General features: G+C 38.2%; 1 long non-coding RNA gene across 1 annotated transcript; it reads right to left on the reverse strand.

Annotated features, from left to right (window-relative positions):
• Positions 1–5,692: 5,692 nt before the first annotated feature.
• Positions 5,693–57,470, reverse strand: LOC116913423. Its single transcript, XR_004389615.1, has 2 exons — positions 56,812–57,470; positions 5,693–6,618 (listed from the first exon to the last, which is right to left on the reverse strand). It is a non-coding gene; the product is annotated as an uncharacterized LOC116913423 (long non-coding RNA).
• Between the last annotated feature and the right edge of the window lie 14,619 nt (positions 57,471–72,089).

Here is a 72,089-nt window from a genome sequence, read left to right on the forward strand (position 1 = left end):
TCCAATTTCATTAAATACATTTTGTTGTGAGCTGTGAATCAGGCACAGCGCCCATGCTCACAGGCTAGACGGTGCGAGCTGTGATGCAGGCCTCCACCTGCATTCTTGTTGATCGTTGTGAGTGTTCAGTTCCAATGCTGCCCTGTGCTCTTCCTTCTTTTTCTGAGGTAGCCCTTGAACTACAGAAGCCCAGAAAATCAGCTTCTTTATTCTGTTCCTGTTCGGCAATCAATTTCCAGGGTGACAACACTTGTTTACCCCTTTTTAAAAGTGTCTCTGAGAAACTCCATGAGAAAAGAGAGAGTACTGTCAAACCAGCTTGTGGAATTTTATCATTGACTTCATGCCCTTTGGTTTTTATTCTTTCAGAGCAGTCAATCAAAGTGTTATTTGTTACTAAATATCATGACAGATCATTTCTGAATGTAGAATATGTTAATTCTAGAAAATTAATGAATCCCAAAACATTGTTGACTAAATATTTATAATAGGATAGTATATTGTCCTCCCCAAAGTATAAAAGCTACACATTTCACTATTTTTAATTTTACACATAAAAAGATCATAATACTCAATTCTACTCAGAAAAGTCATGTCCATGTAAGTGATAAAGAAATTGAAAATTTAAACATGGATGAAGTCGTAACTAAAATCATTAGTGCCTTTTATAGAATAAATAATACTATATTATAATAGAAACCATCAAGTGAGGCAAACTTATAAAGGTATTAGTAATGTTCAATGTTTCATTGTTGAGATCTAGAAATCTAGAAAGATATTTAGGGATGGTTTGGCTTGAGGACACAACTTTATGAAAGGTGGCTGCAGTTCTAATAGTCACAGGACTTGCTCAAGGTCAGACAGGAAATTGGATCTAAAATATCTGTAATACATGTTCTGTTTTCTACTGTTTTCTATGCTGTAAGTCAATAATGGAGTTGACTGTCTGTCAGATGACTACACTGGGATATCTGGTATATGGATTCTCCTCGGGATACTACGTTTTATTGTTAGAACTGAATTTAATATGAAAGAAAGACAATGAGAAGGAAGAAGAACAAGAAAACATTTGAATTCCCTGAAAAACAAAACAGCATGTATCCAAGTTATATTTACCCATGAGATTCTGAGAAATGCAGCAAAAGGAAGGGGTTAAAGCCTGACTGTCTTAAAATACTTACTTAATGCTAGGAAGTCATCACTGAATCAGAAAAATGATTTGCTACTTAGAAATACCCATGTGTGAATAACTTTAGCATAAAATAGTAATACACCATTTATTGTCAGTGTAAGTTCTCACCCCATTGCGGACATGCTTTGTCCTCTGGTATAACCAGACAGAATTGTCTGCATGTACCGGTCAAAAACACCTTCCAACAGAATTCTAAGCTATCATATTAGAAAAACAGTTTATATTTAGCCCTTGAGGCACAGTGAATATCATATTATATGCACTAAGAAGGAGAACTCACCCTGGATAAGCCCTGGCAGTTACACATTTGTCCAACGTTTCTTCCCTTTCTGATCTCTATTCAAGTGCTCTCGTAGCCTTTCCTTCACCGTCTACTTTCCATGCCAACAGCTGTCAACAGACAGGGTGCAGAAGGAACTAATACCATCTCAGAAATGTATTCATTGTAGCAGAAGGCACCATGGAAGGGGTCCATGAATCTCTACTCGTCAGGGGACAGGTGGGTCCCTAATTAAGGGGGCATTAACCTCCCCTCTAAGTCATTTCAGGGAATTGATGTAGTTTGTCTCAGTTTTTACAGGAGAGAAGACATAAACCCAATGAAACAAATGAAAAGAAAATCAGTGTGAGAAGGACTATCTGGAGGCCCAAGGAAGATGCAGCTTTCATTGACTTTGCTGAGTGGCCCTTGGAACTCTGTGACCACAACTGTGGAACTGGGTGTTTTAGAAAATGGAATACTGTTCACAGAATCTCCTTGCATTCATTTTGTAACATGGTGTATATTTACTTACGTACATCATTTTATTTTTCCCATTTTATGGTACTTGTTTTAGTTGGGTCATCTTGAAAATATCTGAAGACTTCTTTTTTTCTCTACCGTTCTTCATTGATGCTAGACCAGTGCTTTCCATAGCACATATAAAAGCACACAAAAGTCAAAATTTACTTACCAAATTATCAAAGATATGCATATGGTTCACCCATTCCTTCTCTTTTCAGGAGTTCTGACTCTTGTAGATCTTCTGTGTTATATTTAATTCTCTGCTTCAAATGGCAATATCTCTTTTTCCCTGAACTTTGGTACAGTCAAGGTAAAACTTTTGTTGGAAAGGCACAATGGGTAATCTCCTAAATTTCTGACAAAACACATCCGAGTGTTACAAGATGGAAGATAAGAATAACACACTTGCAAATGTATGTACTAATATTATCAGCTTAGTCTATTCCAAGTAAGTTATTGTTGCACTGATATGAGTGCATTAATTATGCTATGTGAACATTTTAATTCTTTTGTAGAAAGAGAAGTTTTAAAAATAGTGTTCCACTAAATCTTAATTTTAAAACCAATAGTAATGGCAAAATTCACTTACTGTTTATCCTTAGGAAAGCAAAAATCTTTCAATCAGCAAATTGTGCTTTATCAGTACTCTAATTAGAAATGCATTACACGCGATAATAAGCATTTAAAGAAAATGTTGATAAGCCCAAAGACTCACATACCAGTACGGATTATTATTGTCTCATAGACCCCATATAACTGCATATGAACACATACTTGACAATCCGAGGAAACACTGACTTCATTGCACACTGTTAATTTCTTACCGCGTAACAGAAGTCCAGGGTAAATTCATGTTGTAAGAAGGAAATGTTTTCATTGTCCTTGAAGAGTTCAAAGATAAAACAGTAACTTAAGTTTCTGAAACCAATAGCCTAATTTAGTCCTTCCTCAAGTGTCCTTAGTGAACACTTCAGGAAACAAGTAGCTGGGTAAAATATCTTAACTTCTGCCCTTTAGTGACGAGTAAAACCTAGTCAGTTCAACACGTGCACAAGAAACTTCGGCACAAAGCGTTGATTCAAAGGCTGACCCAGAGACGGTAAAGCAAGAGTCCCATTTACTTGCCACTGTTCTCCCATTCCTTCCTTTCCACTCCTTCTTTTCCCCCAGCTCTTCCTCTCCCAAATCCTTCACTCTTCCCTTGGCCTCTCTTTTTTTTAAGTTTTCAAATTTCTTCTTTAATTTTTTCCTGTGTTCTACTGGTGAAGAAGTTATTCTCCTCACAGGAAACAACAAAGTGACTTCATGATTCCATGAGAGTTACAAATGCGGTTTTCTCTTTTACATAGTAGCAGATTTTTTGGGGGAGTGTGTAAAGAATTTGAACATGATTTCCGCATGTGAGAGATAAAAAAAAACTTTTTGAACAAAGTGGACACACACACACACACACACACACACACACACACGTACACTTTTCAATATGCTTCTAGGTGAACATGAAGTTTGACAATGATGAATCATGGAGTCAATCGCACTTTGATTTAAAAACACTTGTTTCACTTGTTTAGAGACTTAAATAATTCTGGAGAGTTTTTGATGTTAAATACCTGTGTTTCTTTTCTCTTGCTATGGGACAATATTGCTTCTGAGCTAGAAATAGCTTTTACAAAGGCATCATCACACTTACCAATCTAATTATACAATCATTAGTTGCATGGCATCAGACAAATTTCATACTGTCCCTAAACCTATCTCCTCTCATTAGTAATATTCAGATGATGTTATTGGATGATCAAAAGAGAATGCACATAAATTCAATGAACTCACTTATCACTATGCCTATGCAGAATAATGGGCAAGTAATTGTTATCTATGATTCTTAACCAACTCCTCCTCCTGAGATGTGAAACACCCAGCTAAAGTCTAAGGGTTCTTCTTATTGGCTTTTACATTTTCTTTTTTCTCTCTTTTTCTTGGTTGCCTTCTCTTTCTTAGTCTCTCCCCCTGCCCCTACACGTGTGTGTGTGTGTGTGTGTGTGTGTGTGTGTGTGTGTGTGTGTGTGTGTGTATGGAATTTCTGGTGTTAGGGAATGAATTCAGAGCCTTATGTATATTATACTGAGCTACACTTCCCAACTCTACACTGAATTCTGTGATTACTTCAATGTGTATAAAAAATTACTCATGGCTCAGATTAAATCATGGCTTTGTAAAAATTATCCAATATAAAACAAGAGTAAAAAATTCGATGTTTTGATATTTTTTAAGTCTTCATGGAAATGAGATGTTTACTTATATCATTGCTTAAACCCTTTTAGATATCATTTATAGAAAATACTCAGATGAAATTTGCAACTATATAAAGAAAAAGTCAGTGTTGTTGTTTTTATTTGTCTAAAAATCCAGTCATCTTTGAGAGTAAGAGGTTATATGAGACCCTTTCTTTTACATGAAAGAACTTTGTACACCATGAAATGCTATATAAGTAAAAATGTCACCAAGTGGGATATTAAAGGGTGGATATCCTCACCAAGAATACTAAAAATGATGCCCGAGGCTCTGAAAGAAATTCTGAAAAGATCCTAGGGATCTGAGCTCTCACAGCAGTGTCAGGACATGTGTAGTCTCCAAAGTGGATAGCTGGAGGTAGACATCAGACACTCGAGAACATAAATATTCCCATTGATTCTATCGATTGTGTTACTTCTCTGCTCTCACCCATCTCCCGTAATGCCCAAAATTACCTTCAACAAGGGAATTTTGTCAATGTACATCTAAAACTCCCGACCTGTGTTTGTTGGTTTTCAAAATTAGTTTCCCTTAATTTGGGGACCCAGACACTTTTCTACAGAAATCTAACTTCAACAGCATCAAGAATGCATGAGTGACTTAATATTCTATTTTTCCTGGGACAGTGATCTGAGTAAAGGGTTGAGATTACAGACAAAAATCATAGAAAAAATAGGTTTAACTTTGTAATTTGTGGAGTGTGGTAGTTGAATGCAGACGAACAGTCAAGAACTAATCATTTCTGCCTGGAACCGTAGCCTGAGAAAACCACACAGAGAATCGGCAGGGAAATGCTGTTTCCAGTTTAAAACATGTTGAATAGACACTAGAGCCTAGTCGAACAGTTAAGAAATGCTGTGATTTAAACTGACAACTCTCCAGTCACCGAATTGAGAACCTTAACTAAGGTTTATCACAGATTTTTTTTCCTGATTAGGGAAAATTAATTCTCCTTCTGTCTTGTTGGCTGTTTGAGTCCTTTGTGACCCTTTGTCAGAGGTCATTTTGAATTCTTTCGGATTATTTGCTTAAGAAGCTCGGCATTTCCTTTCCCTCTCCCTTTGCTTTGTACTCATTATATTTCCTGGCCACAGATGGATGTAATACTTCTTAATAAAAGCTGGCCAATTTCTTCCTCCTTAAGTGCAGCTTTAGACATGTCCTATCAGTGTCTGCTGAGGTAACGGAGAAGTTAGGGATGGTGGATTAGGACCTTCCTGCTGAGAACATAGGAGGAAAACTAAAACACTGCACACTGCCTGTTCTATCTTATTACTCACAGGAAGATAGGCACCAGACCTTACCCACAGACAGCAAACTGCTTGCTCTGTAGGACGCTTTCTTTAAAAGGTAGTGAATGACATTTTGAAAAAGCCAATGAAGTAGGAGTAAACTTTCGTTAGGAGAATAAAATGACCAAAATATTCTTTAACATTTTTCATCAAATAATCAACGACTTTATTGGAGTAGATAAGTGTGCTTTTCTGACATAGCTAGATGTTTTAGGAAAAGACAAAAGAGGAACAGAGCCATGATACGACAGTGCATTTCAAACGTTAAAGGGACATCACAGGGGCATCCCTAAGTCACTAAGCTCAGTAGAGGAGGTTTCGTGGGAGAACACATTACCAAGCTCCTTCAGTGAATTTATGTGAAATCGCTCTGCTAATCTACTGTATAGCTCACAGACCTGTAGCAACTTCTTGATTTAACTCGCAAAAATGTATCACCTACAATGCATGCATAATACTTGCCTTTGTGTGCTTTGACTTAATGTTATTTTTATTCCCAGTACTTTAAAAAATACTACTTATCGTATTCCGTGCTTGGCAAACACACCCTCAAATGGCAACATTCTCAACACTGAAAGGAAAGGGTTTGATTGAGCAGAGCAGAATTACAGATACACCGAAGCCTTCTTATTAAAAGTCACTTCTGAGTTTTCATAGTTTAGATTGAGTGTTAGAATTTAAGAAGTTTTAAGTTAGACGCCAAGAAGACAGAGTTTGAAACAGACTATCAGAGTCTTGATTGATAGGAACGCTGTGGACATTCCGTTGGCTTCTAAGAAGTTACTATCGCATACTTTCCTGTAATTTCCATCGGTATTTTAAGAGTTCTTCTTTTCCAGGCATAAAGAGATAGGGGATAAGTCAAGTCTGCAGTAGGGTATGTCTTGAAGAAGAGCTCCATTACCAAAGCCAGGGAAGAAACATCAGCGTCCCCATCAGCAGGAGCGTCATAGACGCAGTTCCTGACCCGCATCCCGCACCGGTTGTATCCAGAGTACTTCCACGGTCTGCTCGATGAACTTGTTTGACATCGCTGAAGTTCATGCTGTCTGGCATCCCTGGAGGACCAATAAGAAAGCACAGGGTGATGCGGGGCATGGAACCCTCGAATGGTTCTTAAACCTGAGAAGCAGGTTATTGGCTTCTCTGTTTTCACTCAGACTCCAAGCCCTGTGCTTCACAATCAGTCCCGCCCTAAGCATATTGTAGATATAATATTTTATAAAGGAGGCACCCTCTAAGAGCAAAGCACAATCTTTTTTTGAACAAAATTGCGTTGAGACTATTTCTGTGATGTCATTGATTGGTAAAGAGAAAATAAATTTAATGAAATAAATGTTGGGGAGGGCGGCAATTGGGGGAGGGTGGGGAGGGGAACACCCATAAGGAAGGGGAGGGGGGAGGGGGATGTTTGCCCGGAAACCGGGAAAGGGAATAACACTCGAAATGTATATAAGAAATATTCAAGTTAAGAAAAAAAAAATTATCCTGAGATAGTCCACTACTGCTTTTTTCCATTGTGGCAACTATAGACTGGCAACAAGTTTTTCTCATGAGAATTCAACTACGTAAGAGGAAATAATTAAATAAGTCTGTTTAAAGGTGAACTTCTGGATATTACCTCATTTCAGAACAAAGTAAGCTTGCTTACTTATTTTTATTGTTCAATAAATTTTATTATTAAATACATGTATTCAGTAAGATGTGTTATGATATAATACAATGTGAAATAAACACAATTGAAGCTTTAAAATTTACTTTCTTAACAATTTTGAAATGTATAGTACAGGTATTATGAGCTATACTTGATCGTGTGTATTATGTGTGAAACGCTTGTCTTCTGCCTGAATTTTATACTTCCTTTCTGAGACATGGTCCTGTTTGACAACCATCTCTTCTGCAGCCAGAAGCCTAGAAGCTCTAGAAAACCCTGGAAAACAGCATTCTGTACTCTATGAGTGTGACTGCTTAGATTTCACATATGAAACTGTGCATAGGACACTATTAAAATAATATCCACAAAGCTATAAATTGTGTAGTCATTATGTACACACAGAGGCATGAAGAAAGCAATATAGATATCTGTGACTATATTAGAGAACTTGTCAACAGGAACATTGTCAATGAAGGATGGAGATGAAGCACTTGATTTAAATATAAAAAGAAAGGCAAATGAATTAATCCATTTACTTTTATGTATATGAGTATGCTGTATTCATGCATGCAAGAAAAGGCCATCAGATCTCATTACAGATGGTTGTGAGCCATCATGTGGTTGCTGGGAATTGAACTCAGGACCCATGGAAGAAAAGTCAGTGCTTGTAACTCCTGAGCCATCTCTCCAGCTCCTCAACTTACTTTTAAATTGCTATTCCTCTGTGTTATGGACTCTGACAGGCTGTGTAGGGAACAGTCCATAATGATTTACAATGAACCAATTGTTTTCTTCGGGTGGTGCTAGTGTGAGGTACCCAGGGAATTGCTGGTTTATTCCTCATTATCCAGTGTCGCCAATGCTCTAAGGCCATGCGACTCTGAGTTATCTCACGATATACTGCTATCCATCACAATGAACAGGATTCAACTCAATGTTAGTGCAGCCACAAATATTGACATCATAATTACACTGAGACTGAGAAAAAGTTCGCATATAAGGAAAATTCAATATTTATGTAATTAGGTCAATACACATATATAATTCAGAAGGTAAGCCCTACTGCATTCAGGGATGAGAGCATTAAGACCAAGCAAGCTCATCAGATCTGATGTATTGATTTTTCAGCCCGAGTTCAAGCATTGTTATGCATTGTTTGGGTACTTGTTTTGCCCTTCTGTGTCATTAGGCAAGATGAATAAACTAGCAATTCATTTTTTTTATAGGGAAGGGAGTCAAATGTGAATATTTTCATCATGGTTTTAAGCCTCTTGCTGAGCGAGAGCTTAACAAGGAGCTGAGAGGACTCTAGTAGTTTAGAAGATGCCTTCTCTCTGGGTGATTTGGGCAGGAATTTTTACAGGAACTCCCACCACACACACACACACACAGACACACACACACACACACACTTGATGAAGAGATGATCCTTGAGTGTTCATTCTGCTTTGTTTGATGACAGATGTGAATGTATACATTTTATTGGGATGAACCAGGGATTAAATACCTTTTATGGGAAGGAATGTCCAGGAAGGGAAGCTTATTGGATGAATTCTAGGATGCTATCAAGATATCTCATTAGCATGGAGAATTCAGTCAGTTTGCAATTCAGCCTCACCACTGGGGTGCTGGAATGCCAACATGCCACTCAGGGAAGGCAGAATGCTTTCTAGGTTAAGGGTCCCAGTCCATGTAAGAAATAGCAAGATCTCGGACAGATCCTCAGACAGAGTTCTCAAACTCCTGTGTACCCTGATGTTGCTGGGGACCAGTGGAGTTGAGAACAGAGTCTGCAGGCACACATTGAGCTGAGGACTGAGGTAGAATCTGGTTTGCCTTTAAGTGAGTGCAAATGTATGGAGGAGCTGGAACAGATCCCTTGTTCAGGAAATCTAGGCAAGGTTCTTTAGGACTAAGTCCTTTCCCCATAGCAATTCTTGATGAAAGAGTTTGTCCAAACTATATTATTTGTGGTGAATGAGAATGCCTATATGTCTTAGTCAGGTGAATCAGAGATTAAATACCTTTTACAGGAAAAAAAAATGCCTGGGAAAGGAAGCTCATTGGCTAAACACTGGGGGACTCTCTAGATACATCATTAGCATGGAGAAATGTAGGTCTTTATGCAATATGACTGGTTGTCATGGTCCTCTTCATAGGGTGTCATGGGAATGTGTTCCCAGAGCTGATTCTAACACCTACCATTCTCAATTATAAGATTTACCAGAGATTTTTATTTGCTTTGACTTTACCAGGTTCTGTCTGGTGGCATGGTTTCACTTGCCCCACAGAACTCCATGGATCGTTGCTACTTGACCCAGTGTCCATGGTCTTCTCACTAGGGTGTCATAATTACGTGTTCCGGGGCAGGTAGAGGTGGGTGGGGAATGGTTCCACTCCTTCTCTCCTCAGTTCTGAGATTCCCATGGTTTGAGCTCACTCAACCTTACCATTTCTCATGCCTGTCTGGTAGCGACGTCCCATATGCCCTTCCATCATCAACTATCATGTGAGCAGAATGGTGTTTGACTCGATGCCTCAAGTCAGACAAGGTCTGCACTGCTTTAAACCCAAAGCTGTGTTTTAATATCCGAGGTAGGTATGCCATTAACTAATTTAGTAATCTTAAGGTTTATGTCCTCAAAATAATATGTGAACATGCTAAGTTCAGCTGCAGTTATGAATCAATCCAGTCACAACCTGGCCCTACTGTTTGTAAGTCACTTATTTGGCTGAAAAAGGCAAGCAATACTATTATCCTTTTCTTTAAAAAATTTAATTAAGTTTGGAAATTATGCCAAAGCTAGCCAAAGACATAAAAGAAAAAAAAAACTGTTCTAGAATACATTACACTAATATATTAAATAAAAACAAAGTAAAATTTGAATAACCTTTTTAGTACATAATAGCAATATGCCAATGAACTGATAAAACCATATATTTTTTCTGCTAGTAGTTTTTAATCTAAGTGGAATAACAAAGGTTGTGCTATTGGAAAGTTGAATAGAACCTTGAAATTTGAGTGCTTTTGTGACAGGTGGTGCTATGAAGGACATATAAATGATGAACTGTGTTCAGGGAAGTCAGTGTTAAGGAGATGGTGCAGTGTGTCAACTTACCTAGAGATAGCTGCAATATATTTGCTATGGAAGTTCATATACATTGGCTCTCATGAAGTAATTCTCATAGAGTATGCAAGGCATACAAATTTGTGTTGAAGAATTAGAGGATCGAGCAGCAGTGAAGGTGGACTTGAAATTTTAAACTATGAAGCTGGGGTGTGTTCAAATCTTCTATAACACAGACTCTGCACTTTATAAGACACTAGCATCAACATTTATGTTGAAATCAAATTCGGTTTTGTTCTCTTACTCACTGATGTTTGGAATGGCTGATTATGTGCTAATTTCCTCTTAGTCAAACAACATGAAGTATTTCAATGTAGAGGACATGTGGCAGGTAGATCATGAATACATTGGCATTTTCACTGAGGTAAGGAGGAATGAGATTTTTCTGTATTTACCCCCTTTTTCATCTATTTATATACTATGAAATTTCTCCAACTTTTACTAAGTCACGAAGACTGTGCCTAACGATGTTATTTTAAAAAAGGTAAATTGCATCATCTTGAGTTGTCAATTTGTTTACTTATTCCAAAATCTAGACATGAGGTCTCAGAGACGGTACTAGAGTGTCAGTACATAGTATTCAATGATCATGATATTACAGTGGGGTGAATAGAAAAGACAAAAACAAAATGTTTACATTAGGAACCTTTTTCAAAATTCTTAAAAAGACGGGAAGATTAATGTTGAAAGTATGACCACAGCCCCTTCCACCCTGTCTTTTCTGCCAGGACAGAGTGCTAGCTAGTCTGCTCCCGGAAGAGGCTATAGCCTGAGGCATACCAATGGATGTGCTGTACTCAGAGCATATGGTAAGAACCCTCCTGAAGTTCCAAGCTGCCACTGGGAGCCCAGTGGACTCAGGGGCCCACCATCCCCTAAAGCCCCTGCTGTCCGAATACCACTCCCCTTCCATCCTGTCCATTCTGCTGGGACAGACTGCTAGCTAGTCTGCTTCCCAGAAGACACCATATCCTGAGGTATATCAGAAACACTGTTGCACTAAGAGTACAACACATCCTGAGACACCTTGGAGATCTGCTGCACATAGTGCATTTGAAACCACAGCTAGAGACATCCTAGGAGATCCTCTGCACCCAGGACATCGCACTAGATCCACTGCACCCATGACATCACAGCTTGAAGGCATTCCAGGAGCACCTCTGTACACACGGCAACTGGGCAACACAGACACCACAGGCTGAAGACTTCCCCGGGGCTCTTTGGCATGTAGGGCAACTGATACAGAAGACTGAAAGCCTCTCTGGAGTTCAGCTGCAAACAGGGAAGCATAAACCACAGTCTATATGCCACTAGAGAACAGCTTCACAAGGACAACAGTTCAACTGCTCCTCTGAAGACCTAACAGTCTGAAGTCTTCCCAGGAAATCTACTACACCCAGGGCAACAAATCAGCAGCTTCTTTGCCTCTCTGAGTACCCTACAATTGGACCACCCTACAGGAGGTCTTCTATAGCCAGGACCACAGGTCTACCAGGAGACCTGTAGCAATCTAGTGACAAAAGAGGCAGACTCCAGACACAGTCCAGCAAACACCAGGGATAACCAAGCACAAAACCATAAGCAACAGAAGCCAATATACATTGGCATGATCAGATCCCAGCCCCCCCCCCCACAAGCCCTGAATATACCAACACACCTAAAAATCAGGAAGCTGACATAAAATCCTATCTCATGAAGATAAAAGAGTCCATTAAGGAGGATATAAATAACTCACTGAAAGAAATACAGGGAAATACAGGTAGGTAGAAGCCCTTAAAGAGGAAACAAATAAATTCCTTAAAGAAATACAGGAAAACACAATTAAACAGGTGAAAAAATTGTATAAAGTGGTCCAACACCTAAAAGTCAAAGAAGAAACAGTAAAGAGGACACAAATGGAGGCAAATCTGGAAATTAAAAACCTAGGAAAGAGGTCAAGAATTAAAGATGTATCACTAACAGATTTTAAGAGATAGAAGAGAGAATCTCAGGTGTAGAAGACACCTTAGAAGAGATTGACACAGCTGTCAAAGAAAATTCAAAACCAAAACTTCTGACCCAAAACATCCAGGAAATTCCTGACACAATGAAAAGATGAAATCTAACAATAATTTAAATAAAGGAGAACAAAGACTCCCAGCTCAAAGGACATGAAAACATTTTCAACAAAAGCATAGAAGAAAATTTCCCCAACCTAAGAAAGGGATGGCCATAAAGGTACAAGAAACCTATAAAATGCCAAACAAATGGTACTAGAAAAAAATCCTCTCATCACATAATAATCAAAACACTAAACACGCAGAACAAAGAAAGAATATTAAAAGCTGCACAGGACAAAAGTAAAGTAACATACAAAGGTAGACCTATCAGAATTTCACCAGACTTCTCAACAAAGACTATGAAATCCAGAAGGGCGTGGTTGGAGGTCATGCAGACCCTAAGAGAACACAAATGCCAGCCCAGGCTATTATACCCAGTAAAACTCTCAATCAACATTAATGGAGAAAACAAAATATTCCAGAAAAAAAATTCAAACAGTATCTACCAATCTAGCCCTACAGAGGATCCTAGAAGGAAAATTTCAACACAAGGAAAATAGCTACACAAAGAAAAGACAAGGTGTTAAGCTTCTCTCAACAAGGCCAAAAAGGAGAGAACCACAGCACATAAAGCCACCTACAAAAACAAATATATCAGGAACCAAGAGTCATCTGTGTTTAATATCTCTCAATATTAATGGACTCAAATCACCTACAAAATGACATAAGCTAACATACTGGCTCTGCAAACAGGATCCAGCATTTTGCTGCATATAAAACCCACACCTCAATAACAAAAACAGACATTGTCTCGGAGTAAAAGGATGGAAAAAGGTCTTCTAAACAAATGGTCCCAAGAAACAAGCTGGAGCTGACATTCTAATATCCAATAAAATATTCTTTCAACCAAAAGTTATTAAGTGAGTTTAGTAAGGACACTCCATATTCATCAAGGGGAAAATCTGCTGAGAGAAAGTCTCAATTCTGAACATCTATGCCCCAAATGCAAGGATATCCACATTCATAGAAGAAACTTTACTAAAGTTCAAAACATACATAGAATCTTACACAATAATAGTGAGAGACTTCAACACCCAACTATCATCAATGGACAGATCATGGAAACAGAAACTAAACAGAGACACAGTGAAACTAACAGAAGTTATGAGCCAAATGGATTTAACAGACATCTATAGAATATTTCATCCTAAAACAAAAGAATATGCCTTCTTCTCAACACCTCATGATACCTTCTCTCCAAATGTGTCCGTGAAATTTGTCACAAAACAGGCCTTAATAGATACAAGAAGATTGAAATATTCCTATGCATCCTATCAGATCACCATGGACTAACGCTGGTCTTCAATAACAGCAAAAAGAAGAGAAAGCCCACATATACACGTGGAAACTGAACAACTCTCTACTCAATGATAACCTGGCCAGGGAATAAGTAAAAAAAGAAATTAAAGACTTCCTGGATTTTAATGAAAAATTTGTCAAGACATACCCAAACATATGGGACACAATGAAAGCAGTGCTAAGAGGAAAATTCATAGCACTAAGTGCACTGGTAAAGAAATTGGACAGATCTTACACTAGCAACTTAACAGTACACCTGGGAGCTCTAGAACAAAAAGAAGCACACTCATGCAAGAGGAGTAGAAGGCAGGAAAAAGTCAAACTCAGAACTGCAACTGAACAAATAGAAACAAAGAAAACAATACAAAGATTCAACAAAACCCAAAGCTGGCTTTTTGAGAGAATCAGCAAGATAGATAAAACCCTAGCAAAACTAACTAAAGGTCCCAGAGGCAGTACTTAAATTAACAAAATCAGAAATGAAAAGGGAGACATAATAACAGAAATGGAGGAAATTAAAAAAAAATCATCAGATCCTACTACAAAAGTCTATACTCAATGAAGTTGGAAAATCTAGATGAAATGGATGGTTTTCTAGACAGACATCACACACCAAAGTTAAATCAAGAGCAGCTAAACTATCTAAACAGGCCCATATACCGTAAGGATCTATAGAGTCAATGCATTCTCATCAAAATCCCAACACAATTCTTCAACGACATGGAAAAATACATTCTCAAATTCATCTGGAAAGGCATAAACACCAGAATAGCGAAAACAGTTTTTAAAAGGAAAAGAATGGCTGGGAGAATCACTATCCTTGACCTCAAACTCTCCTACAGAGCAATAGTGATAAAAGCTGCATGGTATTGGTACAGAGATAGACAGGCTGATCAATGGAATATAATCGAAGACCCAGAAATAAAACCACACACTTACATACACTTCTCACTTTGACAGAGAAGCCAAAAATACACAGTGGAAAAAGGAAAGCATCTTCAATAAATGGTGTTGGCTCTTTGTATGTAGAAATTGAAAATAGACCCATATTTGTCACCTAGCACAGAGCTCAAGTCCAAGTGGGTCAAGGACCTCAATGTAAAACCAGATACACTCAATCTATTAGAAGGGAAATTGCAAAAGAGCTTTAAACTCATTGGCACAGAGAGAAATTTCATAAACAGAACTCCAATAACTCATGACCTAAGATTAAGAATTAAAAAATGGGACCTCATGAAACTGGAAAGCTTCTGTAAGGCAAAGGACATAGTAATATAAGATAAATCAGCCACATACAGATTAAGAAAAAACTTCAATAACCCCACATTAGATACAGGGCTTATATCCAAAATATATAAGAACTCAAGAAGCTAACCACCAAAAATCAAACAACCCAATCAAAAATGGGGTATAGGACCAAATTGAGAATTCACAGCAGAGGAATCTTGAATAGCTGAGAAGCACCTAAAGAAATGTTCAAAGTCCTTAGTGATCAGAGAAATGCAAGTCAGTATGACCCTGACATTCCACCTTATACCTGTCAGAATGGCTAAGATCAAAACCTCAGGTGACAACACATTTTGGAGAGGATGTGCAGAGAGAGAAACACTTCTCCATTGCCAGTGGAATTTCAAACTGGTACAATCACTCTGGAAATCAATTTGGAGGTTCCTCAGAAAATTGGAAATAGGTCTACCTAAAGACCCAGCAATACCACTCTTGGGAATATAACCAAAAGATGCCCTACCATATCATAGGTTCACATGTTCCACTATGTTCATAGTGGCCTTATTTGTGATAGCCAGAAGCTGGGAACAACCCAGATGTCCCATGACAGAAGTGGTTCATTTACACAATGAAATACTGCTCAGCTCTTAAGGAGGAGGACATCCTGAGTTTTGCAGACAATTGAATGGAACTAGAAAATATCATCCTGAGTGAGGTAAATCAGACCCAAAAAGACATGCACAGCATATGGTATGAGGTCACTAATAAGTGGATATTAGCCAAAAAAAAAAAAAAAAAAAAAGGACAGAATACCAAAGGTACAGTTCACAGAACTCGAAAAGTTCAACAAGGTGAAGGGCCCAAGTGAGGACGCCTCATTCCTACTTGGGAGGGAGAAGAAAGCAACCATAAGGCAAAGGAAGAGAGGGACCTGGGAGCGGAGTGGGGTAGGGAGGAAGGGAACATGATCTGGTATTGAGTGGGGGAAAAGGAATGAAGTCCTGAGAACCAGCAGAAAGAATGAAAACAGGTGACCTCATGAGGTAGGAAGTTAGGGGGACCCTCCAGAATGTACCAGAGACCTGGGAAGTGAGAGATCCTCAGGACTCAAAGTGGGTGGATTCTAGATGAAATGTCCTATAGTGGGAAGAGGCCACCTCCAGCAGAAAGACAGGGCATCAGGTGAGGGATGGAGTTGCTATTCCACAGTCAAAATACTGACCTATATTTCTTCCTGTCTGAAAAAAATACAGGGAAAAAATGGAGAAGAGCCTGAGGAGAAGGAGGTCCAGTGACGAGCCCAAAGTGGGATCCAGCTCAAGGGAAGGTCCCAAGCCTGACACCATTACTGAGGTTATGGAGGGCTCAATAAAAGGGTTTTATCCCTCACTTTAATTCCACTTTTATAAAGCTGGTCTTTATAAAATTGTTCAGAAAATGTATATGTTAGTGGAAATTATTAGCAATTATGTGCCTAAATGATATCCTATGACATATGTTAAAATATGAGATATAGTTCTTTATTAAAAACTATTTATAAATAACTATTTGTCCAGGTAAGTGGATTTTAGTGGATTTTATATATACACTAGCAGTATCTTTAAGGCTCTCTTAGCTCAATCAAGTATCACTATGTTACTATGAGAGTAGGAATCCCCTCACCATTTTTTGTATTGACATAGTAACAATTTTGTGAATTTATAAATTGAGAAATATAACCTGAGGCAAAAAAAATTAAAACTACAAAGATGTTTCCTCAAGCCTGTTCCTTTCACTATAAAGGCCAAGATTATATTGACTCAACTTCAAATGTAAAATAAAAATGAGAATTAGATATGAGCTAAGAAGTCATGATATACTATTAAAAAATCCGTTATGGGAAAAAATTGACACAATTTTTCAGAATAAAGTTGCTATGGATTTCCAATCAGATCCTCTTTCTATTAAAGTAACTTGACTAGAACCCCTTTCTTAGTGACCTGACAAGAGAATTGTTTATACGCTAGGTGTATCCTGTACAATATTGAGTCACCTTTCAGTTTGCCATGGGTTTTTCTATAGATTCCGGGGATAAGAGCATCACAAATGTGGTTGGAGTTTGTGGAACTCTCTTCCATGGTCTATGGAAGAAAACTATCACCGTCTATTCTGTAGGTGTGTGTGTGTGTGTGTGTGTGTGTGTGTGTGTGTGTGTGTGTGCACATGTGTGCGTGTGTGCACACCTAGGTGTAGTGTGCATGTGGGTAAATGTATCTATGTATAATGTGCATAATGTCTAACTTGTGCTAAGACAAGGGAATGTCTTCTACTTGTTTTTGTCTTACTTCCTTGAGACCATATCTCTCTTAAATGTGAAAATCAATAAATTTTAGCTCGGCTATCGGCTAGAAAATCTCAGGGATCCTCCTGTGTCTGCATCACTTTTGAAGATTTGGGAAGCAGGTTATTGTGGCCATATCTAGCTCTTTACCTGCATAAACAAATGTCCTTATGCTGCTGCACAAAGTGTGCTTATTAGATCCATCTCCCTAGGCTGTTTTTGGTCCTCTAATAAGTGGTCTCTACTGTACCCACTTAAACATTTAGCCTTGAATGTTTACATTTACTATGTCCTCCTAATCCTTCCAATTGATTTTTTTCCCCCTTGGGTTCGAAGACCATGGGTTTCCACCCATCTTTTTCATGTATCTTTTCTTGTGGTTGTGAGGTGATAGCTGTGTCAGTTTCCTGCCACCATGACTTCCTCATAATCATGGATTATGGAGGAACTATGATTTAATTTATAACTTTCTGGAGTTGCAAATTAAAATAAGTATTTTCTCTTCTGAATCACCTTTTGTGAGGGTGTTTTATTACAACAAAATAAATTAAACTAGAGCAGGAAAACACAAAAGTGAATGAAACATAACAAAGTTGCGTGGGTGTGTTGAGCTCTTCTTAGAAAAGCTACTTACTAAGCAGGGTATCTTGTCTTCCACCTTGATAAGGAGTGAACAAGGTGGAGTGGAAAATGTCAAGAGGATGACTGCAGCCATGGCCAGAAGGCAGTGGTACCCTCTTCCTTCTGAATCCCCACAGGGATCCGGGCTAACAATCTAAATATGACTTTACTAATTTTCATCACTTTAAGGAATCAGTTATGGTATAGGTTTTGTTTAAATCACACAATGACTATGTATGTGCTCCTTTTAAGAGCAGGGAACAATCCCTAGACTCAGAATTGTCACCTCTACAATGAATATTTTCTCACCTGTAATGATCACTATTGTCTTTTTCAGCACTGTAGTCCATATTGCGTTTTATTATTGTAATGACACATGCCATCTTTTGGAAATGCTTCTGCTAAAAGTATATATTTCCTGGCCTCTAATTTTCTCTATATCATATTTTAGTGTGTGACATATATATTATTTTGATATATATTTAATATCACTTTGAGATCACTGAATTATTTTAGTATCTGATAAGATATTTGGTTGTGTTTTCAGTTTAACAGGCTATTTTGCTTACTCTGTCTTGATTTCCAATAGGCTCTATTTCCTTTATGTTTCATTAATCCTCCATTTTAAAATATATGTATAATGGATGCAGTCTATATTAATTCTTTAAGTGCTTTGCTTCGAATTTTTAATATTCATTAAAATACATGGCTGGAAACAGAAGTTTATTAATTTTTTTTACTTCTTATTCTACAATACAGATACATTAGAATATTTGTGTTTTATGTAGGAGTGTGGGGGCTCACACATGTTTCTCATACATGTAGAGACTAAATGAAGATAGTAGACAATGTCTTGCATCACTCTTTGCATATTCCCTTGAAACAAGTCTCTCATTGAACCTGAAACTGGCTGTTTTTCAGATAGGCCTGCTGACCTCTGGTACCTAGTGATCCTCCTGTCTGCCCCTCCACACCCTTCCCCCCATAACGGGTAATATACCGTGAGGTAATGCTTCACACAAACCTTGCACCATTTTTTTTCATGTCGGTGCTGTACATCTGAACTTAGGCCTTTGAACATGCATAGCCAGTGCTCCTATCTACCATGCTTCCTCACAAGCCCAAACGTTAGATACTTTAATACTCATTTTCAATCACTCTACCTACAACTGGTATTAGATCTCTAATTTACTAATTGTTATCTGTCAACAGACATTCAAACATAGTTGCTTGTACGGTCACTGTGATAGTCTGAATGAGAATGACCTCTACACTTTCATATATTTGAAACCTTGGTACCAAGTTGATGGACCTATTTGGGAAGGATCATGCGGTGTGTGGAACTGTTTGGGAAGGATCCTGCGGTGTGGCTTTTGTAGAGGAGGTGTGTCAATATAGGGATGAGGTTTGGGGTTTCAAAAGTCTATACCAGACTGGGTCTTTACTCTCTTTGCCTTCAATTTGTGGATCTCAGCTCTTAGCTGCTGTGCCAGCAGCATTTCTGCTTGACTGCTGTCATCCTTTCTGCCATGACAGTCATGGACTCAGCTTCTGACTCTGTAAACAAGTCCTCCATGAAACACTTTCTTCTATTAGCTTCCCTGATCATGGTGTCTCTTCCTACCAATAGAGAATTGACAAAGACAGTCCACAATATATTTTTCTTCAAATTCTCTCAGGTTATGTCTTGCATTAAGTATGTTCTTTAGTAATTAATTGAAAATGAAGTGAGAAGAGGTAAAAACACTGACCCCTTTTCCTAAAACATTCTTATACCATCAATTTAGTTTACATTTTTAGAGTAATCAGTAGCTGCATTCTGCTCTGGAGTATAGAATAAATTTATCTATGTATTTTACTTCTATGATTACTTTGTAAAATTAATGTTTTCTTCTTATAATAGCAATCAGGTTTTTTCCTGGTTGCATTAAAAAGTTTATGTCTGATAACACAAAAAGCCACTATACTGTGCTTAAATAGTGAATTTTTAGTATTTAATAGTATTTTAATTTGTAATACTGTTTAAGTCAATATTGTTACCAATGTAAATGAGGCAGCACAAATATATTTTTATAATTTTATTAACATAACTGTTAATATTTTATTAGTCTGTACTTTTTAAAAAGTTTCACCATAATTAATAAGAATAGTTCTAGATAACATATAAATTTTCACAACTAAGTCCAGTATATAAGTGATGGTGGTAACATAGCTAATAAATATACTGGAATATGTTTTATTGTTTTATTAATTACCAGCCATACAAAATGACTTTTGCAAGATCATACTTGAAAATTCATTCCAGAATTCCACAAGAAAGCTATTTCTAAATGAAGCATCATTGTAATTACTTTAGTTAAGACTTTGCAGACCAGATGTATGTTTGCTGTTTATGATAAGATCCTTAATCAGCAGTGAGGCAAACTTAAAGAGCTGGATGAGTGATTACTGCAGAATGAAATGAACCAGGAACAGAAATGTCCTCTGCTGGATTGAATGATACATGTCCCCAGACCTCACGTGTTTGAACTCTTGATCCTCAGTGGGTGTTGATCTTTAGGGAGTCCAGGGAACCTTTAGGAGGTAGAACCTTGGTCAGTGAAGAGTTATCTCTGAGGCTGGACTTTGAAGGAGTATATCCTCATCCCACATTCAGTCCATTGCCTCTTGTTCGTTTGCGTTTGAAGACGTGGCATCTTGCCTTCTAGCCAGGCTGTCTGCAGCCAAGCCTTCTGGGCCATTATACACTTTACATGTAGAACCCTAAGCCGAAGTTCCTCTTCCATAAGTCATTTTTGGTGTTTTATCAGAGCAGCAAAAAGGAATTAATACAAAATATAAACACCATCATTTCCAAGTTCCATCAAGAAACATAATTTTACTTATTGTTCAATATGGAAACATCAACAGTAATTTATTTTATGCAATGATAAATTTTATATTTAATTCTCCACATCTCTCAGAGCTATTATAGTATTATACAATATATGAATAAATTTTGGTTTGTCATTAGAACCCCTGCTGACTTTTTGGAAAACATTAACTCGGCTTTTCAAAGTGGAGATATTTCCATAATTCTAGCAAAAAGGGGGCTGTTGTTTACCATGAAACTAAAAGAGATCCTAGTAAGATGATACCTTTCTATAATCCATCAGCAGATTAAGGAAAGAGGTCCCAATTATTCAAGGTTAAATGTTTAAGAGGAGACCATGGGATGAGGAAGGTGAGATGTTGCAATGGAATGGTTAAGTGAACATCAAAGATACACGCAGAAGTCTCGTGGAAATCCACTAGTTTGTCAGCTAATTTGAAAATCTATTTAAAAGCAATTTGAACAAAGGTACTCTACATGGATGGATAATTCTGCTTCCAGAAGACAAGATTTATTATATAAGAATCCATTGCCAGGTGTAGTATATCTTCCTAACAGTTGCCATTCAAGGAGACTTCAGAGGGACCTCAAACAACCTACGGTATTATTATTGTTGTCAATTTATTACCAAATAGATGGTAAGATCTACTCCCTACTTTTAGATACTGATAGTCTACATTAAGGCTACTTATTATTACTATTATGAAACACCACATCAAATAATCAACTTGGGGAAGAAAAGATTGATTGACTTATACTTTTCCACCATATATTTCCATACCTGAAAGAAGTCAGGACATGAACGCAAGCAGGGCAGGAACCTGGAGGCAGGACCTAATGCAAAGGCTCTGAAAAGTATAGTGTCTATCCCTGATTGTCAACTTGACTATATCTAAAATGAATGATAATCCAGAATTGGAAGGTTCACCTGTGATCCTGATCTTGAGGCTGGGAGATACAAGTTTCTAACCTAGATCTTGGTAAGGAGATCTTGAGGCAAAGTGGCTATGAATCCCAGGAGATTAAGGCCAGGAGATCACTGAGTTCAAGGTCACTGGGGACAAAACAAGTGCCAGACCCAGGTGTGGTGGTGCACACCTTTAATCTGGGACACACCTTCTGCTAGAGATTTACATAAGGACATTGGAAGAAGGAAGAGTCTTTTTCACCTGCCTGCCTGCCTTGAGGGATGGAGCCACTGCTAGATCCTTGGACTTCCATTCACAGCTGCTGCTGATCATTGTTGGGGAGTTGAACTATAGACTGTAAGTCTTCAACCAATTCTCTTCCTATACAGAGAGTACCCATAAGTTCTGTGACTCTAGAGAACCCTGACTAAGACAGAGGGTTACTGCTTACTGGTTGGCTCTCCATTGCTTGCTCAGTCTGCTTTATTCCTGCCCCATGTAGAATTCCAGTCTCTTGGTTACCTGCAGAAGAAGGTCTCTTTCTAGCTGCCTTCAGATCAAGATATAGAACTCTCAGCTCTTCCAGCACCGTCTCTACTGGAAAGCAGCTATGCTTCCTAGTATGATAATAATGGACTGAAACTTTGACACTGTAAGGCAGCCCTAATTAAATGTTTTCTCTTATAATCGTTGCCTTGGTCATGTTGTCTTATTACAGCAATAAAACCCTCACAAAGACCGAAGTAGCAGATGGATACAATCAATATTTTGAATGAAGTATATAAATTTCAAAGGATAAACGTATTATTTGCAAACCAGAAACATAGGAAAATAAATACATGATTATTTAGCTGTGTTCACCAACCGCTCCACATTTGTACTCTCCAGGATACCTTGCCTAGGAAATGGTGCTGTCCCCAGCTGGCTGGAGCTCTGTACAACAATTAAAGCACAACAAGACGTGTCCCCCTCAGACATGCTAACAGGTAATTCTGAGACTGAAAAATCATTCATTAAGTCTCTCCTCTCAGGAGATTCACGGGTGTTTTTAGTTGACAGAGATACTCAGCACACCTGCCCAGAGAGGAGACAGCCCTCATGTTGTATTAAGTGTAGAATGACAACTTGGGCAAATCGATTACCTTCGAAAACGATGCTTATAAGTTGATGACAATTGTTAGATGAAATACTAGACCCCGTCAATAGTCAACTAACTTGGATTTTTTAAAAATTTAATCTCCTGATATTTGTAAATGAATGGTCCTTAATGCACCTATTCTAAAATAAACAGCCATAGGTCTTTTTAATTTCCTAAGTAAATAAACACACTTAGGTGACTCACAGCTAGTAAACCTGTAGACAGAATTGTCAGTTTCTATCTAGCGTATATCTGATGGGTTACTTTTCTCATTGCTGTGACCAAGTGCTGAGAAGCCATTTGAAGCAGGGAGCGTTTCTGTTTCCTTACTTAGAGGGTGCAGTAGTTGATGGTAGGGGAAGTAGAATGGTAGAAATAGCTCATGGCTATGAGGACAGCACAATGTTTACATTGTGGTGGACCAGGAAGCAGATAACAGACAGGAAATAGATCTAGCCTGTAAAACCTCCGGGCCCATGCCAGGGGTCTACTTCTTTCCACGAAGCATAACTTAAGGTTCTATATTCTTCCAAGGCGGCAGCATGCTTAGCTGGGAACCTAGTGTTAAAGCGCACACGTCTCTAGAATACTAAATTTTCAGTTCTTATTGTTGAGATAAAATGCCTTGACTAAAAAGAAGGAGTTTAGCTTGCTATGCGATTTCAGTAAAGGAGTCCATAATATTGAGAAAGGCATTGTGTCGGGTGCCTGGATCCAAAGGATCACATCTCTAACCAAACGCGGAAAGCACAGAGTAAACCGGAAGTGGAGTGAGGCTATAAGTACTCAAAGCCTAGTGTTGCATTTCTCCTGGCAAGGCTACACCACCTAAAGGCTTCATAACCTCACCGGACAATACCACTACACATTTAAACACCTGAGCCTATAGAGAGTACTTGAAAATTTAAACTACCACAGTGATTTTTCATGATTAACCCAATGTGTGTGTGTGTTTCTGTGTGAGTTTGAATGTGTCTTTTTGTGTGTGTCTGTGTTAATATGGATACTTGTGTGTGCCTCTGAACGTGTATTTGTTTTTCCTGTGTATTGTCTGTCTATCTGTGTGTCTGTCTATCTGTGTGTTTGTTTGTGTCCCCGTGTGTGTGTGTGTGTGTGTGTGTGTGTGTGTTGATTGTGTGTGAATATACGGTATTCCAAACTAAATCACACCTAAAGCATTTACCAAAAGGGTTACACATTAAAGTTCAAGTAAGTATCAATAAGTAGCAACTGATTTCCGAAAAGAATACCGAATTTGGGGGTCACAGAGCAATAAATTAAAAATAAAAACTAAAGAACGTTTTCCAAAGAAAATTGCATCTGAGAACATAAAAAGAACCTAGATAATGGAAAACCAAAACAAACGAAAAGACAAGCAAATTTTAGCACAGGCCATGGATCGCCGTCTGGATTCTAAAGATTTACGGTGACAGCCTTTGAGGTGGGGGGACTACTGCACAGTCTTCCTGGAGACTCAGTGGCTGGTCCTCCATCTTGGTTTCTAAGCGTTTTCAATTGAGGAAATACTCCTCAGTCTGCTTAGTTGTATCTAGCATTTGCCTTATTTGAACGATGGACATCCTAAAAGTGCTCTCAGAGTTCTTCGAGATTTTACTTTTTATTTTCTGGTTTATTTCCTAACCCAATTCTTCGGTATTTTTACTGACATTTCCATAACGCAAGCATTACGTTATCTTCTGGAAATCGATCATTTGTTTCAGTTTTTGTCTTTCCAATGTGTTCAGGTCACGTAAATGTGCTACTACTACAACTTTACTTTCTTCTCTCTGAAGAGTCTCTGTTCAGTGCAGGTCATTCAGAGATGAAAGAGAACTTGATTACCTGCTACAAAGACAGAGGCTGAAAATCTGATTGGCACTGTGTGAATGGTGCCCTGAGGTTACTAGACAAACGTGACCAAAATCTCCTGCTTTCTCCTAGTTTTTCTCTTCATTGAAGGTTTTCTTAGATCATGGGCATGTGTGAGCGAGGGGAAATAAGAGGAAACAGAAGAGGAAGCAAGCCTCAATACCAAGTCAGAAGGTAGTTACATCACAACAGATAAGAGTCCTACCAATAGTCTGAGGCCAAAGGAGGAGACTGGGAATCATGGCCAATCAGAAGCAAAACCTGTCTCACGCCATAGCATGCGTTTACCTCCTCTTAAACAGGGCAGAATTTCAGAGGTGACCATTCAGACATTTTGCCTGAGAGTTTTCCCAGGTTTCAGGAATTCTGCAAACGAAATAGGAGAGGCGGGTCAGCAGCACGTACTCGGTACATACACAGATGCAGTCATGCTTATTCGTCTTCATAATAACGCGCCTCTCTACCTGTGATTATGTCACAGTCCAGAGGTCACTTCCTGTATGTCACTTCCTTTACACATGCTACACAGGAGAAACGGGTGCCCAGCCTGTAGTAGAGGCAGCAATAAATGCCTGCTAAAGCTTTCAATCATGCCTTTGGTGATTCGCCTGCATTACTAGAGGTGACCCTGCCTGGTCACACGTCTGTCTTTGAAGGATTCTATGAAGCAAATTGGATTGGGATTCTGAGTCTCTCGGAGATTCAAAGGACTTATCCTCGTGCATTCTGTGTATGTCCTGAGTCCCATCTGCTTTCTAGGTTCCATTTGTTGTTACTGATATCTCCTCTTCTGTTTCCTCCGCATTCCGTAAATTTAGGTTTTTGGAGGTAAAGGATCTATAGTGTATTTTTTTAGTAGGTTGTGGGAGGGGATAAAATTAAATGTGTCTGATCAATCTGTCATCTTGATGGCGTTGTTTCCAATAGGCAGTTCCTGACGCTCTGTCTAAATCTCTGCGCAGGAATTCATCTTTTGGGTACAGGCACAGCTCATTTCAGTGCCTTTTCTGAGTGACCAGTTGGCCTGTGGTAGATGCTAATTATTTTTGAGAATCATCCCTGATATGAGCATTTTCAGCTCAGATACTGAGCAACGTTTCATTTTCTTTTTTTTTTTTTCTGGAATCTTAGATTCTTTTACTAGGATCTTCACTAATTAATAATACATGATGCAAATCATCCAGCTGTTTCCGTAAAGAATGCATAAATATGTATGAAGACGGGATGACTAGTCTGTGGGATTCTGCATCGCACTGTATCCTTGCCACATACTTGGAAAGCTCAATGCATTCAAAGAAAATATAACTAGAGAGCTTTAAAGGGAAGGATTGGGATTGCTATATTTTGAGCCCCTCCCCCTCTCTCTCCCTCTCCCCCTCTCTCTCCCCGTTCTCCCCCCCCCCGCCCCCTGTGTGTACAGGTGAGTGTGCCCACGTGTGCTGAAGCGCGGGGATCATCTTCTTTAGCTGTTACTCAGGAGACAGTGCTGTGGCTTCACATGCCCTCACAGGTGTGCTTGATTGAGTATTTGGTCCTAGTTGATGGGGCTATTAGGGGAAGGAAGATTGTGGAAACTCCAGGAGATGAACCCTTGCTGAAGGACCGGGTCCACTGAGGCTTTGAGGCTTTATAACCTGGCTCTACTTCCTGTTCACTCTCTGCTCTCTGAGGCAATGAAAGAGGGCAGTTTCTTTCTCTGCTACGATGTCCCCCATTCTTACGGCCGTACCTTCCCCTCTGTGGTGAAGTACATATACTCAGAAGTGCAAGCCGAAGTAAACTCCTTTGGTCAGATTATCATGGCACCAATGAAAAGCAAAGAAGATATAGGGCCTCTCACAGCTTTCCCTTACTCAGGGACACCGAGGTTCGTTGAGTAGACTAGCGTGGTTGGCCAGTGGACACCTGCATTCACGTATCTGTATCTCCATGTCATTAAAACTACATGTGCCACTGGTTGTAAGGATGTCTGCTTTTTTCCATGGGTTCTAAGGACTGATCTCAGGTCCTCATTTTTGTAGGCCAAGCACTTTACTGACGGAGTAGTTTGCCTAGCTGTCCTGATTTATAACACATACACACACACACACACACACACACACACACACACACACAATTTTGTGTGAGTGCATATATATATATATACATACACATATACATGTTAAAAATCATAATGCATTTTGCATGTATATATAAATGTTAAAATCATAATGCTTATTTTGTACATGCATATTAAATATATTAAATATACAGGTTGAAATCACAATGTACTTTGTGTGTGTATATTATATACATACATGTTGAAAATCACAATGTGTATTTTCAGATACCAGGTGAAGAATGGACTAAATACATTCCGTCATCACTTTTCAAGTATTCGTTCCAAAGCTGCTGCAAGTAAAAAGGGGACACTGATTCAAAAAAAGTTTCCTCTGAAATAAAGATGAGAACTAACTTCATGCAAAGTTGTTTCTAGCTCAGTGAGGGAAGAATATTAAGTGGTTAATCCTTACAGTCTAAAGGTTGTCAAGCTGTCTCTAAGAATGTTGGTCACGAGAGACCATAGATGCTTATCACATTTATTAAGTGGAAATGAATTATCTTAGTTTGCATACCCTATTCAGATGTATACCAAAGACATTTATTCTTTATTTATTCAACTATTTCTATTTATAAAGAACATCTTTCTTCAGTGCAATAACTTTCCCAAATACAAGCAAATATTGTTATAGTTGTTTTTGAGACTAATATCTGCATGGTTCATGCAGCATGGATGTTGTTCACTGATGATGGTCTCAGTCCAGGCTCACATTCTAATATGACTCTGGACGTTTTATTATCTCTTTAATAAGGACACCTCCATCCCCTGCCTTCTACGCATGTGTACAGTTTGCTTTGGATTTGGGAGACATTATGAAAACCAACACCAGGCACAAATGGAAGGCCAGATCGTCTTCAGTCAGCAAGCATACAAATCATGTCTAGGTTGAAAATGATAAGATCGCCTTGTCTGATCCAGTATTGAAAATTACTTATTGCCGTGCCTTATCTATGGGAATAAGATACTCCTGGCCCATCATATTCACAATTCATTGTTGCCTATGGGTTTGTTCCCTAGTGAAACCATCTCTTCCTACCTCTTGTTAAGTTCTGGGTTAGGCGTGCTCCATAACAACCATGCACATTCTCTTTCTGCATGTTTCTACACATCTTCTCAATATGATTCCTGATATTTGTTAACCTAGATGTGGGTGAGTTCCTCTTGTCACTGAGTAGCTTACAGGTTTTTTTTTTTTTTTGTATACACATATTATGGCTTTCTTACACATGGGTTTGCGTGTTGACCTCATTTGTTTAATTTTAAAGCCTTCAACATTGTGATTAAATATATTTCTGTTTTCTATTCTTTGGGCTATCATGTAAATGTTCATAGTAGCAGATATTTACTAGTGAGGTTGGAAGGTAGGACTTATCTTTTTATTTACTTTTCTGTATTTCATGCTGTGGTGAGGGTGGAGCCCAGGGTTGCGTGTCTCACGTGAGCTCAGCTACATCTTTACGTCTGGAAATAAGCATGGCGCATGAATAAGCAGTCACCTCTTCCTCTTTTAATTTAGTATAACAAAAAAAAAATTCTACAACTAATGTTGAAAGACAACAGATTACAGCAGAAAGGAGCTGGAGTCACACCTCAGACGTCTGGAAGTTCTTCACTGAAATCCAGTCACTTCATCTACAAAAGTTTCATCACACTAAGACCTTTTCTTAGGTGTGAAAGCTACATGAAAGTATAAAGGTGAGAAATATGCTGTAATATGTTCCACAAGTAAAATATGCTTATAATTAGACTATCAGAGACCAAGGCGGGCAGAGAGCTGATAAGAGAAGTTCACTCAGTTAACACTGACAACTGACAGAGACAGTATTCTATGGGAGCCTCCTGACTTACAGTCCTAACCTAGGTGTGTTGGGGGAGGGAACTCATTTCTGGGAACAAAGCATGGGCTCCATTCAAAAGCTACTCAGATGTCAGAAAATATACATGGAAAACCAGAACTGAGAATTATTGCTGCCATTAAAGATTTGTTAAAACAAACACATTCAACTTCTTATGTCTATAAGCACTTAGATGGCTCAGTGGTTAAGAACACTGATAGCACTTCAAAGTTCAGCAAAGATCGATGGGAAGACAGCCTCCGATAGCTGTCCCTTGGCACATAATGGGTACACACATGGCGCAAGACTCATGCTAAATAAACTGTAGCACTTTAAAAAGCAACGATCATGAAATCAACATATTAGATCACGACACCTTCTTATAAGACACTTGCAGAAAATTCACAGCACATGGATTTGCTGGCAGTTGTATTCCTGGAACAAAACACCCTGGTTTTAGGGAGCATTTGTGCTTCCTTCACAAAACTGAAAATTTTCTGTTTCAAATGCTTACTTTGAAATAAGAAACTGACAGTGCTCTAAGGAAGGATCTGTTTCAACACAGAAAGAGGTGAGGAAATTCAGTTCCACATATGCAAACCAGAGGAAGAAAATATCATCTGTGAATGTGGAGTTGGAGGAGGCTGCACAATAGAATGTGGGCGAGGGGGAACCAGGGGGAACAGGAGTTCAAAATACCTCCATTGCAATACCTAAAGGGGTAAATACGATCACACGTGTATAACTTCAATCAATACACCATTAGACAAAAACTGGGGAATGTACTTTAAAAGAAATTAGATGCATATTTTCTTAGGCTTTTGAATAACAACTTACAGTATATGTGCTTGAAAAAAAAACCCACTATACTCTTTTGTTTTTTTAAAACTTGTTTGCTTAGGTGAAGTGAAGTTCACGTAGCGTGTACAGATAAAGCTTTGAGGAGTGATCTAAATATTAGGTAAAAACGACTTTATTGTCACGTTAAAGCAGTTAAAGCAGATGGCCTACATTATGCATATAATAAAGGTCTCTCATAACAGCCTCACCAGTATTCGATTGTTTATGGAACGCCAGAGCTGCGACACAAGCTGACACGATCTGGCATGTTAATATTCTATTCCTGGCTCCGTGAGGTGTGTGAGCAGAGCTGGGTAGGAGCACAGAAAATCATTATAGCTATGAGATTCAATTAAAGGAAGAAGGAAACAAATCCCACAGTCAATATCAAACGCGTACCTCAAAGTGTGCACTTCACTAAAATACCGTCTTGGGACATGTCTTTGTATGTAATGTGGTGCCAACGTTACCTGTGACATCTAGAGGTATCTGAAATGAAAAGCACCCCGACCTTCCCAATGCAGAAAATGGATTCCAATTACAACGTTGACTGCACATAAAGAAGTCAGACTACCTGCCTTTTAGGGTTACAGCTAAAATAAAGCAAAACCCAAGTAAGAAATGGTCTGACTTGTAACATTACAGTTGTGGCTATTGTAATACGAAGGATCAGTTAGTCACCCCACTGAAACCCTCCCCTGTTAGGAATCCATACAAATGAAGTTAAGTTTCTTTCTTTTTCTTTTTTTGATATTATATTTATTTTTTATATTGGATTTTTTACAAACTTACATTTCAACTGTTATCCCCTTCCAGGTTTTCTGTCCATCAGCCCCCTATCCCACCCCCCTTCCCCCTGCCTCTATGAGGGTGCTCCCTCCCTTTTCAAATCACTTGGCACCTTAAGTTGTAACAGAGGTAAAGGTGACACTAACGTTAAGGCAAACAACGTCGAACTGAAGATTTATAAAACCTCCAAGTCAATTCATGCTTTTGCTGATTAAGGGGATATATCAGATTTAAGAGGCAGGGCCTCTTCTAGCGGCCATCTTGTCTAAGAAGGTGGTGTCAATACTAGTGAGGATAGGTATAATTCTTAGAATCTGATTAGAATCTGATTCTCCAAATGTCATTTATGAGGGGAAGTAGAGTTCCTTAAGACTTTTGTTACAATTAGATATGACTTTGTTTACTTCTTTCTTTATCTTTTCATAGCTCTTTTGCTATGCAAAGTACGATGTGGTCATTCTTCATACTTAGCTTAATATGATTTTATTTCACTATTATGTCTTAGCATACCAAGACATATTTGGCATAGTGTGATGGCAGCATATGAACACTGAAAATCAATGTCATATTTGGATTTTAAAGAAAAGCCACAGTACTGTTACAACAGGAAATAAGCTTTATACTTGTGCTTGTGAATATAACTTCTATCTGAATGTACAGAAACTACTGAAATAGCATTTGAGAATAATAAAAGATCTTGTCACAATCATTGCTTATATCCCACCAAAATTTTGTACAGCACTGCTTCCTTCATTCGCTGAAAGATATTAATCATGCAGAGTTCAGATGACTCAACTGAATCCTTTGGATTCTTGACATGTAATATCTGATCATTTTGAAGTGACAGAACAATTCCCTTTAAACAGATATATGGACAGATTTTGGGTACTAACTTCCACATTAGACACAGTTTTCTAGAACATTTGTACATATATCTATTACATATGCACGTATTGACATTCAGACTATTTAACAGATATAGCTACTGATTAAACCACAAGAAACATGCATTTCAAGGTGAATTACCAGGCAATTTACTTTGAGTCAAATTGAATACTTTATTTTACTGTTTTTATGTTTTTTTAAATATAGGTATTTTAAAATTAAGAGCCTCCAACCCAAACACAATACTTCCTGGTACGTCTATGTAGTAAGTGAAACCCAATGACACTCTTTCCGACAGAGTACATTATCCCAACCTGCCTGGCCATTCAACAATCACAATAACAATTTTCTTTAAAATGTTCGGGAGAGGAAATGTGCTGTCCTGTGTTACTCATATGCCCCTGCTTGTTGCTGAGTTTAATGGGCCCTAGTGTACACAGAGGTAAATGTTAAGACTTAACTTGTTTTTCTCATTAGTATGTTTTGTATTCTATACATAATCACAGATAAAAAAAAAATCAACAAACATTTATTGTCCTCTAAAGTTTAGACATGTATTCTTACCTCTTTGGGTAAGAAGGATCCTTACATTTTTGAAGTTTTGTAATTTCTGAACTCTAACCAGTCAACATCTCCAAGGCTTAACAGAACATTCTGGAAGAAATGCAGAAGATCAGAGTGCCACAAGAATGGAGACATTAAAGTCCGTGCTTGCAAGATTCCAGAGGGCAAGAAAAGATCTATCAGAAATGGGAAGAGTAAAGCACACTGGCTGCGGTGACCCTGGATATTGAAGTTGCTGGGATTATGGAACGTTTCCCAAAGAAATTTTCAGGCATCAAATGAGGTTCACCTAAGAGGGAAATCATGTGGACGGAGGTGACAAGCAATGGACGTGAGCTCTGATGATACTACTGATGTCAGCCTATTGAGCTTCAGTCTTCTATTGGCAAAGATTTCTGTACTGTTTTCTTGTTCCTCTCATTTGGAATAGGAATGTTTGTTTTGTGCTTTTATACATATGAAGAATGAAAATTTAATTTATTTAATTTTAGTTTAGTTTATAGGAGTACAAGGCTAGGAGTTGTGCTCTGAGTCTCTGGTGTTGGACTTTTCAATGATACCCATACTCCTAAGGTTCTCAGTACCTTTTCACTTACACGGGATATGTTTTACACTGTGAGATGACCTGAACCTGTGGGAACCAGAGATGGAATGTTACGGTGTATGCCTGAAATGGCTCCCCACAGACCCATTCGTTTGAACACTCCATCCCCAGCTAATAGTGCAGTTGAGGGAGGTTGTAGACCTTTAGGAGGTTGGCCCATGCTAGAGGAAGTGGGTCAGTAGGAGCAGATCTCCAGGGGCAAATTATCCTCACATTCTTTCTGTGTCTTCCTCCAGCCACCATCTGTGGAGTCCTGCAAACACTCAACACACCGGGAATTTCCCTTGCAGTCTTTCCCACCTGGATAGGCGACATTTTCTGAATCCGTGAGCCAACATAAATCTTCCTTCATTTAGTTGTCTCTGTTAGGTATTTTCGACATGATGACAAGAGAAATGATGAACGGGAAAGTAAAAGGAAAGTGCTATTGGCTTGGTGTTTTCATGTTATAAGCTTCCATTTTTCAATAAAAATTTGCTTAAGTACATAGAACTCGTGGCCAGACAACATACAGTCATATCCTCCCCACACAAATATATCCATTCACCTTCACACAAGTTTTTCTTGTTAATGCGATGAAAATATATAGGGAAACCTATTCATCTGTGAATTTATGTTACATTTAGATCTAGTTAACTCATTGACAAGTTTCTGATGTGTCTCTTTCTATGCACTAACATCTTCGGTGAGGGAGGGTCCAGGTTTAATCTTTGTTGTGTATGTTGAATTAGCTTTAATAGAGCCTTAGAGGATTTATTGCATCTTATAGAAGAATCAGCTTTCTGGCAACAGAAGTCTATCTCAGTGAATTCCCCTACTCTTGAGAAGGAAACAATTTCTTTTCACTGTAAATTATTTGTGAGAATCAATATGCAAAGGAGTTGCTAATCTTAAGCAATGTTTGGAGGAAAGGACAGGGCTAACAGCCACAAATCAATCCAGTCTGATTCTCTTGACTACCTTGTTCACAGTTTCCTACTGTGTAAAATGAAGTTTTCTGAGCACCCAGACTTCTAGCTCCAGCTTTCTACACTGTAATTCAGAGTACCTGGCTGCCCTAATGCCAGAGGCAGTACTGTGTGAGTAAAGCCCTTCATCCAGTCTTCAGATTCTTCCTTCCTCATAAGAAAGACAGCTTTGGATGGTTCTTCTGCAAATATATGTAACTCAACGATGGCCAAACTACATTCTTACTTGAGTTGTATAATCTTTTTGCCTTTCATTTAGCAACAATGATGGCAGATTTAGCCAAAGTATAGTGTTTTCATTTGTTTGTTTGTTTTGATTTTCAATGAAGATGGTGTCTTTGTTCACCTGTGCATGTGCTATTTGCAAGTAATGAGTGATCAATGGTTAACAAACCAAGAGGACTTCTTGCTTTTGATATCATAAATGCAGAGTAACATCTTGTTTTTTATCTGTTTGCTCTTGTGAACTAACCCTTCAGGCATGAGCTATTTTTATTCATGCTATCCGTCTAGGATTCTCTCCTAGAATACAAAAAGTGTGGAAAGCTGGTGCTTTGCTTTGAAAATGCCTTTGTCTGTCTTCAGTTCCAAATTCAAGGGTGCCAAGTTATAGCATTTGCTGTTCTTTCTGCTTTTACTGATCTTAATTTTGGCATTGATTCAGTGTAGACATAGATGTACTTAGTGGAGTTTAATCACAGAACTGGACACACATATTCACAGTTTAGTAAGCGTTTACAGAATGCTGGGAAGACAATAGCAGTAACCTTAGTCTGTAGATATATGAGACTAAGTAGTGCTTAGTACTTCATAACAGAAAAGGCCATTCAACAGGATTCTTAAATTTCATGATTGATAAGATTCTGAGGTAGGCAGGAGAGCAAAGAGAGAAAGAACGGATACAGTTTAAAACTATGCTATGAAGAGAGGTAAATTATGATAACAATGTACATTACAATGCAATTACATAATGATTTTTAATTTCAAATACTAAAACTTAGGAACCTACCATTGCTTCTTAGAGCATTATAATGCCAAAGGCAAGAGAGCTGTCCTGGAAGGCAGCTAGGGAGTTAATAGACCTATGCAGTCCATGGCTTTAATTTTCTTCTCATACCCCTCCCCCTGAAGTAACAAAATACAAACTTTTCTTCAGCTTCTACAGGCTTAACATAGATAATGCAGCTTTTACTGTTTACCTTTTTATTACTATTTTGTATTTTGATATTATTTACTTTTTGGTCTCTCTCTCTCTCTCTCTCTCTCTCTCTCTCTCTCTCTCTCTCTCCCTCCTCCTTCCCTCCCCCTCCCTCCTTTTCTCTCTGCATGTATGTGTGTGTTTTTGTGTGTGTGTGTGTGTGTGTGTGTGTGTTGATACATGCCACAGCCTTTACACACGTAGAGATCAATTTGTAGTCATGGATTCTCTCCCACAAAATTGGTTGTAGGCACTATGTCTTCAAACTTGTTGTCGAGAAATTGTCTCTTTTCTTACTTTGCCACTTCTAATATATTTTTTTCTTGAGGTAACTATTATACTGTTAGGCCTTTATTTATTTTAATTTGGGTTTTATAATATGAATCTTGATTAAATTTCATGGATCCTTGATTTTGTTTGCAGTGTTTCTTCTTTTAATTTGTTATTGGATATTTTATTTATTTACATTTCAAGTGTTATCCCTTCCCAGTTCCTCCGAAACCCCCCTACCTCATTCTCCCCCTTGTTTCTATGAGGGTGCTCCCACCGACAGTCCCCCCTCCCCCACCCTGGCATTTCCTCTACACTGGAGCATCGAGCCTCCACAGAGCCAAGGGGCTCTCCTCCTAGTGATGCCCAACAAGGCCATCCTCTGCTACATATGCAGCTGGAGCCATGGGTCCCTCCATGTGTACCCTTTGGTTGGTGATTTAGTCCCTGGGAGCTCTGGGAGGTCTAGTTGGTTGATATTGTCGTTCTTTATATCCCGGGCCATTCTTATAACAAAGATGTTGAACATTTCTTTTCTTATCTTGAACATTTCATTTCCTTTTCTTATCCTGGAAATGTGTGTCAAATGTTCCGTTTCTTCTTTCTGAATTGACATTCGAGATTTTTTTTATTGTTGTTGTTGTTGTTGTTGTTGTTATACTCTTAGCTTAGAACACTTTTTCTAGTTTAATTTGAAATACCCTACTTGGTTATAATCTATTCCGTTTTTTGATATATAATTTAATATACATGTTCTTTTCATGCAAAATTTAAGATTTTTTTTAAATTAAAAATTTAATAAGAGGTGGTAGTACAAATCGGTATGTCTGATTATGCACAGTAAACCGGTGGAAGTCAGCAAAACTGGCCCTTGAAAGCATCTTGCTACTTAGAGTTGACGATGTACAGGAAGTGAGGATCCGGCAGAGGAAACAGACTTTAAGGATGGAGATACATTCTTCGAGTTAAAATGCCTAGTAACTCATTTTCCCAGTACTGAAATGAATCTCAGAGACTTCAAACAGTGCCACGATACAAGTAAAATTTAATTTACAAAATAAAAATGTGAAACTAGACGTACATTTGGTAACCACTCTTCTATAAAGCATAAAACATTATGGAATTTCTATATATATTTCTCATTATTTTTTGCAAAATCTGTAGAAAAGAATTTTGTCTTGTTTACATTTTAAACTGATTAACCCTAAACTACTTGATGGACTGCCTAAGCCATCTCTCCAGCTCCTGAAGTTTAAGATTGTATAAAAAGGTTTTTTTTTTCATTGTTATTTAATTCCCAACCTCCTGCATTTGAACTTTTTTTCACAATCTGAAAAGTAGATTTCCTGAATTTCTTACTGAGTCTCTGATCTTTTGTATAGGGTACATCTTTTCTTTGTAGTTTTGATAATTTCCATAGATGTCCTCACATGCCTTGGGAATCCAGTCTGAATAATTCTGCGGCATCTGACAGAGAGAGTGGCTCTCTAGAATTACTTTGTTTGTTTCTACTTGAAACACACAGGAATCACCATGGGGGTTCCTGGGTTATACTAGTAATGTGGTTTGAAATGCTAAATCACATTTGATTCATGTATATCCTTAAAACTTTCCATTTCTCTTACACTCAAGTTCTAGTCAAAGACACTGTCCCTTGTGTCCTTCTCTGGTGTCTACTTGGGTTTCTGTTTCAGGTCCTTTCTTTAATGAGCCCAGTCCTGACTCCACTATCTACAGAGTCACTGAAACATGCATTTTTCCCCTAACGTCTTCACATGCATCTGAAAAAGCAAACAAACGAAAAATAAAAACCAATTCATTACTCCTATGTTGGGAGGTTCCCTCCCACTAGGCTGTACAGCAATGGAGGAATGTGGACAGACATGGGTCTTAGCGAAGATGTAAGTGATGCAAATATATATTGATTAGATAAGTAAATAGAGATAAAGGAGAAATTTACAGATAATAAAATACTTAAGAAATATAATAACTGATTGTAATGCAAATATTCTTTTGGTTTTCACCCTAACAGCTAATTAAAGTGTCTGAAATGATTTATGGAACTTGAATGAATATTTAATATTTTATTGATGGTGTTTAAATGAATGCCATCCCTTACATCTTTTTTTGAAATATTGTTGAATGTAATAACATAGTGTCAAATAATCTAGATGTGAAAAGAAATGTATAAGTATAAAAGTAAAATGGGATTGGCCAGAAACTAACCTTCCTTATAACTAGTAATCAGTATGTAACAGTTCATTAAAGCATTCTTTATACATTTACATACATTTTGTGTTACACACAATAAACTTATTTTTGTTTTAATGTAACCCAGAGTCGCCTCAAAATTTTAATCTCCTTCCTCTAGTCTCCTGAGTGATAAGATTCTAGGTACCAGTCACTACAGTAGCCTAATAATACATAACACAATTTCAAAAATTTGAGAAAACAATTAATTACATTAAATGTATAATGAATACATTTAAGTAGTATTACATTTATTTAAAAAAAAAAACGAGAATATAACAGCTGCTCCCTGGGAAAGTAGTTTTCCATTCATGAGACACAGTGCTTTAAATAATCAGCTGACCTGAGGAAAGGCTCAATTTCTCCCCTGGTTTCAGAAGTTTTAGTCCATTGCTACGGCTAGGTTAGTTTAGGATGGGAACATGTAGTGGAAAAGGCTCGTCAGCTCATGTTAGTAAGGAAAGAAAGAGAGCTAGTGTTCCAATATCCCTCTCAAAGGCACATTCCCGATGACACCACTGTACACAAAATGATGTTTTCATTTCCTTTAATGACTCCAGAGGCTGGTGACCAAATCTTTGATATATGGCTTTGCAGGGAACACAAGATCCAGTCAATTTCCTTTCAATTTCCTTATCATCTAACATATTGAATACGGTAAAACTAGATTTATTGACCAAAGTAGGTCTCAGATACCAAAATTTAAATGAAACACAGAGCCAGAACAAATGCTTGACACTATCCACTGCTGAGGTAGAGAAAATTAGGTGTGAAAAGACATGGAAGGCATACAAGTTGGAAATGAAGCAAAATGACCCCTCGGAAGATTCTATATATTCAAAAACAAAAGAAAACTTCTTAGAAATAATATGTTGATTCAGAAAAAGCAAGATACATTTTTGGTTACCTTCCTGCACACGAATAGTGAAAATCTGAAGAAGAAATAAAAATATATTTCCTATTACAGTAACGTAAGGGACAAAAGTTAAAAACAAACAAACAAAAAGTAATGATTTAGTGAGAACTAATCAAGACAGTGGAAGACTTAGATGGTGGGAAAGCATCCTAAGTTTAGTAATTGGGAGACATGATATTGCTACAATATTCATTATATCAATTGAGAGCAAATGCAAGCAATATAATTGCTATAAAAATTCCAGGAGCATCTTTGTTGCAAACAGAAAATAAATCAACAACTTAGTATGGATTCTCCATGTCCCATTTGCCAAAAAAAAATTCATCAAAGAATAAAACTAAAGGGCAGACACTTTATACATTTTTACACATCTTTTATTGTTGTTGTTGTTGTTTTTCCTAGTTAGTATTTTTTAATTTTATTTTTTGAATATATTATGTATTTACATTTCAAATGTTATCCCATACCCTCTTTCTTCTTTCCTCGCTTCTATGAGGATGCTCCCACTCCTACCCACCCACCCCACTCCAACCTTAATGCCATAGCATTACCCTTCAGAGGACCAAGGGCTTTTCCTACTACTGATGCTGGACAATGCCATCCTCTGCTACATATGTGGCTGGATTCATGGGTCCCTCCATGTGCACTCATCACCAAAATAATGTGAAATGTGCACAAGTATAACTAATCATCAAAGTCTCCATAAGGACTTAAATATAAACGTTTGAGAAATTAAGATCAATTTCTATTTAATAAACCTGCCAACAACTCAATAGTGAAAATATAATATTTCAATAAAAGGTATAAAAAGCAGGGTATCCGTATGTAGAAAGGAAGGCGATCCATCTTAAATATGAACAAAAAAATCTTGTAATGGAGTAAATCCCTACATCAAAGAACTCAAAGTATAACCATCCAAAAATAAACACATAGTAAAAATCCTCCAGACATGATCTTGGCAGTGATTTAAAGCAGAGGCACTAACAGGACCCTGAGTTTTATATGACTTAGAAAACGTTGTGTATCAAGGGACGTAATCAATAGCATGAAAAGTCACGTTATACTATAGCAAGAAATTTGTGGCAATGGATGTTGAAACTCCATGACATTCCTCACTGGGTTAAATGACACTGAGTGAGTAGATTGTATAACCAACCACCAATGTTCTCCCTTCCTAAAATATTTCTTGTTATGGTGAATCGTTTTGCAATAAATTTAGCAATGGTTGTGAACATAATGATGCAAATAGTTGTGAATGGAGGTGACAAACTGCCAAGAATGACTACTATGTTGAATTTAGGATCTAAGCTTCTAAGCTACTTGTGCTCTCTTGATTCTTCAGGAATAATTTTTGCCATTTTTCTACATGCGGTTTATGAGTAATATGGTGTCTGAATTCTTAGTTTCTGATACTGTATGCGTATTTCTGCAATTCAATTTTTTATAAACAGTCACATTTCTCTCCACTTCTCCACTGCACTGTTTGTGATTTTCCTCCAGTCTCTATACTCAGACACGTCAATCATAGTTAATCAGAGGCACCATTAGATGATCTTAAGATATAGATCATCAGTAGGTTCAAATGCGTTCTTTTTTAATATGTGAAATTTTAGTGTTGGTCTTCAGTCTTTTTGCAGATCTATTCAGGTTTGGTTGGTTTTTTTTTTTTTTTTTTGCCTGAAAATTTCTAATACATTATCTGACATTTCTATGAAGTAGCTTTGGCTTTTGTGCTATAAATAGGTGTCAGGAATAAACCAAAGTCAAAGATCACAGCCTATGGACCTGAGGATGTCATGTGAAGGTTCATGTTGTGCCTAGAGTTTCAGGGTCTCCTTGACTTTCCATTCATTATGCTGTATTGTCCATTCTTTGCCTTCTGACAGGTCTGTGAACCCTGAGATTGTTTTATTTACTGGAAAAATATGTTTTTAATTGTGATATGGCTCAGCCTTAGAGCACACCTTAACTCCAAGGACTTCCTGCTGCAATATTGTAAATAGGATTAAATAAAATCAACTGTGGGTCAAGAGGGGGAATAAGCAACCAGTTGACAGGAAACGAACACAGAATTGTTAAGAAAGAAAGAGAGACTAAGAAGGAATCAGGGAAACTGATAGACAGACAGGAGGGAGAAGTGGTGGACTTTCACCTTGAAGAAGGTTGATTGAAATGGTGTAAGAGAAGGGGGATGCCTGGTGGGACACTGGCTAAGGAGGAAGGTCATCCGGGTGATTTTCAGCCTCTGTGAGTTGCAGGCTTTCACACCAGCATCTGGCTTCCAAGCCAGTATCTGGGTTTCAAGTCTTTATTGGTAAAATGGAATTGAGAGTTTGTTTAAAGAGAACACTCTAGCATACATGTATCGAAATTACTGAAGTGGACACGTCCATTGTCGAGACCTAAGTTTTACATTTTAAACGTTTTCTCCACATTGATTACTCCCAGGATTCATCCATTGTCTTTTAAGAGAGTTTGTACTGGGCTTCCTCTCCTCGGTGTGGGTATTCCTCTACAATCTTAAAGCAGAGTATAGCATCTCAATCTTCTTTTTAAACCAAACCAAGCCAAGCCAAGCCAAGCCAAACCAAACCAAACCAAACCAAACTAACAAACAAAACAAAAACTTTACTTAGCAAATATGGATGCGAATAAAATCAGTTTAAAACTACTGGGTAAGTGAATGCCTCTTCTCTAACATTCTTGCCCTGAGTCAGCCTTTCTGCTTGCAATTCTCCCAGTAGCTTCCTCTTACCTTTAAGAAGGGGCCTTTGCACTTATTAAATTTACTATTTTCTCTAGTGGTAGACTGTTATGCTGCTCACAGTTCCATCCCACAGAAAATAGGAGGCTCTTTCTAACTGATAACTCCCACCTATATAATTTTGTTTGAAAGTGCCTTACAGCTTACAGTCCATTTCTTTCATCTCAGTAATCTACATATTATTATCTTCTAACTTCCTGTTCATAGATGTAAAGTTGAGGCAAGCCCAAATAATGATTTTTCTCCTGAAAGTAGTATTGTCCTTGAGTCTGGAAGCCTGTAAACTTTTCTGCTTAGCATTGATATTAGTCCTCTACAGAAAATACTTCCTGACGACTGCATTCTTACCCCTTAATCTCTTTTACAATTCTTAAGGAAACTCCTCTATTTTGTTATTTACGTCCAATTCCTTCTTTTATTACTTTACTTCTTTCCGAACATCATAGTACTTGCCTATCTGCTGTCCTATGGATGTAACCTTTACAACTCCTATTTTTTAATTATCGTAAGTAAGTGCTTGTATTACTTGATTATATAGGTCACTTAGATGCATTCTAAAGTCACCAAGTTGGTAGATATTATCAATATTAGGATGGACTAGGGGAGACGGTTGGCTCTCCATATGAGTGTGAAATGGAATGAGTAGATGTTTATGAGTGTGAGAGAGAGAATACAGGGATCGGTAGTTAAAACATGGGATCATTTCTGGATCATATGGAAACCTAAAACTGTAGATGCATTTTGAAGTATATGATGTTGATCTGAATGGAGTGAGACAGATACCCAGCTAGACATCTCAACCATCAAATACCAGGACCAAAACAAATCCCCTCCAGTTCTGGTGTTGTGTTACATAGAATTGAAATTTTGGCCAAAGGTGCCTCTTAGAAAACCCCTCCCCTCAAACCGAGACTACCACCAAGGCTATTGGTTGCTCTCCACAAACCGATGGTAAGATCGTATTGCTGAAGACAATACGTACACAGCTCACTGAACACGGAGACGTCAAGCTTGTGCCTACCTGACACTTTAACTCCTACTGAATAGTGTTCATGGTACTCAAAGTTACTCTGCGTGCTACCAAATGAGAAAGGTAAGCACCAGTCCAATTACAAACCTCTTGATGGTGAGTTTGAAAACCTACAGATGGTGACTTGCTTGCAAAATGTGCTAGTGTAATGTTGGCCCAAATTCTTGGAGTGACCAATCCATATTTGACTAGGTTTACTGCCCACCCCTTGAGATAAAGCCAATCTAGTAGAACTGAGACTGGGTAAATCACTGATACAGGCAAAAACACAGATATTTCTGCTCTGTTAAAAGGACAGCAACAAAATGGCTTCTAACAACATTCTGCAATATTTGCAGACCAATGTCTAGCTCAGCCATTTTCAGAGAAGCAAGCTTCTGAGATAGATGAAAACACAAAGAAAGACCCATAACTCACCAATGTGCAACTAGGAGATGTTAGAAAACTCAGTAATAAGTGATATTTCTCCATCAATCCCCTCCCCTCGGGGCAGAGGGAATCCTTTGGAAGAAAAGAAGGAAAATTTGTAAGAGCCGGAGGGACTGAGAGCGCCAAGGAAAGAAGGCCACCTAAAAGCCACAGGGACTGAGAGGGCCAAGGAAAGAAGGCCATCTAAAAGCCGCAGGATCAACTGATTCAGAAACTCACAGGAACTATGATAGCATGCACAGGGCCTGAGTAAGTCTTTGGCAGATGGGGTGCAAGGATCGAATGGAATCCCCATCCCTATTCCAGAAGTTAACTCCAATTGATCACTGCTTTCAGAGGAATAATTAGTTTTCTCGATGTAGTTTCACTTGGTATAACACACCTTTCTTAAAACCAAACTCCATGCCCGGCAGCAGACAGCCAACACAACATGGGAGTTCTTTCACTGATAATTATTTGTGAAGCCCATTTGCTTCTTTAACTTTATGGCCCTTTGCAAATAAATTATTATGCCTTCCGGCTTTGTGCTTTTATGGTATTTCTCTCCGTGTGGATGTGCTCCCACAGATATATGTATGTCTTGTGATTTTTTTCTTTGGATCTTTTTCCTCTTGTTGTTTCGTCCTTTTCTAATTTGTTTGTTTTTCTTTTATCTCACTATTTTTTAGATGCCTATTTGTATTTTAACGAGACCAGGAAATAAAGGGTGACGATTTGGGTAGGTAGAATAGAGGGGAGGATCCAGAAGGAGTTTGGTAATGGTAATCATAATCAGAATATACTTTATGAAAAATTTTTTCCATTAAAAGTGAATCTTGTATTAAATTTTTAAGTAGTATGTTATTCTTGGGCCATATTTAGTTAATATGTGTGGGAATATTACACAGAAGAGTAATTGCATGGATATTTAAATAGCAAACAAAACACCTGTAAACTATGTTTTCTATAAAAAAAGATAATTGCCTTACTGAGTATCTAAATATATTATAAAAACAATAAACCAAATACAAATGTGGGTTTTATAAATACATAAATAAATTGATATATAAAATAAACACCTGAAGTAGACATAGTTAAAACAAATGAATATAGTTACTTAGAGTGAATGTAGCTTGATTAAGTTACTTAGACATATTTTTTTTACGAAAACATATTTTTTAAAAGTTCTCTACAAGTTAGCAACAATGTGCCACTCTTACCTTTCCACACACACATAGGAGACCTAGTGTTTCCAGCTGTCCTGGCGAATGCCCAGGTCAGCTTCAAGTCCTCGACCAGGGAATGTATCATAGATACAGGAGCGGGGCAGTGCCCACAGAGGCCTGTCCCTGCTCCTCCCCAAGTCCCACCATCCTCTCAAGATTATATTGCCAACACTCATTCACATTTCAAGTGGCCCTGGACACACAGGCTCCTCAGACAGACACACAGAGACACACAACAAGCCTCAGGAGCCCAATGACGACAATCGGACATATGTATAAAAAGGTACAATGTACAAATATAAAGCACACAGGACGGGAGGTATTCACGGCATTCTCACAATGTTAGTAGCCTGCCTAGGCATAGCCCTTAAAGATGCCTGCTGGCTTCTGTGCCGTTTCTCAGAAGACCGTATTTCTGTTACCCGTTTAACCACCTGGTTTCGGCACTGTCCCAGACAGTGACAGCTATTTCGTCTGTAATTTTTTTTTTTTTTAATGCAACTTTCGGCAGTTTCTCTGAGAAGCTTCATTTCCTATAGGGAATAAGTTTCCGTCTCCAGAAGCATTCAGGCCGAGGCTAGGTCCCCGCCTGGGGAAGTTGAAGCAGGGGTGTCAGGTAGACAGCTCGGAGAGAGAATCTGCTTCAGATGAGTTTTAAAGTCCTTCCCAGCTACATTTTCGAGGTTCTGTCACTCCAGAGCACACTTCACAGACCGGGTCACAAGCAACACAACACACGAACCCCAATTCTTAATTGATGCAGGGGGTGGGGTCAGGGAGAATGTCTGGAAAGTCCCAGAGATTGGGATGTGTGAGGCTCCTAGGACTCAATGAGGATGACCTTAGCCAAAATGACCAACAGTGAAAATACCACCTCCAGTAGATAGACAGGGCCCTGAGTGGAGAGATGTGGTCACCAACCTTCCTTCAAAATTTTTATTCCAGAACTGTTCCTGTCTAGAAGAAATACAGGCACAACAGAGCAGAGATTGAAGGAAAAGGCCATCAAATGACCAATCCAATTGGGATCCATCCCATGGGTGGTCACCAAACTCTGACACTATTATTGCTGCCATGTGCTGTGCTTGCAGACAGGAGCCTAACATGGCTGTCCTCTGAAAGGCTCTACCAGCAGCTGACTGAGACAGATGCACATACCCATAGCCAACCACTGGGCTGAGGCCAGTGACCCCTATGGAATCGTCAGGGGAAGGATTGAAGCAGTTGAAGGCAATTGCTTGCCCATAGGAAGAGCAACAATATCAACTAATCCAGACCACTGGGAGCTCATAGTGCTTAAGCCACCAACCAAAGAGTGCACATGGTCTGGTCCATGGAACCCGGCTCATATGAAGAATTCTTAGATGGGGGATTGGAAAGAGGGCAAGATTTGGAATGTAAATAAATAAAACAATTTTATAAAAGAAAAAATATATTCTTAAAATTATAAATAAACATCTAAGTAACAAAAATAAAGGCATGTTCTCAAACATATTTATTATTAAGATTTTATGAAGGGACAGCTTTTAGCTCCACCCATCCCCCCAATGAAGAACCACAAAATTTGATTAGATGTTGTTAAGTAAGGGAAAGTTGAGATAAATGGCATTATATCATTGTAGGGCACTATTTGAACATTACAGTTCATAAGGTTCAATTAGGTCAAAGTGGAGAGTTGTTCTTAAGCTGCTGACTAAGAAAATTAATGAAAAAGGACTACATATTTACAATTTTAAAACAAAAGAAGATTTTTGTCATGGGCTTTATATATTATTATTTTTGAATGGAAAAAACAGGAAGCATTTTACAGTGGAGAAAATAAATAAAATTAAAAATGTGCTATTTAAATCAAACAAGTAGTAAAATTAGAGTAGATGAAAGTCAACTATATTCTCATAGACTAACATAAAATTGTATTAATGCATATCTATAGAATTCACAGTAAATATTATAAAGCAAGCTTTCAAATAAATTGCTAATATACCAGTATCAAAATATGATGCTAAGTACAATAATAAAGGAAAGCAATTACTTGTGACATTAATGCTCCAAAAACAAAATGTAGAAAACAGAACTCTGAACAGCACTGTAATATTTTTTTTCTCAATTTTAAAAACCAAGCTCATCAGGTAAGAAATTGGTGAGGTCTGGACCATCTCTTTCTCTCTGCTCTTGGTCCTGAGTTATCAATACAGTTGTTGTAAATATCTGAGACTAGTGGATACTGTCACAAAAGATTTGTAGTCATTGATCTTCCATAGATATTCCCATATGTCCAACTTTTGCTTAGTAACCAGCAGAAATCATGGCATCATATTGATATACCCTTAGTGCTACCTGCTGTTTCCAGTTAGTGTCAGATAGCTTATCGTGCATTTAGTGTAAAAGGTACTAGTTTTCACTTCTTACAATTTGCAATTTGGGACATCTGAAATCAGTCTTTAGATGCAGGCATGGAAAGTAGGTATTAGAAAGAGTGTTATATCCATCCTTCAATTTTTTTTTTTTTTTTTTTTTTGGTCATCATGTGTGGCAGTGTGTTAGGAAAGGGATCAGTGGTTTTGAAATTTCTTTTGAAGTTAACCTTGACCTTTGGGTTTCTGGGAGAGTAGTTATTTTAATGAGCTAAATTTCTACACAGATCCAAGTTACTGGGACTTGTGTCTGTCCTCGCAGTGAACGTGATTTTGGAGGTCATTGTGAAAAGATGCATTGCTAGATGAGTTATGTAACAGCATTAGGATGAAACGGTGATGTAATTCAATTCCCCTTAAAAATTACAAAGCATCATCTGGGTAAAGGGTTTCACTTGCTACATGTACTGTTTAAGTAGAAAATAAAACACAATGATTACCTTGTAAGTAAACAAAATATGATCCTAACAACTAAGGGTTGTTTTAACAAATTCCCCTGCATTTATTAACTGCCCGGAAGAAAAACCCTTCTTGTCCTATCTCTCCAGACAGAGTTTCAGGCATTTCCATTTCTGTCTCAAACACACTTCTCATCTTCAGTCTCCTGTTTTTCCCTCCACGCAGTTCTTCATTGATGTTTTCCTGACATCTGAGCGAAGGCTGTAAGTTCTGTTGTCTGCTACATAACAAGAAGAAGAATGCAGATCATCCATGCTTATCACCCTGTACAAAGCTTAAGTCCAAGTGGATCAAGGACCTCTACATCAAAACCAGACACACCAAACTAATAGAAGAAAAACTAGGGAAGCATCTGGAACACATGGGCACTGGAAAAAATTTCTGAACAAAACATCAATGGCTTATGCTCTAAGATCAAGAATCGACAAATGGGATCTCATAAAACTACAAAGCTTCAAGGCAAAGGACACTGTGGTCAGGACAAACGGCAACCAACAGATTGGGAAAAGATCTTTACCAATCCTACAACAGATAGAGGCCTTATATCCAAAATATACAAAGAACTCAAAAAATTTAGACCAAGAGGGAGACAAATAACCCTATTAAAAATGGGGGTTCAGAGCTAAACAAAGAATTCTGGCTGAGGAATGCCGAATGGTTGAGAAACACCTAAAGAAATGTTCAACATCTTTAGTCATCAGGGAAATGCAAATCAAAACAACCCTGAGATTTCACCTCACACCAGTGAGAATAGCTAAGATCAAAAACTCAGGTGACAGCAAATGCTGGCGAGGATGCGGAGAAAGAGGAACACTCCTCCATTGTTGGTGGGGTTGCAGACTGGTACAAACATTCTGGAAATCAGTCTGGAGGTTTCTCAGAAAATTGGACATTGAACAGCCTGAGGATCCAGCTATACCACTCTTGGGCATATACCCAAAAGATGCCCAAACATATACAAAAGACACGTGCTACACTATGTTCATAGCAGCCTTATTTATAATAGCCAGAAGCTGGAAAGAACCCAGATGCCCTTCAACAGAGGAATGGATACAGAAAATGTGGTACATCTACACAATGGAATATTACTCAGCTATCAAAAACAATGACTTTATGAAATTCGTAGGCAAATGGTTGGAACTGGAAAATATCATCCTGAGTGAGCTAACCCAATCACAGAAAGAACTACATGGTATGCACTCATTGATAAGTGGCTATTAGCCCAAATGTTTGAATTACCCTAGATGCCTAGAACAAATGAAACTCAAGAGGGATGATCAAAATGTGAATGCTTCACTCCTTCTTTAAAAGGGGAACAAGAATACCCTTGGCAGGGAAGAGAGAGGCAAAGATTAAAACAGAGACTGAAGGAACACCCATTCAGAGCCTACCCCACATGTGGCCCATACATATACAGCCACCCAATTAGACAAGATGGATGAAGCAAAGAAGTGCAGGCCGACAGGAGCCGGATGTAGATCTCTCCTGAGAGACACAGCCAGAATACAGCAAATACATAGGCGAATGCCAGCAGCAAACCACTGAACTGAGAATAGTACCCCCGTTGAAGGAATCAGAGAAAGAACTGGAAGAGACTGAAGGGGCTCGAGACCCCATATGTACAACAATGCCAAGCAACCAGAGCCTCCAGGGACTAAGCCACTACCAAAGACTATACATGGACTGACCCTGGACTCTGACCTCATAGGTAGCAATGAATATCCTAGTAAGAGCACCAGTGGAAGGGGAAGCCCTGGGTCCTGCTAAGACTGAACCCCAATGAACTAGACTGTCGGGGCAATGGGGGGAGGGGTGGGGAGGAACACACCACAAGGAAGGGGGGGGAGGAAGGGATGTTTGCCTGGAAACCGGGAAAGGGAATAACACTCGAAATGTACATAAGAAATACTCAAGTTAATAATAAAATAAAAAAAAAAAAAAACAATTCAGGGGAGTCAGTCAGTCAGTTGTTGGATGCAATCTGAACTTCAGCTATTCCAACAAAGCTCTGGATGATAGGGGTGCAGTCTCCTGTCTACCTATGCTCATTTCTCTTAAATAAGTTTAGATCTTCACAAATATGCTATCCCTGTGTTTTGAATCTGCTCCCTGTTATCCCCTTTCCTTAACTGCTAGTGAGGCCTTCTCAAATCTTAACTGGTTTATCATTTTCTACAACTTTCCAATAACACTTTATATTTTCCTAATCAATGTTACTGTAAAGTAACCAAGTTATATTCACGAAAATTGATCAAGTGTTCTTAGTAGCCCCACCATACATGATCAAGACAGAACAACACTCTTTCTGCATTTTGGATAAAAAAAAATGTTAATGCGGAATAAATCAGTTAATGGTTATGTAAAAAAGAAATACATTATAATTTTTTCTAAGGTTCCAAAGCCTGTTTTAAAATTTAAAAAACTAACTAGATCGTAGATAATTTTTATGAATGAAATTTTCTAAAATCATTTTAGTTATTAGGCTGTCACCTTCTGTGTTGTCCTGTTTCTAAAGATGCTGTTTCCTCTCCGACATTAGTCAAGAACATTCTTGTAGCATTTCCCCTTGGATTGGGGAGCAGTTGTATCAATGTCATTCCTCAGTAATTGGTTTGCTTTTCCTTAAATAAATGTTGTGAACCATGGATGTTAGGGGCCTCATTTCCCTCTCTCTGTTGGCTTCTCAAAAAGTTAAAATTTCAAATTTGTATCTGATGTTCTTCAAAGACTAAAGAGTTTACAGAACACTGTTTCATACATTCACCCAAACCTGTATTTTATTTTAAATTTCTGCTTGTTTTATTTTGTGCTTGTGCTATGGAGGTTTGTTATGGATATTTAGAAGCCACCTTAAGTCTCTGGAGAGTTAGAAAATTTGGATTTTAGAAAAATTGGTGGGAGACTAGATGGAGTTGTGAGCACCATGGGGCCATGAAGCATAGATGAAAACCTGTGGAATTAAATATGATTTTAAAGTCAAAATTATCAAATTAAAAGACTAAATACTTCCTTGATTTAAAGACCAAGATAGCAATGTTGAAAGTCAGAAACAAGTATGGAATAAAATGGTAATAAAATTACAATAATTTTACTTCTGTGATTCTCAACAAATTCATTATATATTACTAGCTATAAAATAACTCCTCTCAGTTGATGGCATCTGTCCTCGATTTTATCTCTAACAACTTTCCTGATGCTGAAATAAATTCCCCCAAAGAAGAGTTCCTTAGGCAATTCATGCGGGGAAATGCCAATTTTGCTAATTTACAGTCACACTGTACTAGGTGCTTGAATATATTCATGTTTTAAAAAGCATGCACGATGTAAATACCTGCTGCATTTTCTCTGCAACATTTTCACTTTAGCTGATTTATTATCGAGCACAACATTAAAGCTCTTTCAGAATTATCTAATTATGCCATTAACTTGCCCAACGTGACTTGCTTTAAGCTACGTATTCCCTGACTTACTTCTCCTCACTGAAGACGAGAACAACAAAAAAGATGCACGTTGAGCTAGTTTGCCTATCTGCACGATGAGTGATTCATAGTTGACATTATATTTCCTGTACAGACAATCAGAACAGTTTTAAAATAACCACCCTGACATAAAACGTCATAATATATACAATTTTTTTTAAAAATTAAAGCTATTTTCACCTGCCTTTGCCAGCTACATGATTGTATCTCCTATAATGGGAAAAGAAGAATAGGTCTAAAAAAGATTCTGTTTTGGAATAGAGAGGACACACAAATGGCGTTGCCAAAATTCCCAGATGGAGCTCTATCACGTGCATGCATTGTGCACCCGCCTACGTGGAATCAACAGAGTGTTCACTTGAGCCAACTCTGGTTTCCTGCTATTTGCCTCTCAAACCCTCACAACTATTAGACTCTTTCCCTGTTGTTCTATGATTTCTCCATACACAGAGTGCTAGTCAACCCCATGAGCTAAAACTTCCCAGCCATGCCACTTATTTCCTTGAATACAATATACAAGGAATCTTTTGAGCGAGTGGGTACGGGCAGTAAAGCGATAGAGTATTGCGACACAAGAGGCAAATGTAAATACATGGATTTGAAAGAAACCATCTCAAAATGACGTAAGTGCTCTACCTTGAGGTAGGTTTTAAGGGGACATGCGAAGTTTCATGACTTATTAGGGCTGGTCACTGTAACTGCAAGAATGTCGACTTCCTCTAATTTAGAGCAATTAGAATCTGTGCACCCCCCAAAATAGTAACAGTGTTTGCCTTTTTTTTTTTTTTTTTTAAAGTCACTTTATTGATTCTAGCCTGGCTTTGCCATGAATACAGCTCTGTGTGATTTTCTCAATGGGATCATTTCCTGGTGTTACATTTGCTAACATGAAAACTTTGTGCGACTGTTCACCAACCTGGTGAAGCTTACATCAAGTTCTAAAACCAGAGCAAACAACTTACTTTTCTCAGAACATTTTCTTTGGATTTGTAATCCAACAGGTCTGCACTAGGAGAGCCAAGTACCACTGCTCTGAAACAGAAAACTCTTATTTAAAAATAAAAAGGCAGTTTTTCTCTCTCCAAGACAAATATGTTGTCTTTTTCTGACAGACTTCTTCAAAAATTTACCCTCAAACAGAACAACTCTCTTTGATTTCTCATTGATATTTCAGAATTCAAATAATTCATTACTTATATTTTAACTTTTTAGATGTATGTATGTTATGTCTGTCTGTATGTGTATGTATGTATGTATGTATGTATGTATGTATGTATGTATGTATGCATGTATGTATGTATTGGAAAGGCCAGGATTGCAGGACAAGTCTGGATATCAGAGAATGGCTTTTAGGAATAGGTCCTCCTCTTCCTCCATGGGGGTTCTCCAAGCCTAAGCTAGCTTATCTACTGAGCTATCTTACCAGCTTGTGTTGCTTTATACTCTAAAAATTGCATGCAATATACCTTTAATTATTTTTAATTGATCAGATGCCAGGGATGGTTAAAAACAAATTAGAAGCATGGTTTGTTTGAGTCAGCATTCATTAAGCTTCCTGGTAGTTTTTCTGTAAAATGCTCAGTCTTTTAAGGTGTGAGATAGCATTACAGCATTAAATAGGAGTGCTATGCACATGCATTTAGCTACAAGCTTGGGTTTCTGAATGTAGTTTATTCTCATTATTCTGGCTATAAAAGAGGTTGGGAGGCAGTGCGCTTTTGTTTCCGCCTTAGTGCACAGTGGAAAGCCCTTCACTTCTGGAGCACAGTAGTTCAGAATATAACTTGACATGTGAGCTTTGGACGAGATGCCATGTGAACCAAACCTCTGACATCTCCCAAAGAAGAATAAATTTGCAAATAGAAAAGGATATAAAGAAACCTAATTTAGAGGATCCAAGGACATGTATCAAACATTTCCAACACATCCTTTTTCAATTTGGTTTTGGCTTATAAAAAGCAGTTCATAACCAAGAAATGAAACATGGAAAATAAGGGACATGGAAAATGGTTAATCTGATTTGAAACGTAAACTAGGCGTTTTGACCTTGTGAAGGACATTTCCAGGAGTATACACCGTTAATCAAGCATGCAGGGCACTTTTACATCTACAGAGAAACCATAGCTGCTCCTCTCATTATGAGGTCGCAAAAGCCACAGTCTGAATTTTCTTGACCACTTTTCGATGTTAACTTAACACTTCTCACTGCCCAAATCACTCTTATACTTTATACATTTAGCTGAGCCAAAATATTAATTTGTATTAAAAGTAGGCCCCAAAAGGGGCCTATCATGACTGCCCTCTGAAAGACCCAACAAGCAGCTGAAAGGTGTATTTACAGATATTTGTAAATATTGACACCCGACTAACGGACAGAAGCTGCTGACTCCTGTGGTCCAATCAGGGATAAGCTGAGGAGGAGGGCAACCATGCAGGAGGACCATCAGTCTCAACTAACCTGGACCCCTGAGATCCCTCAGACAGTGGACTACCAACCAGGCAGTCTACATGAACTGATATGAGGCCCCCAACACATATACAGCAGAGGACTGCTGGGTCTCTGTTCAGTCAGAAAAGATACATCTAACCCTCATGAGACTGGAGGCCCCAAAGAGTGGGGAGGTCCAGTGGGATAGGGGGCGAGGAGTGGGGTTGGGGGGAGGTACATGATGTGAAACTGTCAGAGGGTGGACCAGGAGAGGGATAAAATCGGAGTATAAAAAAGAGAGAGAGATTAAATAAAATTAAAAATTGAAATGTAAAAGAAAAAGTAGGCCACAAAAGTAACATTTTTTAAAAAAATCAGGTAAGATTTTATACTTCATAAGCTCAACATTCTACAAGTTAAAAAAATGACTTAATGATCATTTAATTATGCTGTCATAGTTTTATCTTGATTCTATTTCTTTCAAAAGTTAAGATATAAAGTGAGTAAACATTAGACTTTGTCCTAATGAGATAATAAGTACTGATAGAACATCAGCACTGAGAGATTTTACAGATGAGCTCCTTCTGGACTGCATTTTATATTGGAATCAGTTTCTCAAAAGCATATAGTTTTACGGCTAAAAATGCTAAGACCATGAAGCTCAAATGTCCCTACTGAATTTGGCTCCTAGAAGATAAGACTTTTTGGGGGATACATGTATTTTGTTCAACGTAAACTGAGTTCTGGCCAAACAAGGTCTAAAAGCGAAGCAGTGATTTTGTTCTAGGTGCACATCTAACAGATTTAGAATAGTATGAGCAAGAGTTATTCAACTTGAAAAAAAAGTGTCATTATTTGAGACAATATTTCACAGTGTGTGTGTGACAGTGTCTTTGTGATGCGTTGTTAGAGCTGAACAAATTTATCCTTCAGAACTTCTTTCTCTCTTCACATCACACTGCTGTGTGACATTCTTCACGTTTCTATCCTATCCTACATTGATTCACTGTACAATTCACGCTGGAGGTGCACAGCACGGACAGAGTCTAAGCATGGCCTCTGCTTCACCCAGTCATACATTGCATTTATTTCTGTTCCTCACTTACATTCCTTGACCTGTTCCTGGCAGCTGACCCTGTAGATTACAACTACCATGATGAATGTCCCCCAAGGGTGTTCCATGATTTACACCTCTACTTGCAACTTTGAGTGGATGGGGTGTAGGGAGGAATACTCAGCTTCCTTTCACACAGTGTCAGCGGGTGCAGCAAAGAGCCTTCTAACATTACAGTGAATTGAGTCGTCATAGGTGTGCGGTCATGCTCTCCCAACTAGAGTCACAAGACGAATGGACGGCCGGGGGACTCAAAGTGGCATTAAATAACTTACAGCTGCACTGAATTATATGGTGATGTTTCAAAGTGTTTGACTGTGTTTGTATCACATCAAACATATACTGGAAAAGTGTGAAATGTAGACAGCCAGCCAGATGTTTTACATACAGTTGGCAAACATGCCACTATAGGATGAAACATCTGGAAATCCCAAGTACGTTAACTGACATCCTGGAGAAAGACATGGGTGTGATAGGAATAGCTAATTCATGCTAAGTAAAACCAAAGATGTGGTTCACACTAGTGCACACCAATGCTGAGTGTCCTCCTACTGACACAATGCATGGGGAAATATCTAAGGGAGAAACCCAGCAACTTCTTCGCTTTGTCTTAGTGGACCCAGGATTCTTTGAGCCTTCAGAAGATAGTTTGGAGCACAGAAACATGGGGAAGAGGGTTCCTATTTAATTTTCTCAGTTGTGTTGGAATGTTGTCAATTTCCTTTGGATAAGACTATTTAGTTTCATATGAGAGCCTTTCTTACTCTGGGCCATAGGATTTGCGTGTACAGATGCAGGGGTTTGACATAAGCCAGAGATGACAAGAACTGAAGTCATTAGACATAGTGTCTCTGCCATTCCAGTTGTGTTTCTTGTGCCGGTTTTAACTGGATATTGTTAATAGAGCTGGAACTTGAGGCTTGGGTTCATGTTATCCCCAGCTGCCTCTGGTCTGTTTCTGTCTTTCATGTACTTTGGACACAGAGGCCTGCTTTGTGAATTGTAAATTGTGCCCAGCCTCCCTGGACTTCTAAGGCATTATTATTAGCTACGTCTGTCCCCAACTCCATTGCCAAAAACCCTAAGTCCTCAAGATAAAAATATTTTCCTTTTCTGACTGTGATGCCTTGGTCCTCCTGCAGGAACTGCAGCTGGTACTAGTGAAGACAGAAAACCTTTCTATAGTTTAATATTCTACGGGACCTGGACTCCTCCTCTCACCTCATTATTAATATATTCATGTATCTGTGTCTCTTCCTTGTAACTCAGAACTGTATAAGCGTGTGCCTATTTCTGTATCACTTGATCCTCCAACATTCTCCAAACCAGAGAGCTGTGAGCTTATTTTTTTGTGATGGCATCCTCTGCCTAACCAATGTGTTTACAGATGTAAACATTTTATATGTGTCTTTTTTAAGTTACACTGTACACCTACAATGTGAGCATGGGCACATGTATGCTATTGCACTTGTGGGTATATCCGAGGACAATTTTCAGGAATTAGTTTTCTCCTTCCAATGTGTTCAGAGGAACCAAGCTTAGCTGATCCACCTTACAAAACAAGAGTTTCAAGTCAACAAACCATCTCACTGTCCCCGTGCCTTGGATTGGTTTGTTCTGAGACAAGGTCTTACTATCTAGTTCAGGCTAGGCTCAAACTCATGATAGTCCTCACACATCCAGACTCTGAGGGTTAGGAATTGCATGGACTTCTTTCTATAGGGGAAGAATTCTCATCTCCATCGTTCATGATTATCCACTGATACGATAGATGAGAGGCTCTCTTTTCTGTGTCGCTTGTGATGGCTTGAAAGGCAGAAGTCTGTAGACCCGATTAGGTCTGAAGGTGAGAGATAAACTGTCATTTGCTTTTTCACTTCTCTTCCTGCTCACTGACAAACTGCTTGTCTTTCAGTACATGTTTTAAGACAGATGAGACTCCAGATTCAAGCTTATGGTTAAGTGGCAAGCTACATTTTTCTAAATAATAGTGTCCAAACTTTGAAGAAAAATACAAAATGATTTTATGGCATAAAAAGTATCAATTTACTCCAACATGTCAGCTTGAAAGTATGATTAGTCAGGAGGTAATGAAAATATATCAAAATATCAAATGCTAATAATGACTAAAATATGACTAAATCTCTTAAGAAACAACAGTAAGAATCAGCAGTCACTGTGGTAAAATAGGAAAGAATATTTACAGCGCGTAGAAAGAAGTCAAGATAGTAAGGGCATTATAATACATTCAAATTGAAGTCTCAAAGGTAGAAATTAAAGAAACACAGGACATCAATTACATATTTTTATAATTTATTCTGGTCTTACAAAAATTTGAATGTTAACATAAATACTGGAATAGTCAAATTCATTATAAGATTATTTATACGTACACCTGTGTATGCATGTGTTTCTAAATGTTTATTTTCAACTTACTCAAAGTTACATGTTTTCAGGACTATCCAATTGGTATTTGATAATCAATTGTGTATCCTTTCCTAGGAAGATTGTATCTCCCAAATTATACATTTACAATATAATCTCTCTTTTGATTAACTAAAACCAAGCTGACTTGGGACCCTAACTATATATGCACATATCCCTTTGTTTGTGCCACAGTGCAATACAACCACAGGAGTGGATTTCTGGCATGCTCAAGAGCCCTACTCTTTCACAACAAAAAGAAATTACACATGAACATGGCAATTGCCACTGTCTTCGATTAGATCCTTTCACAAGAATACTCAGTGGTATACTCATTGGAACATCGTTCTGACAAGATATTTTGAGTACTCTTGAGGACTGTGACTGCAGAAGGAAAGGATAAGAAATAAGAAAAGTATTTCTAGGAAAATATTTGAAATCAATGTATTTCATGTATTTGCAGCAGCATGCAGGTTATAGATTCACAGTGCTGAGAAAAGGTCTTGAAAGTATACCGTAAAGGACTTTTTGCATTTTAAATTGCTCACAGTCATATGTAAAAATTAGATAGAGTGGGAAGTCTGAAGGGGGATAGAATTAAAGAATCAGGGATGGGGTAGATTAGTAGGAGAGTACTTTTCCAGTACATGAAGCCTTGTGTTTAATTTCCAACACACACACACACACACACACACACACACACACACACACACTCACAAAATAAATCAAATAACTAATTTGATTGGTCACATAAATACTTGAAAAGTACTTCACTCCCTGTATGTACAACTAATATCTACATATAACATTCTAAACAATATGTAGCTCATATTCTATACTCTGCATATAATATATATTTAATTACTGCAAAGTTATTATACTACTTAATACTCTGGGAAATGTCAGTCAGACTCATAAAAATGATTGTATATTGCCTATAGTATGTATTGAATTAGTGTTATTTTTGTTTTCAAACTTGCTTTACAGGGCTCACGTTTATTTTATTAACATGTAGATTATAGTTGGCTTTTAATTTTTGAAGATTCAGGTTAGTGTTTTTAGTTTGCAACATGGTTTATACAAAAGCAGCAGTCTTCCAGCAGAAAATTTACATCCAAGTTTGAATTTTGATCTTTTCGTAGGTAAATACCTTACACTTTGAATTTCTCCTGTGCTTCTGGGTGGTCGTGGCCAGCTGCAGCTCTCAGACAGCCATGAGGTAACTGTGGGACAAGTCTGATCTCACAGTGCACTGCACTGTTAAATGGAGATTTAGAATGGGCTAAGCATGTTTAGTGATGAAACGTGAGAAGCTCCCTGTGTATTGTGATTTTGGTAGCGGAATGGCGTCTCATCATGTGTCAATGGGCATATGCATCTGCCTCTTTCATTGATATGAATCTTTCTATTCAATATCCTAGACATACTATTACTGTATTTGAGGAGTAAGTATGAGCTGATATGCATCATCATTTATGGAATATTTTCCTGAGTCCTTCATTCTTCATATCATACAGATTCACAGGAGCCCCAGAGAAGAAGGGAGCCCAGGCAATGATGGTGGTTGGAGATTGGATAGGAAGACTGTTAATATTCTCACAGGGATCATAGCAGAATGTCAACATTTCCTCCCAAGATTCTTTTACTGCCAAAGGCATAGTCATATACCTAAATTATACAAGTTATATGAGTCGCCTTAATGGGTTAAAAAACTTTGAAACTACCTTCCCTGGGGGAAAAATAAATCGAAAGTTTCCTACAAGCAAAATATAAACAAATATCATTCGTAGTTTTAAAGTCGTTCCATGAAATGTAAAACAGATTACGTATAGTAGTAATCAGATTCTTTTTCTACAAGATGAGTGACAGTGTAGAATGTTTATATCAAGGGTAGTTTTATTCTCTGATATGTATTTATAAGATAACATACATACATACACCTACATAATACATACATACTTACATACATACGATCTTTGATTGTTTCCAAGAAGCGTTTGTTACTTGTATTCAAAATAAGACATTTATTTGAAGTTACACACATTAGTCTATTGATTCATAAAGTAAAAGTATTGGACAAAAGCAATAGTGTCAAGGGCCAAAGAATGGTGACATTCAGAAATTTGTATGTTCTTTCTCCTCCGCTACTCCTCGCCAACCTAGCAGCACTGCTTCAAGATCTTTTTATTTGAAGATACTACAGATTGTACACTAAAAAGCCCATGTTCTATGTAACCAAGTCCATGGGCTTCAGAGAAAGAGAAGTCAACAAGTAAAGAGATGTCTTCTTGGTGTTGGGAGAACAGTCAGTGTTAGAATGCTAACATACTCAGTAGGAAGTCCAGAGGAAGACATAATCAGAAGTATAGTTTGAGGGGTGGGCTGAGGTAAAATTGAGTGGCAGCCAGTTTAAAACAACACCTACCAGAAAACTGAATAGAGCCTCCCACCCCACCCCAAGAAGATAGCTGAGAAACACCCAGTATTGACTAGGGTAGACCATAAGCTCTGTGGACTGCATAGAGGGGAGAAGAGGACATAGAAATCCTACGGATAATGGTAAGCTATTGATAATGCAAATGCTCTTTTCAAACATTGAACTAGAGAAAACACAAGAATTAAAACATGCAAGGAGATGGGATGGCTGTGAGATTTCCCTGGCCTTTATCTGAGCTGTTAGGTAAGCAGATTTGCCACACCTTCAGTGCGAGTTTTTCAATTTTTATTTATTTCCTTATTTATTTTAATTGGATGTTTTATTTATTTACATTTCAAATGTTATCCCCTTTCCCGGTTTCCCCTAGGGAAACCCTCTCTTTCGTACCCCTTCCCCTGCTTCCATGAGTTTTTCATTACTACACATTTTGGGTCCAGCTGACATATTTTAGATGTTTTAGCTTTAGCATCTCTCCTACGGGTACTTAAGTATATCAACTGATTCCAGCAACCAGTCTGTGGTCTTGAAATCCTTCTACAGTCACATCTCTCTCAGTTCAATCTAGTTTTCCCATAACTTCCTTGGCATATTCTTTTCGATAGTTATTAAACTCTGTCTCAGTCTAGTCACTTGAATGTGAGTAATTACCAGAATACGCGGTGTTTGTGTGGTCCTTCTTATTTACCGTGCCATTTCTAATACATTATGTCATCTGAGAGAGAGTAGAAATTCACATAAAAGTTTCTGACATTGGGGAAGAGAGATATATTTGCACAGCTGTGTGGTAGGGAGGTTTGCGGCAATCAGGTGTAGTTCCTATGCCCCTGGCTTCCTCATTTAAACACGGCTCTTCAAACGACCAGCTACACATTTTTGACAATAGCAACTTTAAAAAAATTATGGTTTAACTTGGTGCTTGGAAAAATAGCAGTTATTTCTTTCTGGTAATTGTTTCTGTCCTTTTCCTAAATACTGATATTTTTAACATTTTAGTGGAGACAAATTCTAAGATCTGTGGTGGTGCCTTCTGTGGACATTTCTGATTTAAAAAATTGATTTATTTATTTTACTCTATGCATATGAGCTTTTCCCTTGGATTTATGTATGTGTGGTACAGGTATGTCTGGTGCCTTCGCAAGTCAGGATAGGGTTTAAGAGTCACTGGAACTGGAACTGTAGGTGCCATGAGCCACCGTGTGGATTCTGGAAGCCACACATGGGTCCCTGTAAAAACGAGTGGCCTTAATCACTGTGACACCTCCCAAGCCTTCTTTGGTGGAATATTTCCTCACATGTGGTCTTTTCCCTTCATGCTTTCTCGGAAAACTGTGTAACTCCTAATAACGAATCTTCCTTTTTCTAAAGTAAGAATATGACAAAACCCCAAAGTGATCCTTGAATTCAGCCTAGCCTGGAAACTGCTCCTTCAGTAAATGGCGGCTACTTCTCTCTGGGATTGGGCAGGACAGAGTGACCAATTCTTCCTTTTGTTCAGGTGAAAACGCAGGTGTTTCACGTGAGTGGAGGATGGTGACACTTTGCAAAGACAGATTATGTCTTCAAAACTCCAAGTCTATTTCCATGCCACCATCTCATTTTTGCAATTTGAAGATAAATTTAAAACCATTTCAGACTTGTAGTAGCTTCATTTTTAACAGAGTTGCCTGCTTTTCACAAATTTCATGTTTGGTCCAAACATCTTGATCATCGACCATTGGAGTGGGTAAAATTTTTTAAGCAACAAATGTAGAGTACAGTGAATTCATATTGACGTTCTGGCTTTAGTTGAAGGTCCCACTCTCTTCCCTCATTTCATTTGCTAACCTGATGAACAGCAAGAGTAACACTCCTTACCTCATCAGCTGAGGTCTAATCAGCCTCATAATGGCCATGTAGTCTGCCCTACCTGAACATTAGCTGTGAAAATCATTCTACTTAGACGCTGTGTTTACTTTGTATGTTGTAGAAGCTACATCTTGGTGATTAAGAGCATTTGCTGTCCTTGAAGAGGATCCAGGATTGCATTCTAGCACCCACATAAAGAGCCTCAAACATCCATAATTCCACTTTCAGGGTATGTGACGTTCTCTTCTGACTTCCGTGGCTACCAGGTGTGCTCGAGGTGCATACACCATGTACACACAGGCAAAACATTCACACATATCAAACATACATACATCTTTAAGAAGAAGTTATTGAAAGTAGCATCTACTTATCTCTTCCTTGTTCATTTATATTTATTTAAATTTTGTAACAGCCTTTGAGGCACTTAGGCATATTCTATCAGAAAAAATAATAAATAGAAAAGCTAAACAAGTCATCTAAAGGCACACAGATATCATTTTGTTCTGCTATTGTTCTGATATCATTTTGTTCATGTGATTTCTTTAATCTATTCTAGGATTACCCATCATGCCTTGCACATCCTCCTGTGAATCCCTGTCTATGCTTTCACAGTCTCTCCCAGTCTTTAATTTATGGACATTCTTGGAGGGGCAACATAAACAGATCTCTAATTCACAGTGAGATTGGCTTTTTAGCCCTTTTCTAAATCTATTAGATGACAGAATTAGCTTTGTGACAGGAAAATACTACTTAAAGTGGTCATTGAGAATACAAAAAGTTAACCAGTAAACAGAAATTCTTCTTTTACGAGACAACATTTGGATTTTTTTTTCATGTAAACTGCTTCAGCCTTCTGGTGAATTAAATATGTATTTGCGAGCAAGCTCAGGGATGCAAAAATACTTTTTAAATATTAGTTTATGAGAAAAAGCCTTCTGTGGCTAGTGGAGAGCAGGCACAGGGGAACGCCGGATAAAATGCAAACAAAGAGACTGAAAGAGGAGGTTTCCAACTGCAGCTGCACCAGCTGTTGTTGAAAAGAATTCTTGTGCTGCAGAGAGACATTGCCCAGTGCTGTGTGGGTAGAGCAAGACATTATGCAGAGGAAGCAGCAGGAGCCTGGGAGTCCAGTTCTAACTCACTGGGACGGAGGAAGGGGATGTGTTGACTTGTGAAGTACACAAATGCTTATGAATTGCTTGTTCATAAGATAACACGTCTATAAGTCTTATTCTACACATTATGAGAAACCATCCTAGAAACACAGATAAAACTTGTGCCCGAAGTCTCGATCGCCTTTCCTGCCGAGTGGTAAAGAGTAGTAATAATTTGCCTATTCTCTTCCCTGCCTTCTTTCATGTCATCATCATTTGTTCGTTTATTGTTTCAATAAGTGTGATTGCAGTCTGTGATCTCTCTTTAGTTGGTCAGGGAAGATAAGGTCAAAATGGCAATGACCCTCCACAGGGTTTTGGTTGTTGGGGAGGGGATGAGCTGGGGAAGAGTGTCAGAGTTTGATTTGAGAGTATGATCTTAACAGAGAAAATAACTTTTCAGTGAATCTCATGGTCACTGGCTCGAAAGCACACAGCCAAGTGACGACTCTGCTTGTGCACATTTATCTGACCTTGGTCAGTTCCAGGAAATAATCACTAATATAAAATACTCTCAGGAGCAGAACAAATAAGGTGCTTATGGGAATTAAGGAAGTTAAATATGTAAAAAAATATCTAGAAAGACTACATAGAGAAACCATGAGGATCTGTTGGTAGACTTCGGACTTTGGTTAGAAGTTAAGAGTTGACAGGGAGAAAAATATGTTGACAGGCAGACTGCAATCTACAGGAAAGTGTGGGGAGGGTTATAAAAACAACCATATTGGGAAACCAAAATAAAAAAAAATGTGCAGCAATAACATTAAGTGTAGGGTAGGAAGAGCGATAAATGGGGGGTCCATAAACAAGTGTTAAGGCATGAAGGGCTTTTGAGTTCATAAATAAGTTTTGATTAATTCCAATGTTCATGGGTACAGGTGAAAATAATAAGATTGGATAATGCATGTTCAGATAGCAGTGCATGGAGTGCTCACGTGGTGTGTATTTGTGTGGTGTGGTTCATGCATCTAATGTTCGGGTGCGGACCTATCTGGAAGCCAGAGCACTGAGTCACCTCCGCAGCCCCAGATTTTAAGATCATCGTTTTGGATGCTGAGAAGTGAGATTGGAAGTTAAAGAATGTGCCTTAGAGAGAAGAAGCTAGGAACATTTGAAAATGATGGAGATAGTAGATAGACAAAATAAACCATGACAATGGGATCTCTGATGCTGGAGGTAAAACTGCATATGGGGTTTGATTGATGTGAGTAGAAGAAACTGCTGGGTTTGATGACTGACTTAGAGAAGGAATGATAGATGCTTAGATATCATTTTCAAGGCATTCTATGCAGTGCAGACTGTGTGGTGGGTGGATGGGGTTGAGCCTCGGGAGTATACAGGTGTCATTTGAAGAACCAAGCAAATGTGGAGATGCTTGTCAGTCACTTGAAAGGAAGACTGAGGGAGGATTGATGGAAAACATCTATTAGCAAAACACAGTGAAGCAATAGGTATAGATGGGGTTCTTCATGTGTGGATTGACAAAAGAGGAGAGGACTTGGGACAAAATCAAGCATTGATGCTGAGCAGGGAACAGAGTCAGTGGAAAGACAGAGAGACAAACTAAAAGGACAATGAAGGAAAGAAGATCTCTATACACCGCTCTCTTTTTTTAAGAGAGCTGGGAGGGCATTGTTGAAAATTGCTTAGACTTAAAGTAAAATTAAAACTGAAAAGTGTGTACTGAATCTACCCACAAATAGCTCTAAAAATTTTAAGCTAGAAGATTCCTCCCTTCCCCACAATGACTAGAATAGTAAATGATACTCTACTTCATGTTCTGAATTTCATTAAATCCTTTTACTTTGCCAACACATACCTACCCCAAGGGGACGACTCCGGAAACATAATCTATACGCCTACAAAAAAGTAGTAAAACATACGACCTAAATGAAAAAAAGTCAATTGGTGATTAAAACTAAACTTTTATTCATAGAAAATAATTCAGACACACAGCCTCCTTGAGCTGAAATAGATTTCTCAGCTCATTTTATCAATGAGGGAATTAGATCTCTGTAAAGGCATCCTAAACTAGCTTCCTGTTTCTTTGTTCTCATAACTTTCTCATTCCTTTGTTCTGTGCTGGATTGTAAACATCTTTTGAGTGACAAAGAAGTCCAGAAACAGGGCACTGCGTGAGAGTAATTTGATTCTACCCAAGTTAATTATTGGCAGATATTTCTTTGTGTGTGTGTGTGTGTGTGTGTGTGTGTGTGTGTGTGTGTGTGTGTGTGTGTGTGTGTGTGTGTGTGTGCATGTGTGTGTGTGTGTGTGTCTGTGTGTGTGTGTGTGTGTGTGTGTGTGTGTGTGTGTGTGTGTGTGTGTGTGTAAAAGGGCACACATGAAGAAAACACCTATAATTTTTAAAAACAAAAAAAACTTAAAAAAACCTTTGTGATGTGATCCCGGGGTAGTAAATAAAAGTCATCCCTTGTGTATTTTCAGGTCAGTGTGATATGAAATGACAATAACTAAACTACAGTCAGGGCTGAGAATAGAGAATCGAGCCCTCGGAGGCACAGGCAATACAGGGCACATCTTTAAAACACTGGTGCTTTTTATGCAAAGGTTCACTATGCATCTCTAAATTATTCCTTGCTGCTAAGCAGAAAACAAGCAGGAAGACAGTCTAAACAAAGCCCAAGGAAAGCCAACTTAAGCTCTTCCCCTATGTGATCTGTGTACAGTGTTTTAGAAGGAACTCCATTCGCCAGTGGGTTCGAACATTATATTAGTTTTGAATCAACCCTTCCTTTTTTCCAAGTTCCTAATACTTCTCATTCTAGTCGAACACTTGAATGCTGGAAGTTCTCTATTATTCATCAAATACCTCAAGCTGTTCCTGTCAAGTTTCTCAACTCATTTCCTACGGATATTCCACAAAAATGTAGCCAAAAACTTCTCTGCCAGGTATGAGCCCATCTGAATGAAGAGCACAGGAGGCAGGCATTCTGCAAGAAGGGAAATGAACTGGAAACCTGTGCGTCTGCAGTACCCGCAGTGTTGACTTTGTACCAGCTGTTAAGCCCGACTTCCAGCCATCAGACTATTCATCTTCCTCTTTCCCAGATTCCCTCACTAATAAGGGCTAGCTAGCTCCTTCCCCAGAGAAGAAAGTTGCATCCATTAGAAGACTACTGCTGTTTCCTGTCTTCCTTTCAGTCAGGATAAAGTCATTTAGTTTTAACAGTCAGTTAAAGTTTGTTTACGGGAACATATGAAACAAGTAACTAAAGAGTTTCATATAAAATTCAATACATGAAAGAGAATGAGAAGCAGTTGGGTAAGGTGTCTGTTACCTAGATGGAACATTTCATAAAAGTGCTTTTTTGTCTAATTAAAATGTTCATCCATGCAGAATACTTAAGAAAAAACTGTAGACAACACAAGGACTCTTGTATTAAAAGGATTCTTTGTTGTTGTTGTTGTTGTTGTTGTTGTTGTTGTTGTTGTTGTTGTTCTGAATGTCTCAAGAATAAGTGACACAATTTGGAAGGCTCAAGTAGTAATAAAATATGCTAAATACGTTTGCCTTATTTATTTACTTTCTAGGGTGGAAGAGTAAATGTTATCCCTGTTTTTTAAACCTGTGAGAGACCTGTGTGCTTGCCTCACTTCCAAATAAGGAGAAATGTGGAGACCTAGGAAGTAAAACCTGCAAAACAACATGAAGACAGCACAAAGAAGCTTCTAGAAGGTGGTGGCCATTATAGCCTTTACAACCATTATAGGTATTCTCACTAAGCTTCCAAACATTATTAGATCATACTGAGCATATCAAATGTCATATATTCAAAAATATAAATGGAATATTTTGATGGATTTTCTTATTTAAACTGATTCTGTAGATAATGAATAGACACCATCATGGAACTTAGAAAGCTATGCAAACCAGAGGCTGACCTTCATGGCGTCCTAGTCATTGACTTTTATATTTCATGCAGGGAAAATGATAGATGAGTAATATCTTGACAACAGGAAAATTAAATATTAGAAGCATCATACACATTCTATCTGAGAACAATATAGGCATCACACCATTGTCCAACTCTGACTGTTTGTAATCTTAACTTAATAACAGTGAAAGTTCTGGACACTTTAGCCATAACTCACTTGCGAATACTTCTTTACAACATCACAGTGTGGTAATTAAAAATACCAACGCCTTGCTCTCTCTAAGAAACAGTAGAGGTAAGAACAGTAAATAATGGCAGACATTTAAAACAAAGGGTGATTAACACATCTAGAGGCAGGATAGCTTCATGGGGGACAGGTGGCATGAAGGTCAAAAGGAAGGTGGCAGTGACATACAATTCTGTGTGGTTAGGGAAAGGCAGAGTAAGGATATAGAAAACATTAAGGTGGAGAGTTTCTATTTAAGGTGATTTCAGTTTTTACTGAAACCAGGAAGCCAAGTTGCCCACCGGGAATAAAACAGGAAGAAATGCATCTGGGACTGTGAATAGCACCGTGTATGTAAGGTAGGGATTGATATCAGCTGTCAGTCAACTTCTATATGATAATAAGCATGGCCTTGTTTACTTCAGTTTATTCAGTGGAAATGCATCTCATATGTGACAGAATGTTTATAAAGATAGGGTATGATTGCATATATGTACATTGCTTGGCATTTATTGATTATGAGTGATGGCTAGCTGGTATGACCATAAGTATTAAAAGTTGGGGAATCATTTGGAAAGGGCTAAGGAATACAATGGACAACCAACTTACAATGGCTGGAGGGTTTCAGAAAGAATGGTTGGCATATCAGGTAGCACAGTTCAGAAAACATCTTCCCCCTGACAGCCCAGGTAGCCCTTTACTGATGCTCAAATGTGGCTTACTATCTTTTCAATTTCTGGTATATGTAATTTTATAGAGGTCCAAGTTTTTTGGAGTTGCTAGATTGAAGACAAGGGCAATAAATTGTTCTCAAGTATTCAGGACATTTGAGATTGCTTCGCACACATATTGCTTGCTTCCTCTATTTTTGATTGAATGAGTGAGTGAATAGTACTTGTTGGAATGCAAAGAATACATGAAATATTTTAATAGTGTTAAGATAACTGTGTCTTTGCACATTCTTAAAATATCTCTTCTGTGGTTTTACTTTATGTAACATGTGGTATTAATAAGATATGAAAAAGTTTATAAAAGTTCTCAAATGGGATTATTTTAAAGTAGCAGTATTCTAGTGTTTTAGAAAATACAAATTATGGGTTTGTATATTTTTATACTGCTTGTAATACAATAACAATTTGAGTGTGTGTGTGTGTACATGTGTGTGTGTGGTGTGTGAATGGGGCTTTTCAAAATTTGGTAGACTATTCTAGAACTTGATTCATTTTTATTTTATAAGTCATTATGAAAGTTCAATACTTATAGTTATGATTATTTAATCTTAAAGAGAACAAACTCAGGGCTCCTTGAGCAGAGCTAATTAGAGCAGGGCTGGGCGATTTCGATAACCCAATACCAGGCTACGTAGAGTGTGTGAAGTTCACTTACTTGGGAATTCGAAGTTTGGAGATAGAGAAATTAGACCAGTCATATTCAGAAACTGGATTTGGGTTTTACAAATTTCAAAGGCTCAGGATCCGTGCTTGGCCAAGTCAAGAAGAAGAGAAATGGAGGCCCTTGTCTTGTCTTTTATGCACTGGTTTGTTCCTTCCCTAGAAGAGCTGGCAGGGTTTTATTCCCCATGCTGTGCAAACATCCAGAAAGCTTCCCACACAGCCTTTTTTGTGCGCCAACTGGTTTTAGCATTTCTGGGCTTTGAAATGAGAGTATCCTTGGGATGTTATAGAACAATAAATTTAAGTGACAGTGAGTCTGGGAAGGAAGAAGCAGGTACTGGTCAGGAACAGCTGCAGAAGGATTCCGGTCATTATAGAAGACACAGGTCATGCTCCATGTCCCTAAATCTTCCCTAAACTAGCTTTCCTATCATTCAGCAAACAAATCTCAAACTTTAGTGCTATTTTTATGTTTTTTTTCTCCTGTTATATTCCTCCTCCTTTGTCAACAGGCTTCATTGCTATAATTTATAGATTAAACTGAAGTCCAAACGAGAAATCACGTGGCTCAAGCCTATAGATTGCAGATAGATCCAGGTTAAATGGCTGTTTTCCATGAACTTTCTGATCAGCACTTTAAATTTATGGCTCCAGTGTCACAAAAGAATGAACCAGTATGGAGCCCTGTACGTTACAGACACGTTAAGAGAAGACATTCCCCTTACACAGTCACTCCTTGGTGTCCTTAGAAGCCCAGTGTGAAAATCGCCAACAAACTCTTAGATTTATGACTGATTAAGGTGCTCGTTCTATCATATAGAACTATGACATTGATCTATTCTACCACACCCAACCTCTCCATAAAAGTCTTAAAGATCTTGTTACTTGTTATTGCTGTGACTAAGTACTCAAGATAAACAAATAAAAGGGAGATTTGTTTTGTTTCATTAAAAAATTGGCTAAATCTGTTCTATGCTTCTGGACCAGTGTTAAGACACAGCATTGTGGGAGGGCACACATGGAGAAGGAAAATAACTGTCCTAAGTATAACCAGGAAGGAGAGGGAACAGGCAAGACAAAGTCACATCCAAAGGTCTTACTGACCAATACCCTATTCTCTTACTTCTTTTAGCAATATTTGATAGCTTTTCTGTTGAATATTTTTTCCCAGCTAGTACTACTCTCTTCTGTTTCGTGATGACTCCTGTCTCCCATTCTCTCTCTCTCTCTCTCTCTCTCTCTCTCTCTCTCTCTCTCTCTGTATGTGCATGTGAGTGTGCGCATGTGTGCATGTGAATGTGTGCATGTGTGTGTTTGTGTGTGTGCATGTGAGTGTGTGTGTTTGTGTGTGTGCATGTGAGTGTGTGTTTGTGTGTGTGCATGTGTGTGTTTGTGTGTGTGCATGTGTGTGTTTGTGTGTGTGCATGTGTGTGTTTGTGTGTGTGCATGTGTGTGCACGCTTGTGTGTGTACTATTGAGTTTAATTAGGATTGCTTTCATTAGTGTGGATGAGGAACTATATACTGGAGATGTCGGGCCGTTTACATCACTGATAAAACTGATAATGCATTAAGTGCCTAGTTACTCGAGCAGGGATAGCGTCTCATTAGCCTGTGTCCTATCCTTGCTGGGATGTTGATGGGATATTCTTGTGTAGGAGTTGTCCAAGACACCATAATTGCTGTGACGTCATGATGTCAATGTTCACATCATACCCAGAAGGCGGTGTTTCATAGTATCCCTTCCCATCCCAGACTCTAACATTCTTTCTACCCTATTTTCACGATGTTCCTTGGGATTTTGTGGGTGAGAAATAGAGATCACAATTAGGACTAAGGCCTCAACAGTCATTTATTCTTAGTAATATCTTAGTAGTTGGTGTGTTAACCACTGAGCACAGGAAAAAGAACCTTTCCTGAACAGCACTGAAGACAGCACTACGTTACATGTGTCATAGATATAAATTTTCAGAAGCACTTGATACTATACCTAGTTAGCAAAACAACCACAGAATATTTCCTCTAAAAGATCCAGAGTCATGGGCATTGAGCCAGGTCTAGAGTATGACTGTCCTAGAAGAGTCCTCAATGCAGTTAGAAAGTGGTTGGTTGCCCCCGATCAGTCATGACATCATCATAATAGCAGCCACATTTTGCATGGCAGTTGGTTCCCATACAGGCACTGTCAGTGTCTAAGCCTGGGTAAGAGCATGGATGACTTTTCTCTATCAGCAATCTTTACAGCACCCCTGGCATTGTGACATATGCGGACCGTGGTCTGATCATCTAGTTCTGGTGGGCAACAAAGAAAAATGGCAATAACCTGATTATCTCAGGAGCTTCTGGGGTTCTTTTATCTCTCAGCTGGAACTAGAATTTTGTTTAATGATTGTTCAGTTCTAGAGAACATTCAAAGTTGGTTGGATATGCAGATAGGAAACCCTTTCAGTGGTTCTCAACCTTCCTAATGCTGCAACACTTTAATACAGTGTTTCATGTTGTAGTGGTCCCCAATAAATTTATTTTTGTTACTACTTCATAATTGTAGTTTTACTATACTGTTATGAATCATAAGGTAAATCTAAGTGTTTACTGATTTTTCTTGGTGGGTTGTGTCCTACAGGTTTAGAAACACAACTTTAAATACTAAGGAATGGCTATATGTGTGATTGAGATGTATTTAAAATGCCACTGTTTAGACTGTCTTAAAAATACTTATTACCGTCTATAGCTCATCTCATCCTATAAGTTTAAATATCTTCCACATGCCCTTGGTTCTTGAATTGCTTTTTGAGCCTATTCTCCCCTCAGATTCTAGTTTCATTTCCTACAGTTTGTTCAACATCTCCAACTGGATATTGAATGATTATTTCAAGTCAGACAAAAAAAAGCCAAGGTATTGATCTCCCACGTTCTAAACTGCTGCTCTTGTTTCCAACTATGACATTTCTATTAACAAGTTACACATCTCAAAACTTTTCAATAATTCTTAGCCTCTTTCCATTTCCCATCCAACCTCCTAGTACATCTTATAAACTCTTCTTCCAAATTGTCTCATATCTGACCATGTTTTACTCAATCTCTAACTATGCCGGAGTCTTCATTCGGGCCATTAGATTCTAGCACCTGCCATTTCTCAACATACCCAACACAGTAATTTTAAATGTAGAATTATTCTGTTTTTATTTATCACTATCTGTCTGTCTGTCTATCTATCTATGTATCTATGTATCTATCTATCTATCTGTCTATCATCTATCTATCTCTGTATCATCTATCTCTCTGTGTGTATGTATCTCTCTCTCTATGTATATATATATATATCATCTGTCTATGTATCTATGTGTCTGTCTATCTATCTATCTATCTAGTTTTTATTTATCACATTTATCTGTCTGTCTATCATCTATCTATACCTGTACCATCTATCTCTCTGTGTGTATGTATGTATCTCTCTCTCTACATATATATGTATATATATATCATCTGTCTATCTATCTATCTATCTATCTATCATCTATCTATCTATCTATCTATCTATCTATCTATCTATCTATCTATCTACCATCTATCTACAAATTCTCTAAAACTCCATATAGGTACATGACAAATTCCTGACCACAACTGTGATCTGATTTCCCTCTGTTATTTCTCTTCCTATGCCATACTTTATCCACAGAGGCCTCATGCTTTCCTCTAAGAAAATAAAATTTTCCTTGCTCCAGGCTTGTCTAAGTAGGGGATTTCCCTGCCTGGAAGTCAACCCTCTCTCTTTATCATCCACTTCAGTAGTAATCTCGTCCCATGGCCCTTCTTCATGAAGTCTGTCTTTAATCTTGCTTTCTAAGACACAGGTTCCCATTTTTTTTATCTTTATCTCTATACATTGCCTTGTTTCTTTCAAGGCACCGATGTTAGATGGCATGCACTGTATATATCTTTTCTTTATCACCAGTCTGTTCAAACAGAACTGAGCCTCCAAACTTGAAAGCACGGTTTCCTCTGACTAAAGAAACATCTCTGGAGTTGGAACAGCATCCGCCACGTGGCTCCTTTTAAATAAAATACAACAAATGGGTTTAAGTTTTCTACGTTTCAAAATAATTGCTCTCATTACACTTATCAATGTATTTGTTTAAAATGCAACTTGTGCTTTGGGTTCTCATGCATACTTGACATGTTTTAGTGCATATGCATTTGCAGTATTTTAAATATATTAAGCATTAATATAAATTAAGTGTTAAGTAATTAAGCAACAAATTAATAATTAAAATATATTAAATATTTAAAATATATGCTTTGAGGAATATGTTCCTCTAATTATGTTTAAATTTAAAAATTCTACAAACATTTAAAAAGAAAAGTTGGGTAATGCATATTTTAAAAAGTTCATGATTAAAGGGCATGGACTGATGTATGTGTTTTTCCTTGAGATAACACCGTCGCAGAGACTAAGTGATTGATAGTTTCTTTCAAAGATAGAGGTTTTTGTTTGATTAAGTCTGTGTGTAGTATTTTTTCTTCTTCTTCAGTGGTTAAGGTTAATCTTCACTCTTAACCTACCTGGACTTCCAATCACCTAGGGGAAGATGAGTAGACCTCCAGAAAGGTTTGACTGAGGACGACACGTTCTACTTGTGGGTATCACCAGGTCTTTAGCTTAGACAGAATCAAAGGTTTCAGCAATAGGAAACCATCAGGCTAGCAGGGCTAGTAAAGTACCTTCTATAGGAGCATGGAGACCTGCACTTCATGTGCAGCAGTCAGATAAAAAGTGTTCATGATTGTATACATTGATAGAACCACAGCTGGCAAGGACAAGAGGGTCTGATCCCAGAGCTTACTTCAGGCCACACTAGGTAACCACTGAGCTCTGGTTCCAGTGACAATTTGTTTTTAAAAATTAGATGCAGGGTCACAGAGAAAACACAAAGGTTGACTTCTGGGCTTTTTACACACTGGCATATGTACGCATCCTGGTACATGTGCATAAATACAGGCACCTGTATACATGTAAGCACACATACACATGCAGATGCACACATATATGTGTGCACACACACGCATACATACACACGTACACGCACACACACAGGCACACACATATACGCGTGCACACACAGGCATACACACACACACACATAATCATCTGGTTGCCGGCTCTTCATTTCTCAGTACTTTCTGTCCTCCATGAAGAGCTTCCTGCAACAAGAGTCTCCCCTCCATGCCGGTCTACTTCTCACTCTTTATTTATTACCAGAGACAAGTTTCCATGAATTCAGTGCCTTGAAACTGTGAGTCAAAAATAAGCCCTTCTTCCCTTGATCTGTCTCTGCTGTGTGTTTGGCCACCATGACAAGGACAATTAACACAATGCTCTGTGCTTTATCAACTTAGAATTCTTTTCCTAAGCCAAGGCCACACAGATCCTGTCTTTAGTGACCTATTGGCATTTTTGTAGCTTTTGTTTTATGTCT

Source organism: Rattus rattus, chromosome 12, assembly GCF_011064425.1.
Source record: "Rattus rattus isolate New Zealand chromosome 12, Rrattus_CSIRO_v1, whole genome shotgun sequence".
Taxonomy (NCBI): domain Eukaryota; kingdom Metazoa; phylum Chordata; class Mammalia; order Rodentia; family Muridae; genus Rattus; species Rattus rattus.